Source organism: Nuphar pumila, chromosome 14, assembly GCF_984573655.1.
Source record: "Nuphar pumila chromosome 14, dmNupPumi1.hap1.1, whole genome shotgun sequence".
NCBI lineage: Eukaryota > Viridiplantae > Streptophyta > Magnoliopsida > Nymphaeales > Nymphaeaceae > Nuphar > Nuphar pumila.
Genome location: NC_143262.1, coordinates 19,311,420 through 19,383,508, shown reverse-complemented (window position 1 = coordinate 19,383,508; position 72,089 = coordinate 19,311,420). Strand labels below are relative to the sequence as shown.

Sequence of the window (72,089 nt, the reverse complement as noted above, 5' to 3'; positions counted from 1 at the left end):
CGAAAACAGCTTGCACTAAAGAGATCTCAAAGGGGGTTTGACATTAGGGCATGAAGAGAGGATGAGTAGCCTTCCTGTTGCACCTAATTCGAATATCTCGAATAAAAAAAAGGTCTCTCTCTCTCTCTCTCTCTCTCTCTCTCTCTCTCTCTGCTGCATATCATGTTTACATCATTTAAAAAGAGGTGGGCGAGAGATTGTAAAAGAAACCCATTCGTCAGCTGATTAATATCTCTGCTTTTACAGTTGATGTATGAGATAAACAAGGTTATTGATAAGAAGGAAGCAGAAATGGATGCGGGTATTTTAGATCCAAGGAGAGTGAAGATAGGAAGCAGGAAATACTACAGATACATGGGGTCTCTGACGGTTCCTCCTTGCAGTGAGGGCGTTACTTGGACCATTGTTAAGAAGGTCAGTCATGGATTAATCGTTTATGTTGGGTTTTTGTGTTTTCAAATGAAACTATAAAAAGCCAAGATGGCCTTTCGTGTTGGGATTTCCCTTCTGATATTTTTGAGCTCAAAGGTATTAACCATCAGAAATTTACTCATTGTGACGCATGATATCAGGTGAGAACAGTTTCAAAGGAGCAGGTGAAATTGCTAAGGGATGCTGTCCATGATGTAAGTTTGTCCCCACCTCTCTCTTCTTTACCTGATCACCTTCTTTATACAGCCTGTCAACTGTAGAGCCCAATAGCTGCCAACCTAAACCCGCCCATATAATAAATGATTGGGTTCAAGTTCGAATTCTGTTGGGGTCACAAAAATAGAATCCCCAACCCGTACCTGCATAATTCCAAAAATTTTCTTTTATTAAAAATACATATTAAATACTTGGGTCAGATCCGGTACCCGGCAAAAAAGCTGGGTTGGGTCGAGTATCGGCAAAAGTCATAACCCAAACCCGTTCCTCATATTGCTCAGGTCAACTCGACACTTTTCATGCACATATCTGAGAATCAGGTCAGGTACCCAATACAAACTTGACCCATTGACAGCCCAACCCAGCCCAAATAACAAATATTCGGATTAGGGTTATGTTGGGCCAAGAAAATGAATTTCAAACCTAACCTGTATAATTTAGAGGGTATTTTAACCTATATTTTTTCATATAAAAATATAGGAAAACACCTGGGTCAACCGGGTTGGATCATATCCAACCAAAATTATAGACAAACCTGATGGCCATGTTACTTGGGTCAGGTTCTGGTCTACACAAATAACATTTTGGTCAACATTTTTTTTATTCCTGTAACCAGATATCCAGGTTTGGGTCGGGTCAGTTACCTGAGTCAAACTGATGTTTTGACAGCCTTGCTCTTAATGCGGACTGTGTTGTGGGTAAACAAGTTTAAAGGGTCTTAATCAACACACCAGCCTAGTCTTGGAAAGATACTTTGGATCATAGTCACCAAACCTGGTTCCTAGGAGAACATTCATTGTGTTTTGAAAATTAAATCTAGTTTTCTCAAGAAAATCTCAACAACATATTGGTCAATATAAAAATGTAAGATATACAATACATGAACACATAAATGAAAATATAAATAATATAAACTATGCAAGAAGTGTTCTTATCATGTTAATATCGTGATAAAAACATGATATTCTAAAAAATAGATGATAGTTTGGATATATCAATTCTTTGGTATAATATTTGGCCTTTGAAAAAATCACAATATCATCAATATTATTTGTCACAATAATCTGGAGGAAAGAGAGTCCTGATTCACTCCAATCATTGAACATGTTAATCTAAACGCGAGGGTCCCTATATTTTTTTTTTTTATTTATAACCCAAAGAAACCGCACCTGGCACAAAGACCTGGTCGGGCTGGCTCAGCCTGCCATATCTACGGTCATCGTACCGACAGCGTAAAACTTTGATGCTAGGACCCCTGACCCCATGGCCTATGTTACACATTGGCTTGCAGAGAGGAGCAATGCCCATGAGAATCGAACTTTGACTGCCCGTCTAGCAGCCAAGGCCCACCCCACTACGCCAACCCCACTTGGGGCCGAGGGTCCTATTGTTTTCAAAGATCTGAAAATTCCTATATAGCTCAGTACACTCTTTTTCCGAGAAAGGTCATGAGATCCCACTATCACTTGCAACCTGTAGGTTTTGACAGTGGAAGTGTGGTAATTGAAGTTATTGCTCTACGTTTTGACAGGGTTATGAGGCTAACGCTAGACCGATACAAGCCACCAATGGAAGGACCACAAATTTGTACACCCCAAAAGTCCCTCGAGGAGTTACACGTGCCTAACTTATGTACTTTTTTATGGGGAGTTCTGTTTTTCTTCATATATCATAGTAAATAAGGTTCTTCTCCACTTAAATATGAAAACTAGAATATGAGAGCTAGAAATATGGGCATTTCTAATTTAATTTTTTTTTGCAAATCCAACCATATGGATGTGCTTAACATGATGAATTTGCTAGGAATCAACCATTGGATCGTGTATTTTCGATGAAAGATGCAATTTTTGAATGCTTGAATATTTATTAAGATTATGAGTCATTGATTTTAAAACCTTAAAAAAATCTAGTTTATGCATCAAAATCGATGATTCAAGAGCAGCTTGGTTCTTATAAAACCAACCATGAAGATCACATCAATACGGTTAGATTCACGAGAAAAGAACAAAAAATCCATGAAAAACGTGGTTCAGACATTAATTCTAATATTCTAGTGATTATCCGCCCAATAGTATAGAAAATAATTCACATTGTTCATTATTTCGAAAGCTGTGGACATCCAACCGATGCCGTGTACGCTGTTCGGATGCTACGTTCATTTGTATTATTGTCAATGAGGTTATCTTTTTGTCAGAGTTTTTAATATAGTTTTGGCATCTTGTGAGTAGCACAGCCACAAAAAGTAAAAAAAATGGCAAAATCTCGGCAGCCAAAAAAGTCGTGAAAAATAAATTTTTTTAAAAATCTCACATTTTGGCAAAATCTTATTAATAAAAACAAATTAAAAATATAGAAAATAAATATTTATAAAGAAATTAAAAAAAATCACACAGTTTTTTTACAATAAATAGCTGATAAAAATATAAATATTGCGTCTATAACAAAATCTTTTTATGTTTCTAATGAAAAATCATGAAAATTGAAAATATAGTCAGAAAATACCGTTTTTAACTTTTAGGTAATTTCTTACGATATTTTTGCGAGATTTTCATAAATCTGACAGAGATTTATCATTATGGTGAGTAGAAAGCACTGTTGTTAGTATCAGTGCGTATGTATGGGCCTGAATCAGCCGATAAAAATATCGACATTGACCTGAATTGGCTATTTTTCAATAAGCTGGCCAGAATTAGGATATCCATCGAAAGAGTGAAATCCCCTTCAATGATGTTTAATACGGTGTAGCTCTCCTTCCACATGCAGCTGCACCATAAGCTTCGAACCACAAATCATCAATGGTTTCCAACTTTGTTTAGCTTACACATAATACATAAAAAAAAATCTCCTGCTTGACCCAATTTGCCAAGAAAGCCTTGTTTTTCGTCGCTGCCCAGGCCACGAATGTTCCACATGCAGAGCTTCATGAGTTCATTGGTAAGGTACCTGAAAAAAGACAAGAAGGATTCAATCTCAAGCAAGGTTGTCAAACTAGGAAGCTGAAGCAGAAAATGATATGGGAAGCTGAAGCAACAAGCGAGGTATTTTAAAATTTATAAGTGGAAAGCGAAGTATCAATTTAAAAGCGAAATATGAATAAAAATAAAGCTGAATATAAATCAAACAAGAAACAAATAAAAACTAAATTAAAATTAAACATTTTTACATTTCATTATTTTTTAATAAAATCGTAAAACTTCTGTTAAAATCTAACAGTGATGGTTACCAATTTAAAGAAAGTACATGAAAAGTGAGTAAAAGCACAAGAGAAAATATATGCAAAACATGAAAATAAACGTGAGAAAAGCATATAGGAAGCATAGACCATGTGTATGCGAAGCATAGAAGAAGTGTGGGGAAATCGAGATTCCCATAAAGTTTCGAAATCGAAGAGTATCACGCTTCCGAAGCGAGCTTCTCACCTACCTAAAAAGCTCCCGGTAACTCTGATCTCAAGCTACCCTCCTGCCCTACCGATCAATGTCAGACCTAATTCTGCTTTTGGCTTCATGGTACAATAAAACTCCTGTAGACGACTCTAATGCTTCCAGCGAGTCGTAGAGCTGCGTTTTTCAATCCATCCGTGCAGGTTTGGTTACAGCAATATCAACACTAATTGGCAGTTCAACGCATAGCTAACATGATATATCCTGGGTACCTCCTCCCACGAGCAATCATCACTGAAAACTTGGTTCAACTCACCATAAGGCAAGAACTCATAGTTGATATTTGTTAAGAATTTGAGAGACCAAGAATGGGTGACAAGAAATCTGTTTGGGGGACCAAATTGAGGGGCAAAATGGAACGACGATGGGCACGCTTGGAGACATTCCATGATATGTGGGGGCGATCTGCAAGCAGGGGCAAGGGACCACGGAGATGGGTCATGAAAATAATGGTACATTATTGGAGGGTACCAGGCAAGGTGGGTCAACAGTTGGAGGTTCCAGCATATTTGACGTCAGACCCATTACTGTAGATGACTGGGCATCATAACCGGCTAAGAAGGGTGGGTCCATCCTGGTTGACATCTAACTTGGCAGGGATATTGGCATGGGCCCCACAAAAGAAGTTGATGGGTCAAGGGTGCAACGAATGGGATTTGATTTCCCATGATAGGGAGGTCTAAAAACTAGTATAGACGTCTTTGTGGCCTTGGGAGGGGGTGAGTTTTTTAACGTGTGCTTTGGTCCTTGTGAGTTGGCCACCAAAATTAGACTTTTGTCGTTGCGGGAACAATTCAACACATCTTTAGGGTACGTTTGATGGCTTGCTCAGGATTGGATAAAATGAACAAAAAAGATGGAACATAACATTTGTTCTGTTCGTTCTGTAACAACTATACCAAGTCCAACGGATGTGAACTCGGTGAACACTGATCCACAATCCAAGATCCAAACAAATTTTAACACGTGCAAAAGTTTTCACGAAAATAAGTCTGAACATGACTCAGAAAAATAAAATTTTCAGGATCCGTACACTCAGTTTCGACAGAGGCAATCCAAAGAAAAGTTGTGCACGATTAACATACCTTTCCAACGAATCCGAAATCACTGGATTCGGATCGGAGGTGTCCGTTCCACAGACTCGAAACTGGGACAGACAAACGAGCCTATGACAGACTTTCAGACTCTTCAGGCAGTCTGTTCAAAGGGGTTCTCGACCCCTTACATGGTGGATTTTGCGAAAACCACCAATTGAAAAAACGTAGATTAGATCCAAACCTTTCCAACGAACTAAGATTTGGATTTTTCTAAGTTTTCTATGAGTCTCTACAAATTTTTGAATTCTGGAAATGGTACGAGATATTGCCAAATGAATTAAATTTTCAACTATTCGACAACAACAGAAATATTGATATTTTTGAGATACTTAAAGGAAGTTTCAGCTATGACTCTAAACACGAAAGTTTTAGATCTAAGTTCTAGATTTACACAGAATCAAAAAAATTATTTTTTTATGCAAGAAATCTCAAGATAATTGAAAAATACCGAACACCTTCAAGTGTGTTCTGAACCAAACATGTGAGAGACTTTGTTAGCACTTTTCAGGGATACAGAAAGCTGATTCACGTAATGGCCTCAACTACAAAGTTGTAGATGATCATCTTAGCTTTTCGAGAAGTGAAAGAATGCCAGAAATTGATCAGTATCAAGGCCAATAAGATCATTTCTTTGGAATCGTTCCAAACAACTTGAGATTTCTGTAAAATCTCAAGTTACAACAGAATTTTTTTTGATAACTCAAAAACCTCTTCTTCACCTTGGTCGACCTCCACACTTAAGGAGCTTGGAGCTTGGGGAAGAGCCACCATAAAGATGGAATGGCCTTCCCAAGCCATGCTCCAAAAAATGAGTTTTTGGAATGACTAATTTTGTCCAAGAGTCATTAAGTGACCAACAACCATATTGACTTTGACTAGTCAAGGATGGATTTGAATGAGGACCAAAATGGTCCACTCCAAATGGTGCCAACTAGGGTTTCGTTGAAATGGATCAAGATCCGAATCCAGATTATGCGGCGAATTAGATCCTGCATTAGAAAAATACAATTACGAAAAATAAAAACTACCCGCGTTCCCCATACACCCTCTAGTGCCACAAAAGAATCCTACAGAGCACCAGAACTATCCAGATCCGTAGAATACGACTCCTAAAAAAAAAAAAATTTAAAAATTACATGAAATAAAGTTTGTAGACAAAATATCCAAAAATTATGATTTCACGAAAATGCAATGAAATCAAAGCATCTAGCGAAAGAGCACGGCGAGCATCGACTAAACTGCAGATCCACTAGGACAAGGGACGTCTTGCACGTGTGTGGATCACCTCGGGTAGTGATGTCCGGATCGGGTATGGAGAATTGGATTGGGATCCAATTTCGCTTTTGAACTCTGAATCTCTGGATGCTCTGCAACGTTTATTTGGATTGTATGGATAATGGGTCAGATCAGTGTTGTGAGAGGCGCACGCCTCAGTACCTGAAGCGTACGCCTCAGAGGCGAGGCGCACGCTCAAGGTACTGAGGCGTTGCTGTGATGCGCAAATTGCCCCTCATCACAGTTCCCCAGTTACAAATTCCCCGGTGGCAAACTTCGCTGTTGGCTGCTCAGTCTTCTCCGACCACCGGACGCGACCCCCCCTCGCTTTCGTACCAGCTGGGCGCGTGGTCCTTCTCCTACTGCCTCCCCTCCCACCGCTTCACTTCCAGTCCAGTTGTGAGAGGCGTACGCCTCAGAGGCGAAGCGCAGGCTCAACGCCTCGCTTCGCCTCATCGCATTTAACAACCTTGGGTCAGATTACTTCATTTTGGATCATATGACCCGATCAACTCAATTATATGAGTGTTTTAACATGTTTATTATGGGTTTTAACTTTGGATATAAATAGCGGATTTGATCTAAAAACTAAAAAATATTTAAAATTTGAGTAATTTGAAAAAAAATAAGATCATATCAAAGAAGGAAAACTGATGTTCTTACACGGTGTGCAACTGATGTTCTTCTCCACTTATGTTCCATCTAAATCATTTCTAATGAGATTACTTTGCAAGTGCAGTTTGAATGCACTGTTGAAGAATAAACAACTTATCCATCACCGAGTTCATGACATCTAGCTCATACTTGCCTTTTAGATGGTAAACAATGTTGCTTGGGCAGTGAAGGAGGGTCACTATGTTGAAAGTTGTACTTGTGTTTGCCCGACTTAACCTGTATAGTAAGTATTGGTAGCTTCCTCACTAGAATGCTTCCTAAATAACATGGCAAAACTAAATAGGGAAAAGATTGCAGACCATAAACATGTATCAAATACAAAGAGCCAGTAAGGCATGAAAATTAGATGACGAAAACACACTGCAATAGAGCACAATTTATAGTTTAAACCATAGTCACAAATTAAATATCATTATATTTTCCTTTTACAAAATCTTCTATTTGAATAGAGTATTTAACTACTGAATCAGTGAGAAAGAGTTAAGATGAGACATCTCTAAACAAAAGATTATGATAAAACAAATGAAATTCCTCACAGAAGCATTTGACCTAACAAATGGGGTGCATAGGTAGGTGACAAAGGTGAAAAGAATTGAAACAGTGAAAACAAAAACCAAAATATCATATACAAATTTCACAATTAGAAAAACCAAACCCTAACACACCAAAAAGCTCAAATTTTACAATTAACAACAAAAAATGAAAGATGGGGGACAAGAAGAAAGAATACAAAGTCACACCAACAACACGAATTTCAGAAAGAATTCAATTGCCATTGACAAATCCTCTCTGACGAAGCCGAAACACACTGAAATCGGGCGTCCAAACGCAAAGAGACGTAAACAAATCAATCAGAGGTGGAGAATGAAAACCAGCCAGAGACAATAAAAGGAGAATCAAGGAAGAGCATGGTAGGAGTGTGTACCCACATCGCAGTGGGCGGGGTTGAGCTTGACGCGTTGGCTGATGGCAGGCTCGCCATCTTTGAGAGGAGGGTGAGGGGTTTTCTCCGAGGCATGACAAGTTTTCACCGACTTCGACAGAAAGGATCCACTCGAAAGCACAGAGGCCACCTGACAGCCGGAGGCTGGAATAAGGTGACAGACGCCATGGGTTTCCGGCAAGTGGACGATCAGAGGACGACTAGCAAAAGGGGTTGAGATGAGAGCAGAGGAGGTCCCTCATAGAGAGAGTCGGGCGAGAGAGGGGGCATGCCCATCAAGGCAACTTCGTTCCCCTCGTCCTTGTTATTTTTTGTAACAGGAGAAGGCCGGAACAAAAATAATGCATGTATATGGATGTGTCCGCCACGTCCAATGCTTTTTTAAAAATGTGTTCTTGATGTCTATTTCTTTCGTCTTGCGCGATGCCCAAGACGAGCCATCAAACATGCCCTAATGCATTGGTTGGGGTGCCACCAGAGGACCCACGCCAGCGCCAACCGAACTAACGAGATTCTGGCTATCGTGACATGAAGATCAGCGCGGACTACTTCCTGCAAGTGGCTGTTTGCTAAAGCACTTGATGGTGCAACCATAGGTTCGTGCTGCATTGACGTTCCAGCATTACTGATTAGGATCTACAAGGACCCTACCTTGACTGCTTGAGCAGGGTTGCATAAGTCCTCTTTAATGGAGGAAAGAGGGGTTGAAGTTTGAAGGAGACCCTCTTGTTGGAGCCAAGATTGCGTATTTAAGTTGACGACATGCACATGATTCATGTTACAATGATCTTCCTTCTTCGACCAGCTACAAACCATAAGGTTTGGGTTATTCATCGCAACAGGAATGCCATAATTTTTACACATGTTCCATCTTCGGAAGTTTAGATCCGTGCAGGAACCACACCACCAATCTCCAACCCGAGCTTTTGAGGAAGAAGCTTTCCACAACAAACTCCGCAACAATTTCTCCTATTTGCTCAGAACTCTCGTCCAACCTGATTCGGGTTGATCTTTGATTGGGATAAAGAATGGAGACTTACTGGTGACGGAGATCCCGTGTACAACGAAGACCTCCAGTAGAATGCACTTGATGAACCCAACCACGTCACCAAAACAAAGATTACTAGTTTGTATACATGACTGAAACTGTGATGATAGATCAACAGAAAATTCAGAGTTGAGCGAGAGATGCGATTTTGCGAGCCTCCCCGTCCTGATTAATGAGGTGTTGCAAAGCCCAGTTGGTTATGACTTCATGTATAAGATTGGGTCTCTATTATTTGAGGCAGATATATTCTAGGTTGAATCAGTATTTGTCTTTGTTTGTATCTTTGACAAAGAGATTAAAACAGTTGTTCCCAACAACCTTGTTTGTGGTTGTGATAGGAGCGATCCCATGGGGCTCTTTTGATGAATAGGAAGGGGAAGTCAAGCAACATCCCTAGATCGTACGAATCCAGCACGGTTAGCGGTATATCACTCAAGAACACATTTACTTTTCGTGATTCAAATTAGCCCCGGTCTAGACAATCTTTCAGGTCTCTAACATTGATCAGTAGGGATTGCCGGTTGATTACATGGACCCCGTCAACCCCCTGGTCATTAGGCCTCCAGTTTCGTAGCAAAATGGTGACTTGCCTGAGAGGAGAGTTGTTCAGGCTTCTCGTGTGGTTGCAATGGATGCCCCAGATCAATGGAGACGTTTGAACACCATAGGAGTCCATAGGTCCCTTCTCACATCACCTGCCAGCCATTTGGTTGGTTGGTGAACCGTAGTGTTACCTAGGCGTATGGCTGGCTTAGGTGTTTTTGCTCTAAGACAGAGGAGTATTGCTCTTGTGGCCAGATCAATGGAGATGTTTGAACACCATAGGATGGCCCATCAACCAGGTTCTCCGTGTGCTCGTTTGCTTCATGCAAAATATGGTGCTCCTGATTTATCTTATTTTCGTCATGGAACTCGGGGGTCGGCGATCTCGTACTTGCAAAGCATGTGGCTGAGAGCCTTATTGTCCTTCAGAGATCAAAATGGAGATGCGGGAAATTATGATCAGTGGTTGCAATGGGGGATTGCACAAAATGGTGCATTCCACACTTACAAAGTGTATAGATCGTTGCTCCCCCCAAGAGCAGATTGGTTCCCTCAGTGTGCGTTATGGGGTAAGAGCCCTTCCCCAAGATCTTGGGTCTTGTCTTGGTTAATTTTGCATGATAGGCAATCTTTGTGGCCCTATTTAATAAGACGTGGATATCTCTGAATGTAATTGTCAAAGATGAGTCTTTTTTGCTTGATCTGCTCCTGGGCCCTATTGAAATTAGATGATACAAGCGGTGGAGACTGATCTGGAAGACATTGTTGCTTACTACTTGGTGGTTTGTTTGGATGACACGCAATGATGCTACTTTTCATCAAATTCCAATCATCCTTAATAATCTTATTCATAAAATCCTGGTTGATGTATATACGATTCTACGTATGCAACTTAGAGACCTCTCCTTCCGTCTAAACAACGTTCACTCATCGGTAGTTTCTTCTAATTCAGCGTATCCTGGTTGAGCTTGGCTTTGTTGTTTGTTGCTAGCCGTTTGTAGTTTCTTTTTCTTTAGCTTTTGTTTTTCTATATTTTAGTTTTGTTTTTTATTTTGTTGGGTTCATGGGTTCAACATTTTGTTGATCTTCATGAGTGATAATATTGATCTTCTTTCGGCTCACAGCACCTGCCAGCCTCACTCTCTCTCCCACCCATCACCACTTGAGCGTAGCTGCAATGCCTTCCCTCTTCAGCATCGAAGGGGGGATCCTGGTTCAACTGCACGCAAATATGCCTGCACACCATGTAAACCCTACGAAGCCCAAGAAGGGTGCACCCTGTCGCTCATCTCTCTCTCTCTCTTTCCTTCTCCCTTACAAATATTTATTAAGTACTTGAACATAACAATGCACTTCTATTTAGAACAAGTTTTGCATAAAGGCATCATCCACAGAAAACAATAATTAGACCAAAAAAAAAAGTGCAGACTTCTCCTATTTGAGATTTTCCTTGTAACAGCAAACTCAACATAAAACATGTTCCAAATTATCATGAGTATGTTGGCCTTTATCTAGATCTTTTAGAAAATTCAAGACCCCAACAAAAAAAAAAGTACTGTAAATCAGCTCCCAGATTATTGGACATACAAGCTGCCAATCTGATCATGTGAGACCATCCTCAAGGTGTATTTTCTACCGTATAAAAACCTATATATTTTACCAACGGCGCTTGTCTGGCAGGAGCAGTTAGTGCAGGTCACCTTGTGTTGGGACATTGCAAGTTCAAATCCCAATGATATACTATCTACTTGACCTTGAATGATTTCAGAGCAATCAGCGCATAGAGTTGAGCATCCTGGAAGAATCATTAGTTTAGATTTGATCATCATAAAAGTTTACAGGAAGATCCCAATAATGAGCAACCCTGACATCAGAGAACTTTGCGAGCAACAGCTTTAGTGAGACATTGATGAGCAAGAAACTTGTGCAAAATTGCCTTTGCAACGCTACCCTTCCACACTAGCAGACATTTATTAACGGAGGTGTCAAAATTTTCTCCATTCTCTTCGTTTATCACAACAGTAGCCCAGTTTATGCGCCAGAGGTAAATGGGATAAAATTTTTGAACCATCAGATATTTAGGAACCCACCTGAATCCTTGTGATTGGAGTTGCAAATACCTCCTCTTTTTAAGAGTTCAAATGTGTATTTTGGAGGAGTTGGAATCGGCTGATTCTCAGCCAAAAATCTTGTCTCTCTCCAACTCCCAAATGGCTGCCAAATCCATGAGATGAGTGCCACGTCAGATAAATGTCTTTGGTAACGTGCTCCCAAACAAAGCCTGGATTCTGTTAGTTCTACTCTCACTGGCTCCTTGCAACTCCCTCCAACACCGGGTTAATGTAACTTCTACATGGGGAGCAAACCCCTTTTCCTTGAAGCTCCATTTGTATCTAGATCCGAACCAAGAGATTGCTAAACAAAATTTCTAGTCTTCATTTTTTTAGGATCTGATAATAATTCTTAATTTATGAACTCATGAATCTCTAGTTTCAGCTTGAAGGAAAGATCCGACCACATACTCATGAATCTTAAACCCTAGATTTTTTTGAAAATGGATGCATTCAGGTGCACCTTAAGAAGCCAATTTGTATTTATAGAATTCAAATTGCCCTCTTACCTATGGGGGTAATGTTTGCTACCTCGTGGGCAAAGAACTCCCTAGTGAAAAACTGTAATATTTTAATTTAATTTATTTTTACAAATCTGACATTCTAGATATGATCTACATGTTTGGTTTAGTAGATATCGGCCCTTGAATCATGTTTTTCCAATGTATACATCAGATTTTGCATGGATTGAAAAATCAATGGCCCACAATGTACGAAAACTTCAACTCTCAAAAAATCATGTGTTTATGTCCAAAAAAACATAATTCAAGGGACCATTCCTATTATTTTGACCATATTGAACACATTCCTGAGGACAGATTTGGTAAACACGATCTTCCCTTATGAGTTCCAACTAGGGGCTTCCTTATCCAGGAGGGCTAATATTGTCCCCCTATCTATCCTCTTGTTTTGCAAACTTATGACCTCAAAAATATTGTAGGTATAACTCGCACATTGTTTCTCTCCCTCTCTTTACAAACTGAAAAAACACTTTAGAATAGGAATCTCATTATTTCTTTTATTAAATAAATGTGTGTCCAATTGGATATTCAATAGCCAAAGAGCCATCATTTCTCTATTATAGAAAATAATTTACTCTGAAACCTCCTGAATATCTTAAAACGTGGTTATATATAAAATATAACGAAACTATATTTAGACTACTGCCTCTCTCTCTCTCTCTCTCTCTCTCTCTCTCTCTCTCTCTGCACACACACACATTGCCTTCTAGTCATTACATTTATCATTTTTCATTGACAAAAATGGTTTGGATTTGGGTGGATCTTATCTAGATCCAACAAAATTTTTCATAGTTTGGACCTTACAACAAGATATGAATATGCAATTGCAATTTTCCTGACGATAATGAAACATAATTTCTATGGATTTGCCTGCGCTGGGTCAAAAAAGACATGGGTGGTTAGAGTTGCACTATTCTAACCAAGGGGCCTCTGTTAGGATCGGAAACTGTGGTGCAGCTTCACTATCGATCCTAGTGTCCATGATCATCCTTACCACAATCCTTGATGTTCTCCAACTAGATCAGAAAAGTGGCAATTCATTATTAAGAAGCGTGGTATCAAAAGTGTTTCGGAGGGTAATTTGTTCAAAGCACCTTTGACATGATCCACTCTCACATGGACTGGGCCATTGTTTTCTCAAGGGAATGTTAGTCCAAGATTACTAGGATAAGTTTAGGGTTTTGACCCGTGGTCATCCCATGTTGAGCAACAAACGGGTGGAGCCCTCATGGCCCAACTCCATGTTTACCCTAGGATAGTGAAGTTTGAACTCCTTTATTTATGCATTGGTGGAAGCACTTCGTGTAATGGACCTCAAAAAGCTGCCAGTCGGAAGAGAACATAAAAATAGGGGAATATATGATACTCCTTTTGCCTAACATCCACTAGTTGGTGCAACATATTGGCACCTCAAATAATCCCCACGGTGTAGTCCAATAATTGTGGTTTCCTTCCATGGCTTAACCATATTTGAAATCGTGTAGCACTAGATAACATAATCAGTGGCAGTTATTCTCATGTAATTTCTACAACTAGGGCTAGTGACTCGGTGCATATTTCCATGCTTGGGATTAATTAGGCGACTGCTACCCAAAAACGAAAAGGGAAAACAGACGCGGATTTAATCAGTTTTAGCTTTCTGTTTGAGCTGAAACTACTGTATCAATTGATTTAATCAGCCAATCCACTAATATCTAAGTCTATACAAGTTGAAACAGAATGTAATATTTGTCAACAAATGGAACCAAGATTATCCTCTTTTTGCTTCTGAAACTCTTCATATAACCACAATAAAAGGCCATCAATTTTTCAAATATGCACAACAGGAACACCTTGCAGGCATCAATTTATGCCAATCAAATATCAACAAATATTTCATTGATAGAGGAAAACTCATCTCATGCAGGAAACATCATTAACAAGCTCGCAGTATTTTTACAGTAACAATAAACAACAATTTGAATAGCAATCAACAGAAAAAACATGCAAAACTGTATCTTAGACTACACTCTCTATCTAATTACAGGGTCTCGCAGCATGCCACTGAAGTTACTCAATACTCGATAGAAAGGATTCCAAGAGACTGCAACTTCTGGCTGATACATAAACCTTCTGCAAATCTGCCATAGTCAAAAAAACGCAAACCGGCTACCATTGCCTGCTGCAAATAGGCTGTATTCTTCTATCATGCCTTCTTTCTTTGTTTGTGCAACATCAGCTTGGACAGGAGGAGAAATATGTGAATGTGAATGAAAAACACCAATAACTTCCTCTTTTAAAGAGTCTGGGTTCATAGGGAATCCAGCAGACCCTTCAGCTGGGCTGCCAAAATGGAACAGTGAAAAGGCTGACCCATCATGGGCTGTGATGTTCCCAATACCATCTTGTAGATGTGGCAAATCTTCTGATGAGATACGGCGACGACTCTTTGTAAAGGGTCTTTCAAAATGCTCCTTTACTTTGTTAAGTGCATTGGCTCCATAGGATAACCTTACATCATTTGTTTCATGGATCTTTGGAGTTATGCTATGTTCTTTCGAGCTCATAATATTGCCTTTAAATGGATAAAATGGAACCTGCCCAACATTGACAACAGGGGTCAAAGGTTGAAAAGCTCCATACATCATGCAAAAGTGAGATGAAGCGTCAGTTGATAAACCAAAGCCATGGGATCCAGGCATTGGGAAAGGATCAGGCTGAGGAAATGGCATTAGACCATTGGTAGCAACAGCTGGCCATGAAGCAGCTGTCTGAAAGTAGGCCATACCATGTGCAGGAAATACAGGGAAAGGGATGCTCTGATTAGGCATTGTGTGCATATTTTGCTGAGAGTCCATGTCCACAATGCTTTGTCCAGACCATACTGGCATTCCATTGTCTTCAGGATAATAAGTTCTTGATGGCTGTTTAGCTGAGAACCTAGTATCACAATCATCCAAGATAGACGTTGCAGCAGCAGTGCTTTCAAATGAATCATTGTTTGTTTTGCTCACAATATTAGTCACATCAAGGCAACAATTGGATGAATTCCTGTTGTACACACTTGAGTTTCCAGTTGATTGTGATGGGCTAGCATCTTCAGAATCAGATGCAGACAAGGATTCAGAGTTCTGAATGCATGAGGTAGCAGTACTGAAGTCTCCTTCACTAAGACATGATGAACTACTATCAGAGCAAGAGGTGCTCATTGAATGATCAGAAGCGCAATTCATGCTGTGAATTGAATTTGTTGGGCAAGATACAGCTTCTCCATGAACAGAAATTTTCAGGTCCTGATGAGATGGATCAAATCTAAATTTGTCCTGCCCACAGTTGTACATCTCTAAGCTAGATTTTGTCAAGACATTCATGTTCTCACACCCTTCAGAATTATTCACAGAATGACATTCAACTGAAATTCCTAAGATGTTAGATGAATGCTCATCAGACAAGGACTTCCGCAAGTTATTTGACTGGCATTCATTCCCATACATACCACAAAGACTCTGCTCCTCGTTTTTATCATCCTTCTGAGTGTTGGCATACTTGGAAGCAACAATGGAGTTTGAGTTGCTTCTGGCAAATTTTCTCCTCGATTCCAAAGGTTCCCATACTTTTTTGGTGTGGACAATTTCTCTATGACTGGTATGAATATTTCCTGATGCTCCTTTGCCTCTTGAAACTCCACGATCATCAGCTGAGAAAACATCATTGCTGAAATTTCCAGCCTTATATAGTGGCCTAGCCAAGCCCACTGGTAAGTCAGTCTGGTTTGCATTTTTAGCTCCACCATTTGATCTCATGACAGACGCTTGGTTGGGTTTCACCCTGTACCCATTATGAAGGATACGGCGGATGGAACAGGAATCATATCGATCATGCATCCTAAAACTAGAACTTTGAAACTGACCATTAAATTTTGGAGCATAACTTCTGAAGCTGGGCTTTGAAAGTTGGCATCTTGATTGTCTTTGAATTCCATTAACACTTCTGGAAGAGGTTCCTCTATAGCCATGCATTTTCTCATCTGATTCCTCGATGTAGTCATGACTGTCATTCCCCATGACAGGGTCATGTCCGCCATACCATTTTGATGCTGGACTTGCAAGAGGCTCTTTCCTAAACTTTATCTTCCTAAGTGGCAATTTTAATTTATCAATTGTGAAAGTACTGCTATTAACTCTCACACTGAGCACTTCATCATTCGTATATGTGTCCTGCAAACTGTTCTTTTCCATAGAATTAACTTGACCATGTTTGATGTCAGGAGACTGAGGGGTGGCTGATGTAATATTCCCTTTTTCAAATATTGACTCAACTGAACCAGACATATGATACGACTCATCTTCAGTACCCAAGGGGGAGTTATTTTTAGATGTTGAAGAGGGAGAATCTTCAGTCGGATTAACGATATTATCTGCATCCTTTTCTTTTCCCCTCATTTTTTCCTTTCTTCGCAACTTTTTCTCTCTTTCCTTTGTTCTCCTCCTCTCCTTGCGTTGTTCTTCATCGCGCTTTTCTTTCTCTTCTTCTTCAAGTAACTTGATCTATGGAAAGAAAATAAACAATGCATGAGATGCCTAATGGATGGAACAATTTTTTGCAAACTCAAACAATTTGGCAGACCCGTACTTGCTTTTGCAAAGAAACAATCTCTTTACAAGCCACATGAACACGATCTTCCAACAACTTCAATGCAAGGCAAACAAAAGTGCTATGTGCATTTTGCCGAGCAGTACCTTCACGAAATGCCTTCTCAACCTGAAACAAATTCTAGAACCTCAGTTTCAAATAGTATGAGATGGAACATGCATGAAATCAGCACAGCAAAGAGATTTCTCCTTATGGTTTTGTTTTTCTTTCACATGCAACCTGAGATTTGTTTTTCCTTCACATGCAACATTATTCAAATTGAACAATATAAACCTGAATTAAGATCATCTCCATTGACCTCCTTAACATTTACACCACCTCAAAAATTTTCTGCTAAAAAAACTGCCGGAAACAAATTTCCAATAAACAGCACATTCAAACTAAAGTGCTAGTGAATTTCCTATACCAGATGAGAAGGCAAGATGTCAAGAAAAGGTTGCATGGAAAATATCAGACAATAGAAACAACTAATAGGTAATAACTTAAAGTGTAGCTTAACAACCCAGAGATTCATGTTAAAATTGCATGTATAGTTGTATACTTTTTCAAGAACATAGTTCGGTCCACCAGAAAGCCTAGCTCACATGATATGGTATCAGAGCAGCAAGATTCAATCATTTGTGGTTGTCGTTCTATGCACCAAGGTTGCCAGGCTAAGAATCGGAAGCGAGAAATGATACAGGAAGCAAAAGCGATAAGCAAGGCATTTTAAATTTTACAAGAAGCGAGAGGCGAGGTATCAATTTGAAAGTGAAACAAAAATAAAAAAGGAAGCAATATGAGAATTGAATAAGAATTGAGCAAGAAGCAAATAAAAATAAAAATAAAATGACTTCCTATATTTCATGATTTTTTAGTGTAAGACTAGATAATTGGCCAGCCCATATGGCCGGGCTCTATAAGATAATTCAATTGGTAAAAGAAAGTTTACATCATATAAATTTTCAAGATTGAAAGTAAAAATAATGAGAAACAAACATATTTTGATAATTTTAAAAAATTATAAAATAGTTTTATTTTAGGGCTATGAGAGAGAGAGAGTTTTATCATTATGGACATGAGAGAGAGGGGTTATAAAAAGTAACTCATTAATGTTTGAAGAAATTACAATGTGCCATGTAAGTAACACTTATGAAAATTCTCCCATACAAAATTTTAATTACATTCTTAACTCACAATACAGGAATGTCAATTAAGAAAAAGTTATAAAGCATCCAATTTTTTACACTTGATACAGTTAAAAATAATGTATAGTAACTAGATTTTTAGTTTCTTTTTTATTTTTTTAGTTTGGTTTGTATTGAACTAGTAAAAGCATTGACTAGTCAATACAAATTTAGAGCCATTGGGAGCCCAACGACTCTCCCTTCCCACCTTTTTTTGTGTTTAAATATGGAGCATTGCCACCACTCTTTGTATTAGTTTTGTGTGGATTACAATCCATAAGATTATTATTATTTTTTATCTTGTTCTTGAAATCCATTTAATGGGTATTTGTGTATGAACCCTTCTTGTGGTTCTTTTGAGTGTTTATTTCGGTATTTTTAGTGGAACTCTTTGAATGTCCATTGTTGGTGATTTAGTAAACATCCTTGAAGGAACTCGTGTTCTTACGTGGTATCAGAGCTCGGTGATTAAGTTGAAAATTGTATTCGGAACATTGAGAAGCGTGCCACTCTAAATTTGAAAGTGTTTGAGTTCTCTTATATTTTCTATTCGAAGTGTCATGGTGGTAAAGTGCTCGTGACTTTCACCGTTATTCTTATTTTTTTCTCTTTTACTTCTCTTATTCTTCTCTTTTTTTAAAGCCTTGTAAAAATGGATGATAATGATAATGTCACCATAAAACCCATTAATCTCAATGACTCCAACTATGTAACATGGGCTTCAATTATGAAACATCTTATATAAAAAAAAGAGTTGTGGAGATCAGTAGGTGGGACCGATCAAAAACCTAAACTAATCCTTACCTGTGAGAAAGAGATAACTCTTACGAAGGTTGAGAAAAATAAAGCAATAACCACTTATGAGAAAAAGTGAAAGGAATGAAGAATGGGACATGCCAAGATTAAGTCTTGGCTCATTAGTAGAGTCCACATCAAGAAGTGTTAAAGTCTTGTAAAATTTAAACATGTAAACGATGCATGAGATTATCTTAAGAGAATGCACTTTCTTAAAGATATTGCACATGTGTGCGATTTACAAGATAAAATACAATATGATTCAAGGGAACAAAAGCATTAGAGAATACTATAATAGTTTATCCAAATTATGGGAAGAGTTGGCTCTTCTTGAACCAAAGTGGCATTGTCCAAAAGACATAAAACTCCATCAAAATCAAATAGATGCAGAGCATTTTTTCAATTTATTAATGGATTGATATCGGAGTTTGAATCCACCAAATCCTCTCTTCCTCATCGAGGGAAAGTCCCTTCGATAGAAGATAAGATAGAAGAATTAAGTATGAAGGAAAATAGGCTTAAAAAGATAATATCAAAATGTGATGATGACTCTATTCTAGCTATATCTAGACCGAAAAACTATATTCGTACCTACAAACCCCCACACTATGGAAGGACAAATGATGAGAAGCAAGGCAATGAGTATGAAAGAAAAAACGTTATTTGCTACTATTGTCATAAACCGGGACATGCTAAATTGAAGAAACCCTATGAGAAGAAAGTTGCCTTTTTTGCACCTCCACATAAATAAAGCGAACCATCTATTGGAAACATGTCCTTAACACAATTAGTGGAGACACTTCAACCTCTACTCAAAAGAGCATCTTCATCCACTGGAGCCGCGGTTTCTTCCTTCGGCGTCTCCGATCCCAGTAAATCTCTTTGGCTTCTTGACTCAGGTTCCTCTTTTCATATGACATCAAATAGTGATATGTTATCCGAATGTCATAATTCAAGTGGGTCAAATGTTTTCACCATTGATGAAACATCTCTTGAGATAAAAAGAATAGAAAATTTTGAAATTATCTCTCAAAACTCAAAAAGATTTTATATTCCACAAATCAGATATATTCCTAAACTTAACTTAAATCTTTTATCTGTTTCTCAATTATCTGGCCATGAATGTAATGTTTGTTTCTCCTCTCGCAGTTGTCGAGTGTAAGATCACCAGTCAGAGAAGCTGATTGGGGAAGGCTATAGAGAAAAAAACTTATACTACATGAATTTTTTGGAAATACTCAATAATACATTTTATTGTAATGTTCAGAAAGTGGATTTGGATCTATGGTATAAGAGACTTGGCCATCCTAGTATATCCAAGATCCAGTTTTTTCCAAAGATGAAATTTTTTTGCAATTTTGAAAATTTTACATGTGAAAATTGTATTCTTAGTAAAATAAATAGATTACATTTTCAAGAAAGAACCTTTGTTTCTTCTTGACCACTTGAGTTAATACATTCGAATGTGTGGAGACCTGCACCAATTATATCAAAGGGTGGCTTTATATATTATGTAATTTTTGTGGATGATTTTACGACACACTTGGATTTATTTTCTTAAACATAAGTCAAAAGTTTTCTCACACTTCAAGATATTTCATAATCTAGTCAAAAATCAATTTAAGAATGATATTTTCATCTTTCGCACTGATTCAGGGGGAGAGTTTTTATCAAAAGCATTTAAAGATTACATAAATCTATACGGTATCACACATAAAAAATCATGTCCTTATACTTCTCAACAAAATGGTTTAGCTGAAAGTAAGCATAGGCATATTATAGAAACAATAAGGACTTTATTTATTATAAATCAAATACCTAAAGTTTTTTGGGTTGAAGCCACACTAACTGTCGTTTATCTTATTAACAGAATGTCATCATCTTCCTTAAAAATGTATCTTCTATTGAAAAACTTTTCAAACAAATCTTAGATTAATCTAGGTTAAGGGTTTTTGGATGCAAGTGTTTTGTTTTTACTGACAAAAATGACAAACTCTCTCTTCGTGCTATTCCTTGTGTTTTTCAAGGATATGCAAATTATCAAAAAGGTTACAAATGTTTTGACTTTAAAACTAAAAGGTTATATGTGTCAAGGAATGTATCTTTTTTAGAAAAGAATTTTCTTTTTAAACTGAGAAAACTAAGAAAATAAATGAGTTTTTTTTTTAGGATTTAGTTGCAAAGATTGATGAGTGTGATATTGATGAAAACCAAGAAGTTAAAAATGATATGATAAGAGAAGAATCATCCCATAATGATCAAGATTGTATTTGTTGATACTACCAGACTTTGATCTATTTTAGAGAGAGAGAGAGAGAGAGCTCAACGTTCATTAACCCTAATCACCTATTTAAATAGGGATTAATAAAGAGGAAATTTACAAGTAGACATACGTAATTATGCTAAATTACATATGACCACCCCAAATTTATGAATATTGCTTTCAACACTCTCCCTCAAGCTGAAGCATATATATCTATCATGCTCAGCTTGCTGCAACATCTTGAAAAACCTGCACTTGCAATAGGCTTGGTGAAGACATCCGCAACTTGGTCCTCTGAAGTCACATGACTAGTAGAAATACGCCCTGACTGCACTAAGTCACGTATATAGTGACAATCAACTTCAATGTGTTTCGTTCTCTCGTGAAAAACTGGATTGTTAGCTATATGGGTAGTTGCTCTATTATCACACATCATCAACATTGGGGATGGAACCATCACTTGTAGATCTCTCAGAATGGACCTAACCCACATCATTTCAATAGTTGTTTGAGCAATAGCTCTATATTATGATTCAACACAAATGTGACCGTTGGAGGCTCCAACGTCCCTTAAGGGGGGCTTTTCCAAGGTAAAAGGAAAAAGAGAAAAGAGAAAAAGGAAAATGTAAAAATATACATGTGGCATAAAAAGTAAAAATACTATTTTACCCCTAGTGGGTATTAAAAAGGGAATACATATATTTATATACGTAGATAGACGCATAGACGTATATACGTAAAGTATATATGTGTATGTGTCATAATTTATATATATAGCATATTTTAACATCCCCCTCAAACACACGGGGAGATCACCGAGAGTTTGCTAAGAAGAAAGTAAAAATGAAGCGATGGCAATGCTTTGGTGAAGAAGTCCGTCAATTGAAATTCGTTAGGAACATATGGAAGTTGAATGGTGCCCCGTAGAAACTCATCACGAATATAATGACAGTCCATCTCTATGTGCTTTGTTCGTTCATGGAAGATGGGGTTGCTGACAATGTAAATAGAACTCTTGTTGTCACAACACAGCTTCAAAGGAGTTGAGAATTGTTAAAATTCGATGATCTCCACGTTCACCTGTGCAAGAAAGGAAAAACACAATATTGGGAAAGAGGCTGCAGAAAAAAATAACACGTTAAAGTGTTCAGCGTGTTCTCATTGTATTAGGGTATGAGTATTTAACTAATACATAATTTTAGGGTACAAAAATACCCTTTAATAACAAACAGAATTACAATACTCTATGTTTGGATCTTGATCCGATCTGGTACAAAAGTTGGGTTCAGTCCTACACAGACCCGACTTGGGTCCAAGACCCAATAACGACTTCTTTTCAGCCTCCCTCAAGTTGTGCATGGTCTTGGACCATGAACAACTTGCCTTTCAGAAACCAGAATTTGTCCTTTGTCAGCCCTTTGGTGAAAATATCCGCAACTTGCTCATCAATTCGCACAAACATAGACTCAATCTCCTTTTCTTCAACCTTTTTCCTGACAAAATGCTGATTTATCTCAATATGCTTGGCTCGACTATGATAGATGGGGTTAAAAGACATATTGATGGCACTTTGATTATCACACAACGGAAGTGATCGAGCAATCGATTCTCCCATCTCTGTTAGGAGATGTCTTATCCATGTAGCATCAGCAGTGGCAGCAGCCATCGATCTGTATTCAGCCTCTGTACTCGACCTAGCAACCGCCTTCTGCTTTCTACTACTCCAAGAGACCATGTTCGACCCCAATGGAACTACAATAACCAGATACTGACTGTCGTTCATCTGGGTCACCCGCCCAACCAGCATCAGCATAAATAATGATTTCATGGCCACCTTGATTTGATTCACTTTTCCTGTACACCAGCCCATCACCAACTGTACCTTTTAGATACCGTAATATTCGCTTAACTGCCTCCATGTGCGGTGTATGAGGTTCATGCATAAACTGAAATACCTGATTAACCGAATACACTATGTTGGGTCTAGTAAAAGTTAGGTATTGCAGCATGCCAACTATGTTGCAATACCTAGTGGGATCCTCATATAAATCCCCTTCCTTAGAACTCAGTTTCTGATGGATGATACTTAGAGTTGCTAATGGCTTACAATCTTTCATGCCTACCCTACTAAGAATATCCATTGTGTATTTGTGTTGAGTAAGAGTAAGGGTATCACACGTCTTATCAACTTTCACCCCATGAAAATACCGCAGATCTTCTGGATCTTTTATTTTGAATCTCTGAATTAATAACTTCTTTACTTCCTCAACATGACCTCTGCAGTTCCCTGTGATAATAATATCTACATATATCAATAGAAGAGTAGTGACATCTCGTTCATTGTGAATGAATAATGAGTGATCTAGAAGAGACCGAGAGAAACTGTGCTTCTGTATTTCCAGTGAAAAACTCTTGAACCATGACCGAGACGCTTGTTCCAATCCATAGAGTGCTCTTTTCAACTTGCATACATACTGATTGGCATCTTGTTCTGCGTACCCAGTGGGTTGTTCCATATAAACTTCCTCTTTTAGGTCTCCATGTAAAAAGGCATTTTTTATATCTAATTGGCTCAATGTCCATCCATGTTCAATGGCTAGACTCAACACAATACGAATGGTCCCCATCTTAACAACAAGTTGAAAGTTTCATCAAAGTCATGTTCTTGTTATTGTGTGAACCCTTTGGCTACAAGTCTAGCTTTATACCTTTCAATGCTCCCATCTAGTTTATATTTTATCTTGTACACCCACTTCGACCCAACCACATTTCTATTTAGTGTTCTAGGCACAACTTCCCGTGTACCACATTCATGTAAGGCTTTCATTTCTTCATTCATCGCTTCGATCCATCTTCTGGAACTCGCACCTTGATAGAATATGAGAGGCTCATCCTCTTTATTTATGGACGTTAGGAACAGTTGAAAATCCAAAGAAATTTTTTTATAGTTTACCCACATGTCAAGCGGATGTCGGGTCTGAGTGGATCTTCTGATGTCCAACATCTGTGGAGCGGAAGTAGAAGGACCAATATCTGTGCAAGGGATGGATGAGGGATCTTTCTCATGCCGGGTGTAGACAACACACTTATACCTTACTGGCTCCAAGTTTTGTATGGCAACCTCTTCTGGTTGAGAGGCATCTGCTGATTCCTCACATACCTCTTTCTGACTGCAACTTGTAGGGCAATCATCCCTAGTATTGGAGAAGAGTTCTAAATTTAACCATGGATAGTACACCTCAACACTGGGGCTTGGAGTAGCAACAGGAAGGCTTGGATTAGCAGGTTGATTATCAAAATTCATCTCGTCAAAAATGACATTTCTCGATATTTTGACACGTTTGCTCAATGGATCATAGCACCTATACCCCTTGCAGTCTTCAGCATATCCCAAGAACCTGCACTTTAAGGCGTTGTCCTTAAACTTATGTCTTAATGAACTGTCAACATGAACATAGCAAACAGATCCAAACACACGTAATTCATGATAGTCGGGATGAACACCAAATAGGGAGAAAAATGGTGACCTGTTTTCTAAAATGGTCATGGGAAACCGATTTATCAAATGGACTGTGGAGTGAAAAGCTTCTGTCCATAGGGTGATTACTTCTGTACATCATGCTCATTGCACTCCCAACAATATGTCGATGCTTCCTCTCACCAATCCCATTTTGTTGAGGTGTATGTGGGCAAGACACTCTTCTCTTTATCCCATTATGTTGAAGGAAACTAACAAAATCACTAGAAGAGAATTCACCTCCTCCATCACATTGGAAATTGAGAATGTTGGTAGAGAAATGATTTTTGACAAAGGAATGAAATTTTTGAAACAATCCAAAAACTTCTGATTTGTGTTTCATAAAAAATATTCAAGTATAGCGTGAATAACTATCAATGAAAATAAGGTAATATTTACTGCCGAAAACAGAAGCAATTGGGGCAGGACCCCAGACATCAGAACATATGACCTCAAAAGGCCTTGAAGCTCTCTTATTGATTGAATTGAAAAGTAAAACACGACTCTTACATAAGTGACAACTAGGACACTTTATATCACTGACTTCTGGACTGAGAGTGGATTTAAGAATGAAATTATTCAAGACAAGTTTTTCAATAAAATGACGACCACAATGACCCAAACGACTATGCCAAAGAGTTGGCTTATTATATTCAGAAATGGCAAACACATAATCGGAAGAAACAAATGATGGATGTTGATGAGGCTTCAAGGATAAACAGGCAGAATGAACAGAGGAGGGATCTTCTTGGAAGATATACATGTTGCCTCGTCTCTTTCCCTCAGCGAATGTCTCCCTCGTGCGAAGATCCTTGACATAAACAGAAGAAGGAGTAAATTCAACTGAGACGTTAACATCATCAACAAGTTTTGAGACAGAAACAATATTCTTCTGAATATTAGGAGCATGAATAACATTTGAAAGATTAAGAGAAGATTTGGACATGGGTATAATGGCATTTCCAATATGTGAGATGGAGTGATGAGAACCATCTCCTGTGACTATACTATTCTTACTAGGGATGGCAGTAGACCGGGGGAAAGCGGGGCCCCACCTCGCCCCGTTTGGACCGGGGATGAAGGGCATGAAACGGGGATGAAGGCGGGGGTGGAGGTTAAAATCCATCCCCGGCGGGGATGGAGGTTCTAATCTTGAGGCAGGGCGGGGGTAGAGACCTTGTCCCCCACCCCTCCCTGCCCCACCCCACTGCCATCCCTAATTCTTACCAACATAAGGAGTAAGATTCAAGAGCTTACCCACATCACCCGAGACATGGGACGCGGCTCCGGAGTCGACGTACCAAATACCTTTATCATTTTTTTCATATTCAAGCCAACCAAGGCTACCAATAGCAACTCCTTTACTTCTCCATCCCTCTTAGCCTCTGTTTGTGGGGTTTTTCCCTTATTTTGAGGGTTGAACCAACAATTTGCTTTAATATGCCCTTTCTTATTGCATATGAAGCAAGTAGGAATGGGCCTTTGTCCCTGTATATTGGGCGTTGGAAGTAGACCACGACCCCCAAAAGCATTTCTCCCTTGTCCTCCCCTTCCTCGAAAAGAATTTCCTCCTCTACCTCTACCATAAGTCAGCCCCGTGGCCAGCACATCCTGAGTTCCTGAATGCGCATGGGTGTCCTAAAAAAACCCTTTCAGGGTTATTTCATACTACAGTAGCTTTGCATGAAGATCTTCAAATTTTGGAAGCTCAGGGAGACACAACAAGGACGTCACCAGAATATGATAGTCCGACCCCAATCCACTCAAGGTCTGTTGCACCTTGTCTTTATCACTGACGAGACATCCTACAATAGCCAGCTGATCTGTGATGCATTTCATTTTATTCAAGTACTCCATAATAGACATCGAATCTTTCTTCAACATTTGAAATTCTCGCTTGAGAAACACGATTCTCGCTTCAAAGATCTGCGAATATGTCTGAACTAGCTTGTCCCATAGCTCTTTGGCTGAACAATCATCGAGAATGGCTACAACAACTTCTTATGAGAGTGTTGAGGTAATGTATGCCACTAATCTCTTTTCACCCAAGCAACATAATCTGGATTTTTAAGAAGAACAACAGATTGCGCCCCTTTATCGTCTTTTTCCAGCGAAGTGAACTCTGAAGGGGGTGAGACTGATCCATCCAGATGACCAGAGAGATCCTGGCTCCTTATAAAAAGAACAATCTGCCTTTTCCAGGTCAAGAAATTGGAATTATTCAGCTTTTCAGAAACTAATTGGCTAAGAAAGCTAGAGGAAATGCCTGACTGTGGGAAAGTTGAGTCCATTTGAAAAGATTGTGAAAAGAAAAGAAGAAGAAAAAATTTCTGGACCAAATTTTAACTCACAAAGAACTCAGTTACTCGAATATTCTGTCCTTTTTTTTTTTTGAAGTATGACAAATATATCATATTCGGATATGATCAGAAAGAAAAACTGATCAAATAACTGAATATCAACATTAAATCAGTTCCAGATTAAGTGGAAACGCGAAACAAGAATATGAATACTTCAAGATAAAAGATATTGCAGACTGAGACAGTAGAAATATTAATTTCAAAGAGTATAATATTCAGATCGACAGTAAAAAAAACTGAATATCAACATAAAATGGTTCCAGATTAAGTAAAAACATGAAAAACAGGAATACAAGTATTTCGAGATAAAGATTATGCAAACTGAAAAGCCACAAACATTAATTTCAGCAAGTAGAGGATTTTGGTCGACTGCCAGAAACCGATTGATGTCTCTTCACGTCGAGAGACCCAAAACGAGAACCCCTTTGGTTTAAGAAAAAAGAGTGTAGGTAGGCGTCAGTCTCCCCCTTTTTTTTTAATAGATTAACTGATTCTGAATCTCTAGAGATTCAGATTTGAAGAAGAAAATAAATCTCACCAGAACTGAAACAGAGGAGGAGGAGGAATAACGTTGAGGGAGAAGACGCAGAAATAAATTTGAAGAAGAGGAAAGAAGAAGAAGGTGTTGACGTTCTTACCAGATCTGAAACAGAAGAAAAAAGGAAGAAGACGCAGAAATCGTGATTGGAAAAATCAGATCATCTCCTTGGTCATTCCTTCTGGAAAAACAATCCCAGGCCCAATTTTAACATTGCTTTGATACCATGTTAAAATACGATGATCTCCATGTTCACCTATGCAAGAAAGGAGAAACATGATATTGGGAAAGAGGCTGCAGAAAAAAATAACACGTTAAAGTGTTCAACGTGTTCTCAATGTATTAGGGTATGAGTATTTAACTAATACATAATTTTAGGGTACAAAAATACCCTTTAATAACAAACAGAATTACAACACTCTATGTTTGGATCTTGATCCGATCTGGTACAGAAGTTGGGTCTGGTCCTACACAGACCCGACTTGGTTCCAAGACCCAATAACGACTTCTTTTCAAGAATGAGACGCCCATATCTTTAAGCAAGCTTCTTAACCATACAATCTCAGTGGTGGTGGTGGTGGTGGTCATCGCACGATACTCCGCTTCTATAGAAGAGAGAGATACTTTATGTTGCTTCTTACACCTCCATGAAAAAAATTATTCTCCAAAAAACACACAATAACCTGTGGTAGAAATACGATCATCTAGGTTGCCCCCCCAATCAGAGTCAGTATAAGCAAGTAAGAGGTGAAGAGGAGGGTAAGAACAATCCTTTAGTTATGGTGTTTTTCAAATATCTGATAATCCTCATTACTGCAGCCATGTGAATGGTAGAAGGTGCAGTCTGAAATTGGCTTGCACTATGAACCACATGAGAAATATCGGGCCTGGTGATAAATAAATATGTTAGTGACCCAATTAACTGACGATAAGGAGTGGAGTCTGCTAAAGGAGTGTCATCAGTGGCTCTCATCTTGGCGTTGATTACTTTTGGAGTTTACACCTTTTTGTCATTTGTTAACCCAGACCGAGTAATGATGTCAGAGGCAAGCTTCATTTGAGAGAGGACATACCCCTTGGAGGAGTATGCAACTTCAATTCCTAAAAAGTACCTTAAAAAACTAAGGCCAGACATATCAAAATTTTCTTTTAAAACATTTTTAATAAATTCAATACCCTTTTTATCATTATCTGTGATGATCATATCATCCACATATAGTAACAAAATTGTTATGTATTTGTCAGATTTTTTAACAAAGCAGTATCAGTATAACAAGAAGAAAAATCATTATCGAGAACTACTTTGCTAAAGAGATCATATCAAGCTTTTGATGTTTGTTTAAGACCATAGAAAACTTTGTTTAACTTTAGGATATTCTCTTGTCCAATTTCAAGACTTACCAGAGGATCCATAAGGACTTCTTCACATAGAGTTTCATTTAAAAATGCATTTTTAACATCAAGTTGGTATATCGGCCTTTGTTTAATAGAAGCTAAGGCAATTAAAGTTCGCACACTAGTCATTCTAGCTATTGAAGCAAATGTTTCTTTATAATCAATCTCATATTCTTGAGCGTAGCCTTTTACAACCAACCGAGCTTTGTATCTTTCTAGAGATCCATCACATTTGGTTTTAACTTTATAAACCCATCTACACTCAGTAACCTTTTTTTAAAAGGGTTAGTGAATAATGCTCCAAGTTTGGGCTTTGTTAATGGCCTCTAATTCAATTTTCATAGCTTCTATCCAATAAGAATGATCCTTAGCTTCTTTAAATGAGGCAGGGTCATGATGAGAGTGTATCAACATGAGACAAGTCCTATAGTTACGTGAAAAAGATTCATAAGACACAAATTTTTGTGGTGGCCTACTATTACGAGAAGATCTCCTAAGTTGATTGTCTTCAACTGATTTTTCTAAAGAGAAATCTTGGGAATATCTTTTAAGGACAAATTGATGTTCATTTTCTAGCCGCCAGGTATATCCATTAATATCATTAAGGTTCTCATTTTGAGAATCATCATTATGTTGTGACATATCATTATGATGTAAAATGCCATCACAAGAATTATCGCAAATAATTGCATCTTGGGACTTAGTTCTAGGAGCTAAGTCAAATAAGAAGGAATAATCAATGTTTTCTTTAGATGTGTGAATATCAAAACCATTTTGTTCTTCAAGAAAGTTTACATTTCTTAACATATAGAGTTTATTGTTTTGTATATTATAGCACGTATAGCCTTTTTTATTTTCATCATAGCCAATGAACACACATTCAAGAGCTTTTGGTGATAATTTGTCTTGTCCTTGAACAAGCACAAAGCATTTAAATCCAAAGATCCTTAGTCTATTAAAAACTGGAGTAATTTTGAATCATTTTTCAAATGGTGATACATTTTTTAAAGAAAAGGAGGGCATACAATTTGTAAGATATGTTGCGGTAAGAAGAGCTTCGGCCCAAAAATTCTTAGGAACATTTTTAGAGATAAGAAGTGTTCTTGTGGTTTCAATTAAATGTCTATGTTTTCTTTTTGCAAGACCATTTTGTTGTGGAGTCTTAGGACAAGATCGTTGATGTAGAATTCCATTTAATTTAAGGTAATTTTGAAATTCTTTAGACAGGTACTCACATCCCGAATCGGAACTAAGTATGACTATAGTGCTTTGAAATTGATTTTGAATGAGAACATGGAATTCTTTAAAATTTGTGAAGACATCGGATTTGTTTTTAATAATATATACCCATGTATATCTAGTGAAGTCATCAATAAAAACAACGTAGTAAGAGTATCCTCCTTTGGACATAACGGGTGTCGCCCCCCATACATCGAAATGCATAAGTTCGAAAGGTCGTTTTGATACAAAATTACTATGCGAATACAAAAGTGAATGAATTTTTCCAAGAATACAATAATTGCATGAAAATATATTTGTATTACAAAATTTTTCCAAGAAAGAAAAGAGATACAACTTGGAGATACTAGGATGTCCAAGCCTCTTGTGTCAAGTCTCAATATCTTTAGATTGAACATGATTACAAAAAGATTTGGATGGCAAAGACAAAAAATCCATATAATAAAAATCCCCTTTTCTATGGCCTTGCTCAATCCGCTTCCCGGATCGGAGATCCTGCACATAGCAATGGGTAGGTGAAAAAGAGACATTACACTCAAAATCGATAATTTGAGAAACGGAAAAGAGATTTAGGTTAAGTTTTGGAATAATTTGTATTTTGGGAACAAATTTTTTTTTGTTTTGATCATAAGTTTTCTCAAGGTTTCCAATACCTTCAACATCTAAGGATGTTCCATCGGTGGTGGAAACGTATGATTTGAATTTATTGAGACTTGGTTTTGACAAAAGTGATGCATTCGGAGTCATATGAAAAGAGGCACCCAAGTCAAGAATCCAAGAAGTCATACCTAGAAAGGATGAGATGGCAGCACCGGAAGTGGATGGTGTAGAGGGTGATGGAGTGGAGTTCATCTTCATGAATTGTTGTAGAGTTTCGGTAAGATGAGCAATGGACTCCTTTATGTCTCCATCCTTTTTTGAATCTTCATTCAGAGGAATTTCCCCAACGGAAGCTACCTTCTTTTTAAACTTGGGTCAATCCGGACGAATATGGCCCGGTTCATTACAATTATGGCAAATAATTTTTCTTCCTCCACCACCACCATTATTTTTCCAAAAATGGGGTGGTTTGTATAGCCTTACATTGTTGTCGAGTCTAGACATGGCATGAACTTCATCAACATCCTTTTTTAAGGCCAAACGAGTCTCTTTTTGACATAAATCGACCAAAATGTCACTTAGAGGAATAGAAGCCCTATGAAGGAGGGATCTTCTTAATTGCCCAAATTCAGGACAAAGCCCATGAATAAATTGGAAAAATTTTTCCTTCTCCATATGATCTTGCCTCATAGCAATAGCACTACCTTCCCATTGTGGTTCGAGAAGGATAAGTTCATCCTATAAAGAAGATAGGGTACTATAATAGTCCCTAATACTCATATCACCTTGCTTGGTTTCTCTTACTTTTTCTTGTAAGAAGAAATGTCTAGCAAGATCTCTTTGAGTGTACATGCCTTTCATAAAGAACTAAGCTTCATTGGCCCTCTTGAACTTTGCAAGATTTGCACAAATTTTTAATTCAACATTATTCATGAACTATGTTAAAATCTTAGCATGCTCAATTTCCCAATCTTCCATTTTTTTAAGAGAAGTCAAGAATGGCTTTCTCTTTTTCTTTTTCTTCTTCATTCAATGTGTTTTCCTCATTGCCTTCAAACTTGGTCAATTTTAATTGTGGTTCCAGAACGGTTCCACACACATAACCCCAAAGTTTTTTACCTTTGAGGTTATTTTCCATAGCGGACACCCACGTACGATAATTGGTCCCATTTAATTTAAATGAGAGATCGATTTTGGCATCCGTGTTGGCCATTTATAGAGAAAGAGTTTGAAAGCAAGAGAGAGGAGAGATATTACTTGACAAGAGAGGATCAAATGAAGCTTTCACAACCAAAGCTCTGATACCATGTAATGAAGTGTTGAATAAGAGGAGCGATATCTTCAAGAGCAAACAAGAGAGCACGTACATACGCAAATAGCCACTAATGGGCAAGATTACAACAAAACCACAAAAGTGGCAAAACACCCAAAAGAAGAGGAAAAAATATATTTCACTCAAGAAGGCTTCAAAGAAGCATACAATACAATGGAAGAAACCCCTTTATGTATAAACACAAGGAGAGGACACTTGGAAGGGCTCCTAAGGGACGTTGGAGCCTTTCCAACGGTCACAAATGTGACCGTTGGAGGCTCCAACATCCCTTAAGGGGGGCTTTTCCAAGGTAAAAGAAAAAAGAAAAAAGGAAAAAGAAAAGAGAAAAAAAGAAAAAAAGAAAAAAGGGAAAAAGGAAAATATAAAAATATACATGTGGCGTGAAATAGTAAAAAGACTATTTTACCCCTAGTGGGTATTACAAAGGGAATACATATATTTATATATGTAGATAGACACATAGACATATATACGTAAAGTATATATGTGTATGTGTCATAATCTATATATATAAATATATATATAGCATATTTTAACACTACCAGTCTGTTTTTTACTTCACGTAATTAAGTTTCCTCCTACAAACACCCAGAACCCTGTTGTGGACTTTCTATCATCGATGGCCTCTGCATAGTCTGCATCTGAGTACGTAATTATATCAAGGTTGGAGCTTTGTTTATATAGCAATCCCTTTCCAGGAGAGGATTTCAAATACCTGAGAATCATCATAGCTGCCTGCCAATGCACTCGAGTTGGCTTGTCCATGAATTGACTTATTTTGCTCACGACCAAGGAGATATCTGGCCTTGTTACAGTAACATATAAAAGTTTACCAACCAAGGATCTAAAACTACTATTGTCAATTGGTTCTGCTTGTTCATCATGCATATGAAGTTTAGGATCCATTGGTATATTGGCTGGTTTGGCACCTAACATCTCTGTTTCCTGCAGTATGTCAAGTACATACTTTCTTTGTGATAGAACTAACCCCTCACTGCTTCTGGTCACCTCTATGCCCAAGAAATATCTGAGAGAACCGAGATCTTTTGTGACAAAGTGCTTCTGAAGATGAATTTTTGTGTCTGAGATGTCCTTTGCACTGCTCCCTATAAGAATAATATCATCCACGTACACAACCATAACCACAATACCAACAGAGGTTTTCTTGATAAACAAGGAGTGATCTTATGCTGACCTGTTGAAGCCAAATGCAGACATAATCTCAAATAACTTCTGAAACCATGCACGGGGACTTTGTTTTAGGCCATATATGGCCTTCTTTAGTTTGCACACCTTGATACACTCCCCTGAACCTCAAACCCGGAAGGTTGCTGCATGTACACAGTCTCAGACAGATCCCCATACAAGAAGGCATTTTTCACATCTAACTGGCATAAACTCCACCTACAATTAACAACTATAGATATGACCATACGAATAGTCCCAAGACGGGCGACTGGAGAAAAAGTCTCAAAGAAGTCAACTCCATATGTTTGAGCTATGTTATAGGGATTCGGCTAGCAGGGTGCCGCACCCGCATCGACACGACTCAATGTGGGTGTAGGTGCGGGTGCGGCATCGGGTGCGGTCAACCCGATCCTGGGTGCGTTGACCGCACCCAGGGTCATTTCGGTCCATTTTTTGGATTTTTTTTTTTTTTAAAAATTGCCCTATGAAATTGTCTGCGAATTTTTTTTAAAAAAAATTTAATGACAGCTGCTTGTTTTATAAAGGGGCACTTGTGTCCACAACATCTGACGAGCTTTGTTGGCATCCCATGCTATTCCTGCCTCCAAATAATTAATTCGCAGCATTGGAAAACATACTGTTAACTTGGAAATGATGATCCTTCTTCGTCAAGGATTTTCTCTCTCCATAATAAATGATAATGGTGGTAGTAGCCTTGGTGGCTATTAGTATTTCTTTTCTTCTGACGAGATGGGTGCTCTAGCCGTAGCCTTGTGTAGACCTCTCTTTTCCACATGTCAAATCCAATAAATTTCTTTTAGCTGTGATCTGTGTGCAACTGTATATAAAATGAAATTTGAAGAACCCTAGGCAGTGGCGTGGCAGTGGAGCCGTAGGCCTCATGAAGACTCTCTCTCCAACAAACCACATCAAGCCTTTCACTTATATTTTTTTTCGTGAAGACCAGGGAGTTTCAGACATGATTGAATCATGACAGTCAGCAGAACGCAGCAGGCTGGGTCGATCAGATTGCCAATCCTTTTGGTTCATCAATTTTGTCCCGTTGTGCCAAAGTACACAACAAGCAGAACGTGGGTAACAAGTCTTCAAACAAACACACCAGCAAAAAAAAAGTTGGACCCCCAACCCACGTCGGGGGCACCCCCAGACCCCTTTTATATATATAGATATACATTTTTGCCCCTGCCGCACCCCCGCGCCCGGGTTTTTTGAAAGTGCCGAATCCCCACACCCGCACCCGCACTCATGGATCCAACTGGTTGATGTAGATAATAGACACCACCCTCCTCATGGCCTCCACCAATCATCTTCCCCGTCAGCAAGTCCTAAAAAATACAACACACAGGATCAAATATCACCCTACAGTTATGCTCCTTAGCAATACGACTAACAAACAATAAATTTTGAGGAAATGAAGGAGCATGAAGGACATTAGTCAATTGAAGTGTGGGGGATATAGAGATGTTTCCTTGGCCTACAACAGGAGAAGATCTCCCATCAACAAGTATAACATTGCGAGGTTCAGCAACAAGATTTATCTTTGAAAAATTATGGGGAGTCCCACACAAGTGTCTAGAGGCACCTGAATCAATAATCCATTTACTACCTTGATAACTCAGGCTATCACCTGTAGAACATGCAACATCAGCAACAGGCATAGAAGCACTCAAACTAGGAAGCCGATGAGACAATAATTCATCGTACTATGCACGACTGAGAATAACCAAATCACTGAAAGAGGTAGTGGGAATCTCTGCCTCGAGTTTAGCAACTTGAGCCTTGGACACATTCGGTTTAGGTGATGGGATAGGAGGTCGACCAGTCTTATCCCAGCACCTATCTTCAAGATGTCCAAGTTTACCACAATATGTACATTGAAGCCTTCCTCTTCCTCTTATACTGCAACCACGACCTCTTCCTCGAAAATTCAAGAAAGTACCTCTTCCTCGAAAATTCAAGAAAGTACCTCTTCCACGACCTGAGGTGATTGCTAGGGCTGATGCCTGTGATTCAGATTGGGTTTGAGGAAGAGTGATGGCAAGCCTACTCAGACGATTGTAGGCTTCTGCAAGAGTAGGAACATCAGAACTAGTTAGCATTTGAACTTTGGCAACTGAAAAATCAGTTGATAACCCTGTAAGGAACCGGGAAACCATAGTCTGCTCCTGATGGGTCTTCTGTTTGGTGCAGCATAAGGGTTGTTTGGTGCAACATAAGGGTCTATGTGCATTTAGCCTCTCAAATACAGATTTAACAGAGGCATAGTATTGGGCCAAAGTCTGTTCTTGTTGTAACTGGTAAATTTCTTGCTCAACTTGTAGAATACGACTCACATTGGTTTTATGAGAATATGTATCACGGAAATTGTCCCATATTTGTTTAGCTGAGGTATAATAAATCAGTCCATCTGCTATATGAGGTTGTACACTGTTCATTACAGGGTTACCGGAAGCGCCTAGCTAAAAGGGGAAGCGCGCTTCCCCGAAGCGCGCTTCAGAAGCGCGAAACCTTGCGCTTCCGAAGCGTGGGGGGAAGCGTCCCCCTTTTTTGGGAAGCGTGTTTCCCTTTAATGGGGGACGCGTTTCCCTTTAATGGGGGGGCGTGCTTCCCTTTAATGGGAAGCGTGCTTCCCATCACGCTTCCCCCTCGCTTCCCCCACGCTTCCCCTGTTTTTTTCAATTTTTTGTATTTTTTATTTTTTATTTTTATTTTTTTCGCTTCCCCCTCGCTTCCGAGACGCTTCCTAGGTCGCTTCCGAGACGCTTCCTAGGTCGCTTCCGAGACACTTCCCGAATCGCTCCTAAGTGGTCCCACGCTTCCTAAAATTTTGAAAGTGCCTCGCTTCCCGCTCTCGCTTCCCGTATCGCTTCCCGCTCCCGCTTCCTCAACTGGCAACCATGGTTCATTATCCATGACATCACAATGTCATTGTCTTCATCCCGGGTTGCATATTTTCTGGTTCTTTCAGTGGGCTCCAATTCCAACAGGACATGCTTTTTTCGATGACCAGAAACCGATATCATGAAGGTACAAGACCACCTTGCATAATTAGTATCATCTAGCTTAACTGAAGATCCATACGAAAATGGATTCGCAAAGGCCTTGTATTCACCAATGACCTCTGCTTTTTGGTCGTTATCTTGAGCATGTGACTCAGCCATAAAAAATTTATTTGCTCACGAAGGACAACAACTAGACACGACTAAAAAAAAATTCAACAACCCAGCTATTTTTGCGCAACAAAGAGTCTCCTGCGCAATTTGCTTCCACATCTGAATAGCTATCAGATCATCACCACAACCACATAATATATAATTTTTAAGAAAAGACTATTGACTTCAAGACTGTAATTTTTCAGTAAGACTACCAACTTCAAGACAGAAACCCTTACCATTTAATCTCCACAGTAATGATCTGATCGCAGACCTTTAACAACGATCTGTTTTTTTTTTCAGATCACTATTTTCCAGTCAGATCGCTAACTGCAACATAGTTTAACATCCTCCATTAAAAAAATTTAACCTAAGACGACACCACTCAGATTTGAACTGTGATCTCTTGATTTCAGATCCAATCATAGTCTTCAGACCAACATGCTTCTCCTTATGCGTCTCAATGATCAGGCACAATCTGATTTTTTTTAATCCACGAGCAGATCACGATCCACGACACCCAATTCTTCTTCACCCTTCACGATCAACAGCAGCCTCATCACCACGATCAACAACAACGTCATCCACGAGCAGATCACGATTCACGACACCCAATTCTTCTTCACCCTTCACGATCAGCAACAGCCTCATCACCACGATCAGCAACAGCGTCATCCCAGAAGGGAGACCCGCTCTGATATGATCTATTTTAGAGAGATGAGAGAGAGAGAGATCGACGTTCATTAACCTTAATCACCTATTTAAATAGGGATTAGAAAAGAGGAAATTTATAAGTAGGCATACGTAATTGTGCTAAATTATGTATGACCACCCCAGATCTATGAATATTGCTTTTAACAGTATTCAATATTTTAGGCATGATAATTTAGAACATCTATGTGCTCTTGAAAAATATACCAGCAATGAAAAACAGGAAGAGATACAAACAAGAAGGTTATCTAGAGTATAAAAAAATCTTAGAAAATTTGTTTCCTATGAGTCTTTTTTACCTAAGTATCAAGCCTACATTGCATTAATACATTCTTATATAGAACCTTCCAACTATACTGAAGCAAAAGAACATCCTGAGTGAGTAGAAAATATGAGAGTGAAATTAAATGCCTTAGAAAAGGCGAATACTTAGACTATTCAAGACATTCCACCAGAAAAAAAAACCTATAGGTTGTCGATGAGTGTATAAAGTTAAAACTAAGAGTGACAAAACTCTTGAAAGGTATAAAGTCAGATTAATTGCCAAGGGATATTGCAAGAGTATGAAAGACTACGAGGAAACTTTTGCTCTAGTTGCTAAAATGACTATAGTTAGGACCTTAGTAGCACTTGCCTCTATAAAGAAATGACCTATATATCAAATAGATGTTAAAAATGTGTTTCTCAATAGAAGCTTGGTTAAAAAAGTTTATATGAAACCGCCACATATCATAGTTATTCTTAAAAGAAAAGCTCTTCATTTAGATAAGGCCATGTATAGTCTTAAACAAGCACCAAAGGCTTGGTAATGACAAGTTCAGTCAAGTTATGCTTAAATTTGATTTTCAATCTTGTTTGACTGACATAACTTTGTTTGTTAAGATTTTTGATGTAGGTATTATTATCCTTCTACTCTGCATAGACGATATGATTATCACTGGAAGTGATAAATAGGGAGTTAAAAACATTAAAAAGTTTCTCAAAACACATTTTGAAATGACTGATTTGGATTTTTTTTTTTAAATTCTTGGTATAGAAGTTGCTTATTCTTCTAGAGGTTATTTGCTGACTCAATCTAAGTTTGCTCTAGATATTGTTGTCAGATTTGGTATCTCAGATGAGAAAAGGGTTGACACTCCCGAATTTGTCAATCTCAAAATGAAGATTGATAATGGAGAACCACTTGAAAATCCACTGTCATATCTCTCAATTATGAGACCTGACATTGCTCATACAGTTCACATAGCAAGCCAATTTCAGCATGCTCCTACCACTGTTCATATGAAAACTATTTTACGCATTATTAAATATATTAAAACTTCTGTTTTTCAAGGACTTTTCTTGTTTGCTTCTTCCTCCTTAGATTTAATTGCTTATACTGATGTTAACTAGGAAGGAGATTCAAATAACCGACATTCAACTGCTGGTTTCTGTGTATTTTTGGGTGAATCGTTGATTTCTTTGAGGTGCAAGAAGCATCAAGAAGTCTCTCTCTCATCAATTGAAGTTCAGTACAGAGCCATGGCTACAACCACTATGAAAGTGGTTTGGCTAAAGAAATTGCTGGATGACATGGGTGTTTAGAGTAAATGAGCATCACGACTATACTGTGACAACAAAAGTTTCATTTACATTGTCAGCAACCAGACCTTCCACGAACAAACCAAACACATTGAGATGGATTGTCACTATGTACGAGAGAAATTCCAATACGGCACTATTGATCTTCCCTATGTTACTTCAGAATATCAATTGGCAAATTTCTTCACCAAACCTCTCTCAGCTCCTAGATTTCACTTTCTCTTAGACAAACTTTCGGTTATCCAACCGTAAGTTTAAGAGTGTTAAAAATAATATATAGTAACTGTAATGAAGTGCCAAATGAAAAGAGCAACGTCTCCAAGCGAAAGCACGGAAGCACGCACATACACAAGAGGCCACTAAAGGGCAAAATAAACCACAAAAGTGGTCAAGCACAAAAAAGAGATAAAAAATATATTTCACTTCATAGAATGCTTCACAAGAAGCTTAGGGAATACATGGGGCTGTGCCCCTTATTTATACACAGCAAAGGACCCAAGGAGGGGCTCCCATAGAGTCGTTGGAGCCCCTCCAACGGTCATATTTATGACCGTTGGAGGGGTCCAACGACTCTATGTGGACCCCTCTCAATTGAATAAAAACAAAAAAGACAAAAAAGGAAAAAGAATAAAGAAAAAGAAAGAAAGAAAAAGCATATCAAAGATATGCGTGTACAGGTGAAATGACGGAAATACCCTTATCGGGTTTTACAATATAAATATATATATATATATATATATTTATATATATATATATATTTATATATATAGATAGACACATAGACATATATATATCATATATATGTGTATGTGTCGTAATCTATATATATATATATAAGTACAACATATTTTAACACCCCCCCTCAAACGCATGGTGAAATCACCGAGAGTTTGCTAAGGAGGAAGAAGAAGCGAGGCGAAGGCAAAGCTTTGGTGAAGAAGTCTGCCAACTGATATTCGGTAGGAACATATGGAAGTTGAATGGTGCCTCGTAAAAACTCATCCCGAACATAATGACAGTCCATCTCAATATGCTTTGTTCGTTCATGAAAAGTGTGATTGCTAGCAATATAAATGGCGCTTTTGTTGTCACAGCACAACTTTGAGGGAGTTGAGAATGAGACACCCATATCTTTAAGTAAGCTTCTTAACCATATAATCTCAGTTGTGGTAGTGGCCATCGCACGATATTCTGCTTCAGTAGATGAGAGAGAAACTTTACGTTGCTTCTTACACCTCCAGGAGATAAGCGACTCCCCAAGAAACACACAATAACCTGTGGTAGAAATACGATCATCGGGGTTACCCCCCCAATCAGAGTCAGTATACGCAAGTAAAGTAAGAGGTGAAGAAGAGGATAAGAATACTCCCTTAGTGATGGAATCTTTTAAGTATCTGATAATCCTCATTACTGCTGCCATGTGAGTGGTGGTAGGAGCAGTCTGAAATTGGCTTGCACTATGAACTGCATGAGAAATGTCAGGCCTGGTGATAGATAAATATGTTAAGGATCCAATCAATTGACGATAAGGTGTGGGATCTGCTAAAGGAGTGCCATCATTGGCTCTCATCTTGGCATTGATCACTTCTGGAGTCTCCACCCTTTTGTCATCTGTCAGCCCAGACCTAGCAATAATATCAGAGGCAAGCTTCATCTGAGATAAGACATACCCCTTGGGGGAGTATGCAACTTCAATTCCTAAGAAATACCTCAAAAAACCCAGATCAGACATATCAAAATTTTTCTTAAGAATATTTTTAATAAAATCAATACATTTCTTATCATTACCTGTGATAATCATATCATCAACATATAATAACAAAATTGTTATGTATTCATTAGAGGATTTAACAAACAAAGCAGTATCTGTGTAACATGAGGAGAAACCATTATCCAGAACTACTTTGCTAAAAAGATCATACCAAGCTTTTGGTGCTTGTTTTAACCCATAAAGAGCTTTGTTTAATTTTAGAATATTACCTTTCCCAATTTCAAGACCCGGCGGAGGGTCCATAAGAACTTCTTCACATAAAGTTCCATTTAAGAATGCATTTTTAACATCAAGTTGGTATATAGGCCATTGTTTGATGGATGCTAAAGCAATTAAGGTTCGTACACTAGTCATTCTGGCCACAGAAGCAAAGGTTTCTTCATAATCAATCCCATATTCTTGGGCATAGCCTTTAGCAACCAAACGAGCTTTGTATCTCTCAAGAGACCCATCACATTTGGTTTTGACTTTATATACCCATCTACACCCAATTGCCTTTTTTCCTAAAGGTTGAGGAATAATGCTCCAGGTTTGGGCCTTGTTAAGAGCCTCTAATTCGATTTCCATAGCTTCAATCCAATGTGAGTGATCTTTAGCTTCCTTGAATGAGGTAGGTTCGTGATACGAATGTATTAACATAAGACAGGCCCTATAATTCGGAGAAAAGGATTCATAGGACACAAACTTTTGTGGTGGCCTACTAGTACGAGAAGATCTCCTAGGTAGATTGTTGTCAGTAGATTCTTCTAAAGAGAAGTCTTGAGAGTATCTGTCAATAGCAGGTTGATGTTCATTTCCTATCCGTCGGGTATAGACATTTATATCATTAAGGTTTTCATTTTGGGAGGTATTATCATGTTGTGGTATATCATTATAATGTAAAATTCCATCACAACTAGTATCTCAAGTAATAGCCTCAGGAGACTCAATTCTAGGAGCTAAGTCAAATAGAAAAGAATTATCGATGTCTTCCTTAGATGTGTGAATATCGAAACCATTTTGTTCTTCAATAAAGTTTACATTTCTCGACACATATAATTTATTGTTTCGAATATCATAGCATCTATAGCCTTTTTTATTCTCACCATAGCCAATGAACATACATTCAATAGCTTTAGGTGACAACTTATCTTGTCCTAGACTAAGTACAAAACATTTGCATCCGAAGATTCTTAGTCTATTAAAATCGGGAGTAATTTTAAATAATTTTTCAAATGGTGAAATATTTTTCAAAGAAGAAGAGGGCATACGATTCACAAGATATGTTGCGGTAAGAAGGGCTTCGGCCCAAAAGTTTTTAGGAACACATTTAGACACAAGAAGAGTTCTTGTGGTTTCGATTAAGTGCCTATGTTTCCTTTCCGCAAGACCATTTTGTTGCGGAGTTTTAGGACAAGATCGTTGGTGCAAAATTCCATTTGTTTTAAAATAATTTTGAAAATCTTTAGACATATATTCTCCTCCTGAGTCGGATCTAAAAGTGGCTATATTGTGTTGGAATTGGTTTTGAACAAGAGCGTGGAACTCTTTAAAATTAGTGAAGACATCGGATTTATTCTTGATAATATAAACCCATGTGTATCTAGAAAAATCATCAATAAAAGAAACATAGTAAGAGAAGCCTCCTTTGGACATAACGGGTACCGGTCCCCATACATCGGAATGCACAAGTTCAAAAGGCCTTTTTGACACAAAATTGCTATGAGAATATGGAAGAGAGTGAATTTTTCCAAGAATACAATCATTGCATGTAAATGTATTTGTATTACGAAATTTTTCCAAAAATGGAAAAAGGTACAATTTGGAAATACTAGGGTGTCCAAGTCTCTTATGCCAAGTCTCAATATCTTTGGATTGAACATGATTACAAAATGATTTGGATGGCAAAGACAAAAAATCCATATAGTAAAGGTCCCCTCTTCTATGGCCTTGCCCAATCCGCTTCCCGGACCGGAGATCCTGCACATAGCAATGGGTTGATGAAAATGAGACATTACATTCAAAATCGGTAATTTGAGAGACGGAAAAAAGATTTAGATTAAGTTTTGGGATGATCCGGATTTTGGGAACAAAAAATTCTTTGTTTTGGTCATAAATTTTCTCAAGGTTTCCAATACCCTCAACATTTAAAGATGTTCCATCGGCGGTGGATACATATGATTTAAATTTATTGAGACTTGGTTTTGACAAAAGTGATGCATTTGGAGTCATATGGAAAGAGGCACCCGAATCAAGAATCCAAGAAGTCATACCTGGAAAAGAAGAGATGGCGGCACCGGAAGTGGAAGGTGAGGATGATGATGTAGAGGCGTTCATCTTCATAAATTGTTGAAGAGTTTCGGTTAGATGAGCGATGGAATCCTTTATGTCACCATCCTTCTTTGAATCTTCATTGATGATTGGAGGGATCTCTCCCACGGAAGCTACCTTCTTCTTGAATTTAGGGCAATCGGGACGAATATGGCCCGGTTCATTACAATTATGACAAATGATTTTTCTTCCTCCACCACCATTATTCTTCCAAAAATGTGGTGGTTTATATGATCTTACATTGTTGCCGGGTCTAGACACGGCATGCACTTCATCAACATCTCTCTTCAAGGCCAAACGGGTTTCTTCTTGACATAAATCAGCCAAAATATCGCTTAGAGGAGTAGAGGCCCTATGAAGTAGAGATCCTCTAAGTTATTCAAATTCGGGACGAAGCCCATAAATAAATTGAAAGAACCTCTCTTTTTCCATTTGCTCTTGTCTCATAGCAATAGCACTTCCTTCCCATTGCGGTTCGAGAAGGACAAGTTCATCCCATAAAGAGGATAGGGCACTATAGTAGTCCCTAATGCTCATATCACCTTGCTTGGTAGCTCTTACCTTTTCTTGTAGAAAAAAATGCCTAGCAAGGTCTCTTTGAGTGTACATACCTTTCATAAAAAACCATGCTTCATTAGCCTTTTTGAATTTTGCAAGGTTTGCACAAATCTTCAATTCGACATTATTCATGAACCATGCTAAGATTTTAGCATGTTCACTTTCCCAATCTTCCATTTTAGAAGAATAATCAAGAATAGCCTTTTCCTTTTCTTCTTCATTCAAAGCTTTTTCTTCACCTCCTTCAAATTTAGTTAACTTTAGTTGTGGTTCCGGAATGGTTCCACATACATAACCCCAAAGCCTTTTACCTTTGAGATTATTCTCCATAGCGGCCGCCCACATGCGATAATTGGTCCTATCCAATTTGAATGAGAGATCGATTTTTGCATCTTTGTTGGCCATTAGAAGAAAAATTTATAAGACAAGAGAGGGGGAGAGGTATTACTTGTCAAGAGAGGATCCAATGAAGCCTTCTTAACCAAGGCTCTGATACCATGTAATGAAGTGCCAAATGAAAAGAGCAACGTCTCCAAGCGAAAGCACGGAAGCACGCACATACACAAGAGGCCACTAAAGGGCAAAATAAACCACAAAAGTGGTCAAGCACAAAAAAGAGATAAAAAATATATTTCACTTCATAGAATGCTTCACAAGAAGCTTAGGGAATACATGGGGCTGTGCCCCTTATTTATACACAGTAAGGGACCCAAGGAGGGGCTCCCATAGAGTCGTTGGAGCCCCTCCAACGGTCATATTTATGACCGTTGGAGGGGTCCAACGACTCTATGTGGACCCCTCTCAATTGAATAAAAACAAAAAACAAAAAAGACAAAAAAGGAAAAAGAATAAAGAAAAAGAAAGAAAGAAAAAGCATATCAAAGATATGCGTGTACAGGTGAAATGACGGAAATACCCTTATCGGGTTTTACAATATAAATATATATATTTATATATATAGATAGACACATAGACATATATATATCATATATATGTGTATGTGTCGTAATCTATATATATATATATATAAGTACAACATATTTTAACAGTAACTAGGTTTTTAGTTTAACTTTTTTAATTTTTTAGTTTGGTTTGTATTGAACTAGTTAATACGAAAGAGTCGTTGGACTCCCAACGACTCTATCTTCCCACCTCTCTTTTTGTGTATAAATATGGGGCATTGCCCCCACTCTTTGTATTAGTTTTGTGTGGATTACAATCAATAAGATTATTATTTTTTCACTTGTTCTTGAAAGCCATTTAGTGGGTATTTGTGTAAGAACCCTTCTTGTGGTTCTTTTAAGTGTTCATTTTGGTATTTTTAGTGGAACTTTTTGAGTGTCCATTGTTGGTGATTTAGTGAACATCCTTGAAGGAGCTCATGTTCTTACATATACCCATATTTTTGCTTTTATAATATTTAGGAATTAAAATTTTTATTAAAATCTAATAATGATGGTTATCAATTTGGAGAAAACACATGGGAAGTGAGTGAAAGCATGAAAGGAAACACATGAAGAACATGAAAAGAAACATGAGAAAAATATATACAAAGCATGGGAGAATCGAGATTCCCATGAAGCTTCAGAAGCAAGGAGTATCGAGCTTTGAAAGTGGTTTCTGGGAAGTGCGCTTCTCACCTATCTAAGAAGCTTCCAATAACTCTTGTATGCACTGAAAGTCACTCATCGCTGAATATATGAGTTCTGGTTAGGAAACTTTAAGAGTCTTGGATCAATGGTTCCCATCAGCTACCACCAAGTGATGTCTGGGAACATTATCGTGCCTGAATGTTTGAAGCGAATTCTCTCTCGGAGGTCATTTGCATTTGTTAGAGTAAAATTTTTTATGATTCAGAAGGTGATAATCTCATCTTTTCGAAGCTCGCCTGTGAGTATAAATAGCATTCATTTCTTTACTAACTGCCAGTAAGAGGGTAAATACTGTTGCTTTTTTCCTACACAAAGAGGAATTGGTACATTAATCTGCCTGGTTTGGTTTGGTTTGGTATCTGACATCTGTCAGCTATGATTTCATGATGACTTGAGAATATTTGGTGAAATATCTGTTCTGGTTGCACGTAGTTCACTAGGACAGAGTTTGGCCTGTGTATTTGTGTATGAGATGCACTTCGGTATCTAATTCCGTTGTACATGTCTGAGATAGTCTATGATTGTATGCTGATTATTAGAACCATGATTTACCTATCTATTTCTCCATGACATGAACATCTGATTCAGGTTATGCACTGCATATAATATATTAAGTATTCTGTGTAATGTATGTTCTTTTTAACGACTTATCTGCTGTTCAGTTGTGCTATCTCCTGTTATGGTACACAGAAGAACTGGTTTCAGCAAATCTATCTTAACTAAATCTGCTGCACGGTCGTCATATTTCCTGTTACTGTACACTCAATAGCACTGTTTTCAGTGGATCCAGCTTCCATGTGTAAGGGATCAGTGTTGATAATGATATGGAAAGAAAAGGAGTTAAATCACTGTTTTTCCAATTAAGCTGAACTTGAAAACTATGATAAGACTTCAGCCATGTAAGATTTTATTGTTGGAAAGGTGTTATTCAGTATGTTCATGCACAAATTTAGATCTACAAATAAAATTCACACCTCAAGCTGAAGATGACAAGGAGAAAATATTCAACGAGTGAGAAAGCCATGAAAGAATATGAGAAGAGCTTTACTGATTTTATTCTACCTATTATAGGCATAGCACACCATTTAGATTTATTCCTCAACCTCCACCATTTGAAGGAAACTCAAATTCGGAATGCAAACATTGTGCCTCATTATTGCAAAAGCAATAAGGCATATAAATACAAATGTGCAAGTAAGAAGAAACTCAGTCATAGCTGCACCAGCATCCTTGGGACATCAAATGCTAACATTGGCTTGTCCTTCATGCTTTTTCAGCTTTAGTTGATTCCATGTCACCTAGTAGTACTCTGGATTCCTCTTAAAGCAGACAGAGTTGATACACTTTTGCAATTGTAGCTGCTGCTTTGTATTTTATCTGTTGTGTCTATCCCACTCTCTCCTTTTTCCCTGAACTTTCCCTCCCCCAAGTACAATCCCCCTAGTTACTTGACTCGAGCATCCTTTAACCTTTATTCGTGTAGAACAGCTTCCTGCTTTTTCTTGCATGTATGGTTGCACTTCTTTTTTAAATTGATTTTTGAATGAAACATTTTGCTTATTACTGTAAAAGAACAAAAAAAAATCTCCCAGTAGTACAACACAAAAGTTCCATAACTTTTTCCTGAGAATATCTATACATCTAGATTAATGTCCAAATATTTTTAGGAAAAGCAATACATCTGAGTTTCTTATCCAAATAAAGCACAACTGTAACATAAAATATATAAGGGCGAACCAATTCTATAATGGTTCTGCTTCAGCAATCTTCAAAAGCTACTAGAGCTTCCATGGTTCACAATCGTTAGAAATTTTTCCCAAAATAGATACACTATAATGCCAGAGGCATATCCAAACAATCTACACAAACTTATTGCCCTTAAACTATATCAAGCTTGTCATTTTCTAAATATATCTAATATTAGATTGCAGTTACTCCATTGTTGGGCCAAACACTATTATAAAGCACGTGAAATTATAACAGAATCTCAGAAGTCCTCGAAGAGCCTTTTTTTTCATTTTCAAAGTTACAAAATTATTCCACCTGGACACTCTAAAATTTCGCCAACAATGGAAATTAAGGAAAAAAGAACAAGGGAACAATGGAAGTCCCATGGAAACAGAAAATTTGTTGGTTTTTGCGACACTAGGTTCCATGACAGATCAATAATCATCACAGTGAGTAGTTAATTGGCTTTTCTTTTCAGACACAAGATCTTTGTATCCTAGTCCTTGAACAGTTAAAAGATATATCACCACAAACAGAGAAAAGTTAATATTGGCAGCATAGGAGAATAACAAATCAATTAGCAAGATTAAAACACACCTGTTCTTTGAAAATTACAGTTGCAGCATCCAATAAGAATTCTCTAGCAAGTTCAGGGCTCTTTGCATGCCTTTGAGATCGAGGACCATCGCCATCAATTTCATTGTCATCCCTGTCGACAGAATCATCATCCTGCAAACAGAATTGGAGAAATGTTAACAAAGAATATGACGAACAGAAACCATCAAGTGCCTTTATCCGCAACTTGGTATGTAATGAGTCTTGGTGCAACTTTTAGAAGATGTAAGAATATCATGAATGAGAAACTGTTAGAGAATAGACTACCTCTTCTTCCTCAGCATCTTCGGCATGTTCAAAGAACTTTCTAATGTTATCTCCTTTGTTGATAGTGACAAAACCATCTCCCACCATTAGTCTGCGATGAACACATGGTTGGCCATTCAATGCATGTGCTTTTACAATAAGGTCAACACAACGACCATCTAGCTTCCAAGCTCGTAATGTAATGAAGCATCCATTTAAACTAGCCAAATCAAGACCATCCACTTGGACACTCCTATTCATGCCAACATCTTCAAACTCACAAATGTCTGACTTTCCCTCTCCTGTTCCAACAGCCCATTCAAAGTGATGATAGGTGTCAGAAGCTTCACTGAAAGACTGGTGCCAATCAGCTTGGATAGAGGTATTTGATACCTGGAATTAAAAGCACAGGTCATTTATTGCCTCCATCCTTGTGATATCTCAAAGTTGTGCATGTTTACCAAGAATATAAAGTTATCAAACAGCATGAACATAAAAGGCCATTACAATTTCAAGAAAAGGCATGAACTTATTGCTAAATATAAAAAAAAAAAACTGATAAGATAACTATTAGAACTAACAAGAAACCACAAAAAAACAAGAAAGAAGATATTGGAGATCTACTGAAAAACTGTAGTTCCTCTAAGAATATAATGCTAGTGAACCAAGATGGACAAACACACCTCATACTGAAAGGATGTATCTGCAACACAAAACCAATTGGTGCAGCGAGGCTCTCTTCTCATCCGCTTCAGTTCCTTCAACTCTTTGAACTCACGAATGACATTTCTTCTACAATCCCTGCAAAATCTCTTGCTGTCAAACCTGCAACATCAAAACTATTTCTTAGTCATTGTTTGTATGTGTTTTTATTTATTGCTTAGAAATATAAACAAAAACACATTTTATAAACAAGAATTTTGCATTTAATTATAATTAAGTCAATGGTTGGATCACAAACTATTCAAACTAGGATGAAGAAGAAAGAGGGATAGGTGATGGATGGGAGAAGATGAAAAAAGAGGCATAGGAAGGATGAACATTGGGCATGGTGCTGGTGGTTTTGGTGTTGAAGGTGGGTGGTGGTGATTTTGATATTGAAGAAGGGGTTGAGTTGGTGTGGTTGTGAGGGTGGTTTGGCATTGAAGGAGGGGTGGAGGTGGATTTGGTGTTGAAGATGGTAGGCAGTGGTAGTGGTGGTGGTGATGGTAGTCATGGTGTCGAAGAAGAGGAAGTGGTGTAAGAAAATGTAACCCACAACCAAAATATCTCTCAAGAAATGCTCACAAAGAGATTACAAGAACCATAAGGGTTCATAAAGAGAGCTCAAGCACAAGAACCTCTAGGGTTCATACACAATACCCGAAAAAGGGTATACAAAATGAATAGGAAAAATAAACTTCATTAATTTGGGAGAAAATCCCACACACTTGAATGCATTACAAGGGGACAATACCCCATATTTATAGAGGAAGAGGAAGGAGTCATCAAGGGAGTCATTGGACTCCCAACGGCTCTATTTAGAGCCGTTGGGAGTCCAACGACTCTCTCAAAAAGTGCCTTTTGACTAGTCAAAAAGGAGATGGCTAAAAAAAGTCCAAAATCTAAACTAAAACCTAATTTCTAATTAAATCCTAACTAAGGCTAACTAAAGCTAGTTAAGGGAAAAGAAAAGAAAAAAGATTACATATGAGATATGAGATAGAATTACATATAAGATTACATATTTTAACACTCCTCCTCAAACTTACGGTTGGATAACCAAAAGTTTGTCTAAGAAAAAGTGAAATTGAGGAGCAGCGAGAGGTTTGGTAAAGAAGTCTGCTAATTGATATTCTGATGAGATGTAGGGAAGATTGATGGTGCCGCGTAGAAATTTCTCTCGTACGTAGTGACAATCCATCTCTATATGCTTGGTGCGTTCGTGGAACGTTCGATTGCTGGAAATATAGATAGAGCTTTTGTTGTCACAACAGAGATTTGATGCTTTTGTACTTTCGACTCCCATATCGGAGAGTAGCCATCAAAGCCAGACTACTTTCATAGTGGTTGTAGTCATTGCCCTGTAGTCAGCCTCTGTTAACAAGAGAGAGACTTTGTGTTGCTTCTTGCATCGTCATGAAACCAAATGTAATAACCACAATTTTTTAGGCATTTATTTAGATATATTATAATACAAATTTCATAACAAGTCTCAGATCCGGGACCCATAAAGGGATCTTTATGAATAAATTTACCTCGTATAATCTTATATGTATATATAAGTGCAATAATTTTAATTAATTAAATAATTCGAGGGATAACTATTTAAGATGGTGCGTAGATGGGTCTAGGATCCACCTTCCGGATCCATATACCCATATATATATTTTAAAGTATATATAAAATCATAATAAAATAAATAAAGCAGTAAATAGTTTTAGACGGATCCACCCTTATAACCAACCTGGATCCAAATTGGGATTTGGATCCCGAGTCGCAGAGTTCGGACCCGTTACCTGGATCCATAAGAAACCTACAAAATGGGTATTAAAGTATACGTATAATAACAATTATAAAATAAATAAATAACTAATATTAATTTTAAAATAAAAAAAAACCGGTATAAAGGGGTCAGATCCACAGTTGGATGAGGCTCCGCTATTCAGGGGCGATCCAGATCCATTTTTAAAATGGACTCAGTATCGCGAGTCGCGGGTCTCGGACCCGTGTAAGTGTTTTTAAAAGAATCAGAAACCAGAATCGTGCACTAGGCACGATTCTGGCAGAAAATCAAGAAAAGGAAGGGGGGGGGGGTTACACATGGCGTAATCGACCCCTCTGATTCTTCTGGAGGGAGAAGAAGGGGTCGAACCTCGAATAAAAGGGGAAAACCACCCCTCATTCGACAGTCTGGTCTTCCTCTCTCTCTCTCTCTCTCTCTCTCTCTCTCTCTCTCTCTCTCTCTCTCTCTCTCTCTCTCTCTCTCTTTGTGTGTGCGCACGCCAGCTCCGTCGCCGGCAAGCCTCCCGACTGCCTACTGCCATCGACGGCCACCACCTTTTCCTTTTTCGTTCTCCCTACCGATCGCCCCTTCTCGGCAGCACTGATGAGGCTCAACAGCAGAGAAAGCGTCATCAACGACCCTTCTCCCGTAACGACAATCTCTGATCGCCGAAAAGGTCGCTGAGAACAGGTACGGTGCTTCTAACGATTTTGGGGGAGGGATCGAAGATGGGTCTCGATCTCATGTGATTCTTTGAGAGGAGGGGTTCATGGTGCCGGAAATCCCTAACCCTTAGAGTTTGGGGATTTTGGAACTCCGAAAGAAGGATAGGGATGGGATTTCGGTGGTTGGGAAAGGAAGAGCAAATCGAACATAAAGTTGGGGTTTTCTGATTTTGAGTATCGGGTATCGCCAAGAATTGGGGGTTTCCGACTCTTAGTGTCGGTTAACCCCAGATTTGGGGATTTTCGACTCTATCCCTCGAAATCAGGAGGTCTCTGACTGTAGTATCGGGTAAACCTAGTTTGAGTTTCGATTATTGTGATTAAATAACCAGATTGGGTTTTTTCGATTTCTGTTGTTGAATAACCCAGATTGGGTTTCAGATTCTTGATGTTGAGTAATCCCAGATTGAGAGTTTCCGGTTCTTGGATTTGATAAACTCAGGTTTGGGGGTTTTCTTTACAGAATTGATGGGCCGACAATGATTGTTTCATTCGGAAAAATCAAAGCATACACGTGTTAATATATGTTGGGCGATTGCATCTGTTTTGAAAAAAAAAATGGTGGATTTCGGATTTTCCTAACAGAAGGGTTTTGTTTATGTTATGAACCTATTTATATATATATATATAGGAAGGGGGTATCTCAATAAGGTCGAACTTCTAGTTCTTGTGAAATCAGTCACGATTTATTTACTTGTGTATTTACGGCATATTTTCTTACTGTCTTTGTACATTCGATATGTTCCTTTCCTTGTGGATATGCCTCTCAGTGTAAACTTTAAGTAGTTATGTTATGATCTGACATGCCTTGCATTGGCTGATGTTCGGAAAACCAAGATTTTTCTTTTTATTAATCGAATTTCAGAATGTAAGAATAAATGACAAGTAAATACAGTACATAATATAGTTAGACAATGAAATTAAACCGGAATGCTTTACCTGTCATACCTAGTTGTGAACCTGTTCATCTGAAAACAACATCTGTGGTTGTTGAACCAAGTTTTAAATGGATATTTCGTTGTATTCTGTATAATTCTAGTGAAAATTCTCGTTATTCAATATTAGATGCATGATTTAACTAAGGTATATTCATTTGGTTATCATATGAATAGCTGATGGGGTTATATGCTTTTTAATATGTTGTTCAATATGTGGTGGCATCGAGAGTATTACTGGCTGGGTTGGATTTGTTTATTAGAACAAAAAGAAACAAATATATAATATATAATTCCTTTTTACCTCCTGCAGTGATATGCTATTCAGTTTGATAGGAAGAGTGTGAGTTTTAATGGATGCAGATTTGGTTGGAAATGAGCAATGTTATGATTATACATGTAAAATGGGTAGTCATGCTTCTACTAGATTAATGATGTCTCATTTAACATAAGTATGCGAAATTGAGGGGTTTATTCGCATGCACACACGTTCGCAGGAGAAATGCATTGGTGGATACATGTATGTGATGGAGGTAGTACACGTAATAAGAATGCATATGATTGAAAAATGCCATGCATATGGTTGGGTAATGTTCGCATGAGTGCACATGCTTTTGGCACTATTGGCCTAGTGTTATGAATAAACATTACTTGGTTTTATTATGTGATGCACCGATGGCTTAATTGGACCATCATCAGCCTGAAGAGTCGTGGGTTTGTTTTCCTTTCACACATGTTTTTTACTGCATCACTTAAACCATATAAGTTGGTATGGCACACTACTACACTGTTCTAGTTGTTCTCACGGGCTGGAGTTCCGTAAGGATTCCCGCAAGAGAGGGTGCGGGTTTTCACTTTACTTTTGCATATGGTGTTGCAAACTTAAGGAATTGAGGTAAATTAAAAACATAATAAAGAACCGTGTAATATATGTTCTAGGATCTTCCATCTGTAGAATGGAGATCTTAGAGATACGGTCTTGGAGAGACTGAGGATACAAAAACTTTGTGTGCTGTAATTTTGTCCCCTGAACCCGATATTGAGGTTCTTTCTCTTAGCTACAGTTTTAAGGAGACTTCGTCACTTTACCTGGGAGTGGTGTGTTGGTTACAACTGTGATTGTTTTGGTACCAAACAAGTGACACTTGTGGGAATGGGGTGTCCCTTGTGTCTCCGACATTAGATGTAGAGGTTTAATGTTCCGAAGGTGATTTGGTCGATGGCTAAGTTGAAACCCAGTAATAAAATATAAATCGTGTGCTAAGCTACCCTGGGAACCTACTTAACCTCGATGATCGTACCTGTTTGGTGTATCCGCGGGCAACGGTAATTAAAAAGAGAAACTTAAAGTTGTGTGCATTTAATAGGGCATGCATATGCAATGAAAAAAGAAAACTTAAAGGTAATATAATAAAGGAATTCATGCATTGAAAAGGTATCATGCATTTTCTTGTTACGCATTAGATCATGCATATTTGGATTGTTCTCTATATCATGACATGATATGGTGGTGGTATTAATTTACTTCCTGAAAGCATGTTGCAAGGTTTGGTTATTTAGTTCTTGATATATGGTACTGCTTTACTGTTCTCGATTGGTGAGTATATGCAATCTGTCGCATGTATGAATTGTTAGACACTGCAAATTGTTATATCTGCACTCACTCAAATCATTATATGAAATCTTATCCATGTTCTTTGTCTCACCTGGTTTCTTTAGAAGTAGTTATACTCAGAATTTCAGTTCTGACACCCTACTTTGTTGGTTTTTCACATAAAATTATGAACAGTGAGGTTGGACTGACTACTGGGAATGGATGAGAGTCATACTTAGGCTTGACAACTTCAGCAGAGGACAGAGTGGCTCTTTCTTTTACTTCAATCCTTCTTGCTTTTTCAGTTGTTGCTTTATTTTCAGTCGAATAAAACATTGTCTCTGAAATTCACTCTTATTCATAAATAAAGAAATTGTTTTGGTTCTTATGGATGATGGTTGTAAGTTCGTTTGTAGTGTTTGACTATCCAATTGGAATTAGAACTGTGAGGACCGCGGGTCTCTGAAAAGTTTTCCGCAACTCTTAAAAAAAGAAATATATTCCGCATTTTCAAAGGGTATGAGTTGGAGTCGTTAAACCAAAGATTCACCTAAGAAGACACAAAAACCAATAGTTGAGTGACAGTCATTAGGATCACCCCCCAATCTGCATCAGTATAAGCAATTAGTTATAGGTTAGAAGAAGCAGACAAAAATAGTCCTCGAAAAATAAAATTTTTAATATATCTAATAATATGCAAAATTGCTCCCATATGAACAGAAGTTGGAGCATGCTGAAATTGACTTGTTGTATGGACAACATGTGCAATGTCAGGTCTTGTAATAGAAAGATACGATAGTGCCCCGACGAGTTGTCTATAAGGAGTTGGATTCTCAAGCAGTTCTCAATTATCAATCTTCATTTTAACATTTATAACTTCGAGAGTGTCAACGTGTCTTTCACCTGAAATACCTGACCTAGCAACAATATCTAAGGCAAACTTAGATTGAGTTAGTAAATATCCTCTAGAAGAGTGCAACTTTTATACCAAAAAAGTATTTCAAAAAACCTAAATCACTCATTTCAAAATGTGTTTTAAGAAACTTTTTAATATTGTAAACTCCATGTTTATCACTTTCGGTGATAATCATGTCGTCAACATAGAGAAGAAGAAGAATAATACCTGCATCAAAATTCTTAACAAAAAAATTATGTCAGTAAGACAAGATTGAAAACCAAAATCAAGCATAACCTTACTAAACTTATCATACCAAGCTTTCGGAGCTTGTTTGAGACCATACAAAGCCTTATTTAAGCGAAGAGTTTTTCCTTTAGGGACATTAATTCCTGGTGGTGGATCCATATATACTTCTTCAACTAAACTTCCATTTAGAAACGCATTTTTAACATCCATTTGAAAAATATGTCATTTCTTTATAGAAGCAAGAGCTATCAAGATTCTAACAGTGGTCATTCTAGCTACTGGGGCAAAGGATTCTTCATAGTCTATTCCATATTCTTGGAAATAGCCTTTAGCAACTAATCGAGCTTTGAATCTCTCAAGAGTGTCATCACTCTTGGACTTAACTTTGTACACCCACCGACAACCAATAAGTTTTTTGTTGGGTGGGATATCTTGAATGGTCCATGTGTTTGCTTTTTCTAAGACTTTTAATTCAATTTTCATAGCTTTGACTCATTCAGGTTGATCCTTGGTTGTAGCATAACTAGAAGGTTCTTCATAAGAATGAATTAAGGCGATGTAGGCTTGATACTTTGGTGAAAAAGACTTATATGACACAATTTTTCCAGGGACTTTTGAGATTTTAGTGGACTTTCTAGTTGAAGACACAAAGTCTTGTTCCTCTGTGTATTTTTCAATGGCACATGGTCTTTCTAAGTTTCCTCGTCTAGAATATTGAATACAATCTTGGTTGCTATTAACTGGTTCTGTGTTAGTGATATCATTTTGATCATCTTGATCGATATCACTTTCATTACTCCTTCAAAGTAGGTCCAATAAAAAATAGAACTCATCTATTTTCGTAGAATCTTTATTTTCAAAGGGACTTTCGTTTTCCAAAAAAGATACATTTCTTAAGACATATAGTTTGTTATTTTTAAAATCGAAACACTTGTAACCTTTTTGATGATTTGCATAACCTAAAAAGGCACAGGAAATAGCACGTGGAGGAAATTTATCATTCTTATCTGTGAACACAAAACATTTACACCCGAATACCCTCAACCTAGAGTAATCTGGAGTTTGCTTATAAAGTTTTTCAGTTTAAGAAATATTGTTTATCGAGGAAGAAGGCATCCTATTGATAAGATAAACAACAGTTAAAGTTGCTTCAGACCAGAAATTTTTTTGTACTTGATGTGTAATGAGAAGTGTCTTTACTGTTTCTATAATGTGCCTATGGTTTCTCTCAACTAACCCATTTTGTTGAGGGGGGTAAGGAAAAAATTTTGATGTGAAATCCCATATACGTTCAAATGATCTTTAAATTCTTTTGATAAAAATTCTCCTCGTGAATCAATGCGAAATATTGAAGTATCCTCTTTAAACTGATTTTTTACCATATTGTGAAATATTTGAAAATAAGAGAAAACTTTGGATTTATCCAAGTGTGTCGTGTAAAGTCGTCTACAAAAATCACATAATATATAAAACCACCCGTTAATATAACAGGTGCGGGACCCCAAACATCGAAATGTATCAACTCAAGTGGTCGTGTAAAAACAAGGGTTCTTTCTTGAAAAGGTAGTGTTTTCATTTTTCCAAGAATACATTTTTCACATGTAAAAGCTTCAAAATTACAAAATTTTTCCATGTTTGGAAAAAAATGAATCTTGGATATACAAGGATGCCCAAATCTTTTGTGCCAAACATCCAAATCTAACTTTTGAACTTTACAACATAGTGTATTCTTGGGTATTTTCAAAAAATCCATGTAGTACAAGCCTCCTTCTTTATGGCCTTCCCCAATCAGATTCCTTGACTAGTGATTCTGTACTCGACAATCACGAGAAGAGAAGGAAACGTTACACCCATGGTTAGTTAATTGAGAAACTGATAAAAGATTTAGATTAAGTTTGGGAATATATCTAATTTTTGGAATACAAAATCTTTTTGAGTTTTGAGAGTATTTTCAAAACATCTTATTCCCTTAATCTCAAGAAATGTTCCGTCTGCAGCTAAAACATTTGATCCACTTGAGTTATGACATTGTGATAGCAATTTTATGTTGGGTGTCATATGAAAAAAAGCTCTAGAATCAAGAAGCCAAAGAGATTTACCGAAATCGGAGATGTCGACGGAAGAGACAGCGGCTCCGGGAGATGAAGAAGCTCTTTTTAGAAGAGATTGAAGCGCCTCCACCAATTGAGTTAGAGACATATTTCCAATAGATGTCTCACTTGATTCTTGCGGAGATTCAATTGTAGCAACTTTCTTTTCATAAGGTCTTTTTAATTTTGGACAATACGTCTTGACGTGTCTCGGTTCACGACAATAATAACAAATGACTTTTCTTTTTTCAAACTCACTTCCGTATTTTTCATCATTAATCCTCCCAACAAGTGGAGATTTATATGGGCGAACATGATTTCCCGGTCCAGATACTGCTAAGACTGAATCATCATCACCTTTGGAAATTCTTTTCTTGAGTATATTCTCTTTCATGCTGAACTCTTCTATTGTATCTTCGATGGAAGGGACTTTACCCCGATGGAGAATAGCGGATTTGGTTGACTCAAATTCCGATCTCAAACCATTGATAAATTGGAAGAAATGCTCTGAATTCACTTGATTTTGGCGAAGCTCTATATCATGTGGACAATGCCACTTTGGTTCAGGGAGGGCTTTTTCTTCCCATAACTCGGACAAGCTATTGTAATATTTTCTAATGCTCTTGTCCCCTTGAATCATATTACGGACTTTTTCTTGAAGATTGCATGTGGACAATATCCTTGAGAGAGTACATGATGCAGCATGGAGGATCCTGTTACACATGACGCAACGAAGATCGCTGGTAACGAGGCACTTCGGTGCTGAAGAAATGAGAATCACAATTGCTCCAGTTGTGCGATATGCTAAGAATACTAATGAAGATCACCGTAGAATGAATGGTGGATGATTTATTTTCAATAACCATTCAATCGAACAGTGAAATGAAATAACAAGTAGGAAACAAAAAACAGTAAACAAAGGGCTAAAGAGAGGTTGCTGCTGACTGTGCGTCAAAGGAAAACTCAGAATAAGAAAAAAAATCAATCTTCTCTCCCCCACGCAACCCTAAAATAGGGTATTAATAGGGTGTGACTGGATCTGGGTCTCGGGTCCAGTCCTTGGACCCAAGGCAATTCGTCGCTGCTGATGGATCAGGGTGCTGTCAATGTGCGGTGCTGCTTCCAGCCTTTGCTTGCCTTGAGTAAGTGCGTAGGGGCACCACGTCCCTTGCATCGGCTGCTCTGCATCATTCTCCCCTGGTTGGGAAGAAATCGGCTCTGACGACTTGTTGTCACCACAGTAAGCATATAGATCAGACACATTGAAGATAGGCGAAATGTTTCAATCTTCAAGCAGTTCAAGGAGGTAGCATTTGGACCCAATCGCCGGAGGATCTTGAATGGGTCATATTTCTTAGGACTCAATTTACCATAAGTACCCACTGGAAAACGCACAGGACGCAGGTAAACCCATACTAACTGACCAACTTGAAACTGGACATCTCGACGACCTTGGTCTACGAAATCTTTGTAAGCTTCGTAACTCTCAACAAGTTTGGCTCGGACTTGTCTATGTATATCACGCATGTATTCAACGACATCAAACGCGTCTATGACTGAGGCTGGGAGACTGGACACAGGTGCTAGATCTATAATATGGGGTGGGTGACCGACCATAAACCACTTGAAAAGGAGACTTGCCCGTAGACCGGTTGATGGAACTATTATATGCGAACTCGGCTTGCAGCAAGACTAGGTTTCATGTTTTGACATTCTCCCCAACTAGACTCCTTAGCAAGTTTCCTAGGGTGCGGTTCACGACTTCGATTTGGCCATCGGTTTGTGGGTGGTATGCACTGCTAAACTGGAGCTTGGTTTTCAATAAGGCCCATAACGATTTCCAAAAATGACTCATAAAGTGCGTGTCACGATCTGAGGTGATCGTATGGGGCAACCCATGAAAGCGGGTCACGTCCTTGAAGTAGTACGAGGCTACTAACGAGGCGTCGGTGGTTCGCTTACACGGGACAAAGATAGCCATCTTGGAAAATCGGTCAACCACAACTAGGATGGAATCAAAACGATGCGAAGTTCTGAGAAGACCCACAATAAAATCCATGGAAACATGTTCCCAAGGCCGCTCAAGGATGGGCAATGGAGTATACAAACCACTATTCTGACGTCGACCCTTGGACACTTGACACACTTGACAACTTTGAACAAACTTGACAACATCTTTGCGTATTTTGGGCTAAAAGTATCGTTCATCTAACAATGCGAACATCTTATCATGTCCAAAATGCCCAGCTAATCCCCCTTCATGTAACTCGGAAATCAATTGTAGCCTAAGAGAGAATGCTGGCACACATAACTTATTACCTTGAAAGAGGTAACCGTTGTTTATACTAAACCGTGAGTCGGCCGTGCTATCAGAGGAGAGGCACCCTTCCCAGACTTGCTGAAAATCGGGGTTCGTCGGGTACAACTCCTTGCACTGCTCAAACCCAATGACTTGCACGGACATAGTCATCAAAAGGTTATTCTTTCTGCTAAGTGCGTCAGCTACCTTGTTCAGAGTACCTGATTGATGGCGAATAGTGAATGTGTACTCTTGCAAGAAGCTGACCCACTTGGCATGTCTAGCACTCAACTTCTTTTGACTATTCAAATACTTTAATGCCTCATGATCCGTGTCCAAGACGAACTCCTTATAAATGAGATAATGCCTCCTATAACGAAGGGCTTGTACAACAACATAGAACTCGACATCATAAGTGAAGTACTGGCACCTTGCCTGAGTCAGCTTTTCACTAAAGAATGCAATGGGTCTGCGGTTCTGACTCAAGACAACATCAATCCCTACTTTAGAGGCGTCGCACTCAACCTCAAAGACTGCGTTAAAATCAGGAAGGGCTAGGATGGGGGCACTAGTCATTTTCTTTTTGATGAGCGTGAAGGCTTTTCCCGCAACAGACGTCCAATGAAAACTAGTACCCTTTAGGCATTCCGTGATAGGGGCCATGAGGGTGCTAAAGTTTCTCACAAAACGACGGTAGAAAGTGGCTAACCCATGGAAACTACGGATTTCTCCTATAGTCCTTGGGGTAGGCCATTCTACAATCGCACGGACTTTGACGGGATCTGCCTTCACCCCATCAGACGACACAATAAAACCCAAAAAGACCACACTTGACTTCATAAACTCATACTTTTTGGCATTGACATACAACTTCTCCCTCCTTAAAATCTCTAAGACCTGACGCAAATGACTCAAATGATCAGACAAAGATGTGTTATAAATCAAAATGTCATCAAAATATACAACGACAAACTTCCTTATACAAGGGCACAATACTTGGGTCATCATGTTCATGAAAGTACTCGGGGCATTTGATAACCCAAATGGCATGACTAACCACCCATACAATCCATCACGTGTCTTGAATACCGTCTTCCACTCATCTCCCTCCCGGATACGGATTTGGTGGTACCCACTTTTTAAATCAATTTTGGAGAAAATAGAGGCACCGACCAATATATCAAACATATCATCTAACTGAGGAATGGGAAAACGGTATTTGACAATGATGTGATTGATTACTCTATTGTCGACACACATACGCATGAACCCATCTTTCTCAAGAGTGAGCAAGGCGGGTACTGCGCAAGGGCTCACACTTTCACGAATAAAACCCTTTTGCAGTAACTCATGAACCTACCTCAACAACTCGGCATGCTCGAAGGGGTTCATGCGATACGCGGGGAGGTTAGGTAGACTCGACCCCAGGACAAAATTAATGGCATGTTGCACCACCCTCATCGAAGGTAGACCATCAGAAAGGTCGTCTGGCATAATGTCGCGAAACTCCTCAACAAGGGCACGATGTCCATGGGAATGGGCAACGACGTACTCATCGACGACTTAGCCACCAGGGCATAACAATAACCATCCTCCCGACAATGGCTCAAGAAAGACCGATAAGATAGGCCCGCGAGCCGGGAAACTCGCTCAGGCTTATCCACAGTGGAAAAACTGGTCTCCTTGATAGGGAGAAGGACTATTTTATGACCATTAAAAATAAAGGAGTACGTGTTTCTACGACCATCGTGAATGGTCTTGCGATCAAACTGCCAGGGAAGTCTCAAAAGAATGTGACACACACTCATAGGGGCTACATCATACCACACCTCATCGTGGTAATGCTCCCCTGTGGAGAACCGAACTAAACAATGTTGTGTGATAGGAACCTCGTTTCCTCTTTTGAACCATGTCATCTTGTATGGTTGGGACAATTTCTCCGTTTTTAGGTTCAAGGTGGACACGACACTCTCGAACACCATATTCTCACACGCCCCAGTATCAATTATAACATCACATGCATGCCCCTCACAGTTGCACCGGGTTCTAAAAATGTTATTCCGCAACCATTTTGCAGGGGTCGACTCTCAGGGTGCGGTCAAAACATAATGGATAGATAATAAATTTTCGACATTGTCGTCGAACTCTACGACTTCCCTCTCGTCATCTCCTTCAACCAACAACTCACCCTCACTCTCACTATCAGACACTGACTCAACAATACCCTCAACGAAATGGGTGTTCTTGCTCACGGTGAGGTACTTGGATGCGACATGACCTAACTCCCGACACCTAAAACAACGAATGGTACACTCACTAGGCTTGGCCTTGGATCTGGTATGGTACGCGGGTCCAAACTGGTCGGGTTTGCTAGGATCTACTCTAGGGGTGGACTTTGAGTCTTCCTTCCTAGGGAAGCTCGCTCCCCTGGTTGGGAAACTCGACTTGGGTCGACTGGACCGATCACTACGGGAGGTCTTATATTCTTGTCTCCTTTTCAATTTTTCCTCCACATTCATGGCATAACTGCTTGCCTGATCCAATGACTCGACTGTGACATAACTGAAATCATCAGAAATAGCAGGACAGAGACCAAAAATATACCTCGTGACCTGCTGGCGGGCGATCTCCTCGATCTGCACTCGCAGGGATAGATGATGAAACTCAACAGTGTACTCCGCCACAATACGAATGCCTTGATACAGGGTCAGGTACTCCTTGTAGGCTCGCTCGGCGTGGTTTGAAGGCACGAACTTTGACTGTATCAATCTTTGCATCTCCTCCCATGTCTGTATGCGCTCTAGTCCATGTCGCTCCCTCGACCTCTGCAATTTGACCCACCATGTCTGTGCTAGGCCTCTCAACCGAGTGGACGCTAGAGAGACACGGCGGTGCTCAACTACAGTGTGGTAGTCGAAGAAAAGTTGTATGGTATAAGCCCAGTCAAAGAACTGGGCCACATCGAATCAGCATGCGAACTCCAAAAGGTCTAGCTTCACCCCGTAGATGAAGGGGTGTTCTGGTGCTCTCTGCTGACGAGTTTTCACCATTCCTGCAGGATACTCATTCCAGAAAGCGTTGTCATCCAATACTGCTTCATCACCCTCTTCGCGGTACTGCTCGCCTGGATGCTGGTGCTGACAAACTCCAACGACGTGTGGTCGGCGCTCAGGTCGCGCCGGTCCCTGCTGAATCTGTATGGCGGCTGCTGAAAACTGCCCCGGTCTGGCTCGCCCGGGGGTGGGAACCATCTGTGGCCGGCGTTGTGGCACCGGTATGACTGGATGCCCTACTAAAGGTGGAAGGGTTGCTCGGGTTATGGGTTCTGGGTTGGTGGGAAATGGATAATGTGGGTTCAGGTTATGGGTCGGGTTAGGATAGGGGTAATGTGTTGGGTATGGTACCAGGTTCTGGATCGGGGACGGGTTAATGGATTGGGTTTGGTACGAGTATTGGGTTTAGTTGGTGTAGTATTGGGATGATTCACCCGATTGGATCTAGATCGGGTCAAGTCCTAAACTATTCGTCGGACCCAGAACGGGATAGGTGGGATCATGGATCGAGTTGTGGTGTGAGAAGGCCTAGTTTGAACTCGATCCTTGATCCGTAACAAGATGGGTCTGGTTTTGACTCGGCTCAAATTCAAACTGGAGCTCCGTCTAGGTCTTATATGAGTTTAGGTCGGTATTGGTTCTATTTTGGGGCTCAAAAGTAGTGGGTTGGATCTGATTCGGGGCGAACCGCGAACCGAACCCATCTGAATAGGTCGAGTAGGGGGGTTCGAGACTCGGACCCGCTCCCTGGGACCCAAAGGATGGTCCCCGAGACTCGGATCGGGGTCCCGTTGTCACAAAGTTTGGTCCGGACCCTATCGGGTTCGGACCCATCCACACAGACCCATTACCCCCTGCACGCTGGTGGGATGTTGCAGCACTCCCACGTGTAGGCTCGGGAAAGTGGGTCTGATCAGCCCCTGCTCAGGCTGACGCTGCTGTGCCAGCAGCCTGACCAAGGGCCACGCTCGGGCCCGACAGACCGCGCCTGGCCTACGAACTCGTGATCGCGGTTCGCGGTTGGGCCTGCGCATGCAGGTAGGGGTGACAATCGGGTCGGGTCGGCGGGTTAGCATACCTCAACACAAACCCGACCTGTTTATTAAACGGGTCGGTTGTGGCAAACATGAACCTGACCCATTTATTAAACGGGTAACCCGACACGACACGGTTAACCCGTTTAATAAACGGGTCGGGTCAGGTAAACGGGTTGGCAGGTTAGCGGGCGGGTTGGTGGGTCAGGTTCGGGTAAATGGGTTGGCAGGTTGGGTTCGAGTAAACGGGTTGGCGGGTGGGTCGGGGTCAGGTAAACAGGTTGGCAGGTTGGGTTCGAGTAAACGGGTTGGCAGGCGGGTCGGGGTCAGGTAAACAGGTTGGCAGGTGGGTTGGCGGGTCGGGTTCGGGTAAACGGGTTGACCCGCCCGCCTAACCCGTTTATTAAACGGGTTGGCGGGTTGACATACCCCTAACACGAACCCGATCCGTTTAATAAACGGGTTAGGCGGGTCGACCCGTTTACGACACAAACCCGTTTAAGCCAAACCCAAACCTAGCTAAGGAGCGGGTTGGCGGGTCGTGTCAGATTTTGCCACCCCTACATGCAGGCCAGCGTTGGAGGGGCCGTCAGCGACCATTTGGGTCGGCTGAATGATGCCACTAGCTGGATCTACAGCGACACCCATGACGGTGTTCGAAAAAGGTACCGGTTGTGAAGAATGGATGCGACTCGCATCCTTGTGCAAGGTCACCCCGATGCCCTCACATCGCGCAGCACGTTTAAGGTTTAGTTGGGCTGGATCGATGGATGTGGCATCTGCAGGATTGACTGCACCCTCGCCTAATTGGTTCACTTGCATTGTGTGTGCTTCTACCGGTGATTCAAGAACGCCAATCCGTTCCTCGATCCCATCCATGCGTTTCGACATGCCGGCTACATCTTTGCCTACGCATAGCAGATTTTCTTGGATATCGGTCATCATATCTATCATTCGCATCATCGAATCTTCGTTGCCGGTTTTTGCCTGCTCGTTTCTACTTGTAGGATCATTCCTCGCTTCTTGTGACATGCCGTTGACGATAGAGGAAGGTTGGTGCTTTGATACCACTTTGATGCAGCGTGGAGGATCGTGTTACACGTGACGCAACGAAGATCACCATAGAATGAACGGTGGCTGCTTTATTTTCAATAACAATTCAATCGAACTGTGAAATGAAATAACAAGTAGGAAACGAAAAACAGTAAACAAAGGACTAAAGAGAGGCTGATGCCGACTGTGCGTCAAAGGAAAACTCAGAATAAGAAAAAAAATCAATCTTCTCTCCCCCACGTAACCCTAAAACAGGGCATTAATAGGGCGTGACTGGATCTGGGTCTTAGGTCCAGTCCTTGGACCCGAGGCAACTCGTCGCTGCTAATGGATCGATGCGTTGTCAATGTGCAGTGTTGCTTTCAACCTTTGCTTGCCTTGAGTAAGGGCGCAGGGGCACCACGTCCTTGCATCGAGGCACCGAACTCGCGATCGGATCCATTATCTGGGTTTGATCGTCCATCCCATTGGTGCTGAGATCCTTGGACACGTCCGGGTCACTTTGTGTAGACCGGACCCCGTCCTGCTCTGCATCAATATATTATCTTAAGGTAATCCCACGCATCATTGTCGTCGTGTTCAAATTTGGTTAGGCTTGAACACTTCTTTATGTCAATACTTGATATGAGCCAAGACATGATTTTGGCATATCTCATTCTCCATTCTTTCCACTTTTTTTCATACGTGGAAATAACTTTAACTTTTTCTACCTCCGAGAGAGGTATTTATTTTTCTCCTTCTTCTTTGGTGAGAATTAGTTTAGGTTCCCCATCGGTTCCATCCACTAATCACCATAATCACTTTCCTCATAAAAGGTGTTTCATGATTGAAGCCCATGTTACATAATTTGAATCATTGAGTTTTATGGGCTTAATGGTGACATTATCATTGTCATCCATTTTACAAACTTGTGAACGGGAAGAAAAGGGAGAGAAAAAGAGACAAAACTTAAAATAAGTAAAGAAGATGATTACCACAAATTAGTGAAAAATGAGTAGTCCTCCAAGCTTCCAAGTCTTCACACGACCACTCCTTCAAAGAGACTTCACTCTTTTGAAAGAAACTTGAATGGCACACTTCCCAATGCACAAAAAAACAAAACTTTTGATTGGCTCTGATACCATGTAAGAAAATGTAACCCACAACCAAAATATCTCTCAAGAAATGCTCACAAAGAGATTACAAGAACCATAAGGGTTCATAAAGAGAGCTCAAGCACAAGAACCTCTGGGGTTCATACACAATACCCGAAAAAGGATATACAAAATGAATAGGAAAAATAAACTTCATTGATTTGAGATAAAATCCCACACACTTGAATGCATTATTACAAGGGGACAATACCCCATATGTATAGAGGAAGAGGAAGGAGCCATCAAGGGAGTCGTTGGACTCCCAACGGCTCTAAAATAGAGCCGTTGGGAGTCCAACGACTCTCTCAAAAAATGCTTTTTGACTTTAGTCAAAAAGTCCTTTTTGACTAGTCAAAAAGGAGATGGCTAAAAAAGGTCCAAAATCTAAACTAAAACCTAAATTCTAATTAAATCCTAACTAAGGCTAAATAAAGCTAGTTAAGGGAAAAGAAAAGAAAAAAGATTACATATGAGATTACATATTTTAACAAGTGGCAGTGGTAGTGGCAGTGGCAATGGTGGTGATGGTGGTCTTTGGTGTTGAAAAATGGGAAGTGGTGGGGGCAATGGTGGTGAAGAAGGAATAGTCGTAGTAGTGGTGGTGATGAAGGGGTGTGGTGCAATGGAGAAGGTAAATAAAAATAGGTCTCTCTTGTCTTTTAAAAAGGGAGCAATTTATATTTTTATTTAACAAAACTTGTTTCAGAAAAGTAGAACTTTCAAACACGACAAGTTAATATTTAAAATAAATATAAAAGCAAGAAACCATTTATAGATACAAATGGAGAGTTAGAGATAACAACTATTATACTGTCTGAGACATCATTTGTTTACCTATGGATGTCAGAACACCAAATATGACTATTTTCAGCAACCCAGGGATGGCAAATGCTAGCTATATACATAGGGAAATCTTTGCTGCTTCTCTAGCAAAGAGATGTAGTAAATGGTGAATGAACTAAAAAGAGACCTTCCTCCTAGGAAGTCCAATTATTCAATTTCTGATTCAAATCTGATTAGAACACAGTGGTTCCACAACCAGAGATTCATGCCATCTTAAATGTGCATGTTAAACTATTGCCACCAAGAGCATCGATCAACATTCAAGAGTATCTAGGTTAGCAAATGCCGATAAGAAGCAACTGAAAAATATAGGATTTTAGGTTTGAGAGTATGGTTTACAAAGTATGGGAAGTTGACTATGAACAGAACATAATAGTGAGACATGCTTTGAACTACGAATCAAATTCTTCAAAGGCTCAGAAACAAGAACTATGTTCAACTATAAGGAACCAATTTCTAAAGCCATATTTGTTAAATAGCATGACCTATCTATGGCAGTTCAGCTTTGTTCAAGCCAATCACTTCTGCCACACCAAAGGAGAGAGGTAGCAATCTTGGTATACCAAGTCACACAGCATCGGCCACAACACTACAATTTATCATCCACTAGAAAGGAACAGTTCAGACAATCCTTCGGTTTCAAAATAAAGATATTGTCTGCTCCAAATTTGATGATAATGTCAAACCTAAACTGTTACTAGCTTCTAGTATGGCATGACCAGCAATGCATCTATGGAAGAAAATACTCATTATGGTAATATAGGTTCATCAATGTCAAGCACCTTTGCAACTTATGATACATAAGTGCAAAAGAAATTTATCAAAATGCTTACAGCCCTGAAACCAGAGCGGACAAATCATTAAAGGTCATCAATTTAGAATTGGTCACTGTTGGTCACTAAACCCATGAAAAGGACGATCTGAGCTTGAAAAGCTATGGTACCCAGACACTATATTTTGCCCTACGTACCCATGTCGACACCCAGACACGTCATTTTACCCTCCGTACATACAAGTTTGTATTCAATTTATAATTGATAATTAGATTTTCAGTTTATAACTTCAAATTTTCAGTATATAATATATATTTTAAATATTGAAAGGAAACAAGACCCTCCAAAATGTATTCACCAAAACAACAAGGTGGACACACAAAGAGTTCCACCAAAACACCAAAAGAACACTTGCAGGCCACAAATGGGCTCACACACAAACACCCACTAAAGGGGCAAACACAAGGAATAAAAATAATATTTTATTTATCAAGGCCATGCAAGAAGAATACATTTGACAGGGGGTTTCACCCCTATTTATACACACACAAAAGAGCTCCTGAGCCCCTAAGAGAGACGTTGGGAGAGGTCCCAACGGCTCTAATAGCGCCATTGGGCTCTCTCCAATGCCTCTCTAGCTAAAGGTAGCTGAAAAGTAAAAAAAAAAAAGGACAAACCTAGTTACTATTTACTAGTTAGGTACTAACCTAACATATATATATTTTACATGTATATACATTTACATTTTTAACAGATATATCATATATATTTAGATTATGTTTAGTTTATTTTGAATTTATGTGATATATATATATATAGCAGTGTCCCCGTACCGTACCCACATTTTTTTGAATTGTCATGTTGTACCCTCTGTACCCGTACCCGCACCCGCATCCAGATGACATAGTTGAAAAGGAACAAACAAATTTGTCAAGCTGATAACGAGCAAGAAGCCAGCCATAAGAGTGGAGGAATAATGGAAAATGTGACAGAAATTGCATGGGTATCTTTGACCAAAGGGACGCAGGCCATTGGGTTATCTAATATAAGTTCATGAGAAATAAAAGGCATCAGGTTCGGATCTGTCTGCAATGTTGAATGAAACTTTGTGCTTTTCGGTTTAATATTTAAGATACTCAGATGTGTAAACTCTATAAGATGAACAGGGTCAATTTATTTTGCTTCTCCAGCCTGCATCAGGGAAAATTACAAGCAAACTGAACAAAAGCAATCCATGGTACAAGCTGATACAGACAAAGTTGAGCATATCCAAGCAAGAAAGTTTTTATTTAAACTCATCTATGCTCAGTCCTTAAATTGCAAAAAAATAATATATTAGGTAGGCAAGATGACCACAGAGAAACAAACATAGACATAGATGTCATCACACAGAGTTCAGAACTATTTCCAGTTACCAGTGTTCCATCTAATAACATTAGCATATGATAGCTAATCTTTTAGCTCTCCACTCTACAACTTATAAAGCAAACTAATATTAAGCCTGACTTAGATTGGATGAAATTGGCTCTATCAATTCTCCTGCTAGTAGTCTAATGCTTCTATAAGATGCCTTTTGAGGGTTAAAAATAGCGAGATCATATATTCATAGTCAGATACAAACATGGAAATATGTGCTTCACAACTCAAGCATCTTTTGCACTATGATGATGGCTTAGTCTCTTGGAAGTTATCTATCACACAAACTCAATCTAATTTTTGTTATTGATATTGAAAATGTACTGAAATGTCTACAAATACACAACAGTTTCTCAAATAACATGATCTAGATCAGAAGAAAATTAAGAAATACATGATTGTATGCATCAAAATGTGTTTATTTTGAACTTTAAAATAAGAACCAATTTGGCCAAAATCCATAGATAATTCAAGATGGGTATATGAAAAGGAAAAAGATAATGAAATTGGTTTTAGAGTAAGCTTAAGAACAGACATCTTTCCTGATTGTAAACAACAACAAGGTGAATTTTTTCAGTGCCTGGAACCTCACAGAGATTTACAACTTCTTGTCTTCACGTGAACATTCTGTAGAATGGTAGGTGGTGCTCAATTTTTATTACATAACTCTTAGTCAATCACACATCCACTTGGAATTCGATCACCATGAACACAGGATAAAAATCTGTAGCTCTCCTTTTTTTTCTAGGCAATAAGAATCTAAATCATCCAACTAGCCAGAAGATATGAGTCAGTTGCACAACTCTTAAATTTGGAGAATCAATGAACCAGGAAAATAACTGAAAGTTTTGAAACTGCATGCAACATTTTTCAGTGTTTTAAGTTCAATTATGACACAAAGATCAACCCACAATGTTTAGTGCACACGCTGAACCAGAAAAACAGTTCTCAATTTCCTCTATACTTCAATTTCCATGTCTTAAGAAATGGAAACTGAAATAACGGAGTTGAAAGCTCTGCAATATAAATATTATGATCAGATCCATGGCTCATCTTTTTTATTTTTTTCTTCTTTTAAATTACTATGACACATATTCCTAGGATATGCTAACATTAAGTATGGAAGCAATCACATAAAAATATATAAAACATATAATACAATTACACACAGCCACACCATACCCACCTATACATAAGTCTTTCAATAAAGTCCTCCTCCTTCATCCGCAAGAGAGAATGCCGTGTTTCATCGCCCAACGCAGACCAGAAATCCGTGAGAGTGTCACAGGAAAGCCTGGCTGTATGCAAAGCACAAGTTTCCCTCGTCCCATGTCCTCTCCCATAGTTTATCATCCCTTGGCTTATCCAACCTCGGCCTCCACCCCCACAAGCATCAGGATAAAGCAATTCCCTCTCATGCTCTCTTGCTTGTGCACTATCAAATACCTGAGAACCAGAAGATTGATTCATAATAACTTAATCCAAGGGAATAAAAGGGGAAGCAAAACCAATCTGATCAATCTTCATTGTATGAGTATTTCACATACATTTTTAAGTGTATCAAGCGATGTTCCATCTAGAAAGCAATCCAACAGAGTCAACATCCCATCTCTGGTAGCAGCCAAGCCTCCCCATGGATGAACTAATGGGTCATGGGCATCATCGTGGCAGTGCACATATGCTGTTTTCAATCCATTGCTATTCTGGTGTCTACAGCTTGCAGACTTGCTCGTGAAATTCCCTCCTCCATTCTCCTGTTGTAACGACTTTCCGTACACGACAATCTGTGAAAATCCTTCAAGCAGCAGCCCATTGCAACGAGAACAGTAGAGATTCTTCCGAGCCTGCTCAAAGAGTGTCTGTTTGTCGATTCTCAACAGTTCATGCCGTGCCCCAGGTGAGAGCTCACTCCAGAACTAATTCAAAGAAACCATGTATGTAAGCAATTACTGTTAACTATCAAATTGAATGAGTCTAATGGTGTGCTGAGCTAAATGATACACCGCGACTCCAATTTAGAAAGTGAAGAAAGGAATGAATGCGATAAAAAATGTGGCAATAAAACAACAATCTTGTAGTGTTTAACGATTGATTAAGCTAATTTCACTCCACAAAACACTGCATGCCAAACTCGAAAGAAATTAATCGGGAAATCTGTTCCCAGACTAACAATTCTAATGAGACTGGTTATTGGATAAGCTACTTTGCTCTAAAGCTCTAACATAAAATTTGATAAACAAAAACAGTCTTAAGCAGATTGTCGCAGATCAATGACCCCAAGGAGATCACTGAAATCATCAATAAATACCTAAATTCACTAAAAAAATCAAAGCTTTTCATCAAATCGGACGTAAATATCCCTAAAAGTGATTTCTTTTACTGTTTTTAGGATTATAAATCACAGAAAACCGAAAATGATTAATCAAAAATTCCATCGCCTAATCAGAAATCTCTGTACGCATGTAAGCACTAATCCATACCTAACACGCGATTCAACAGATTGATTCCAATCGAAATTCAAATCGATTCCGCATCCGAGAACACAATCAAACCAATAACAGCCATTCGATTTCATTAACATGTACAAAAGAGGAGCTAAAAATAATAATAAAGAACGAAAGAGGCGAAATAAGAGAGAGAGAGAGAGAGCTATGTTGCTCTTGCTTTTTGTTCACCTTCTGGAGTTGATCGTAGGAGACGTCGTCTCCAAGCTTCGACCAGAGGCCATTGGACGGCCTCGATCCGGATACACTCGAAGAATTACCGAGCTGAGCATTCTTCTGCGAAATTCCAGGCATCTTTCAATCGATCGGGAGCGCTTCCATCCCCTCCAGATGAACCCCGCCACGATCCAGATAGATCGCTTTCGTACGATCTCGCCGAAAAAGGATTTGATCGGACGGCCAGGATTTGCAGGTTACAGATCGGAAAGTTGACGATAGAGATCTATGAAGAAGAAGAAGGAAGCGAAGGAGGAATTTAGGAGAGGGGGTCTTCGTCTTATATTTGGGTAGATGATGGTGATGATGATGATGATGTATGCGTGTCATGTTTATGTTTATGGGAAGACGGGAACGGGTCGGGTTTGGTTCGGACCCAGGTGAAACCAAAATTAGACTTGATTTGAGATATACCGAGTCCGAGCTCAGGTTTAATTGGACTCGTCATAAGAGAAACCATACCCGGATTCTATAAGGATTTCATGAACCAGACCTGGACTATATCAGGTAAAATAACATGTTTTTATCCTTTTTACATTGAAAATTGTGGATCTTAATCAGAACTTGGGTCGGGCCTGGCCTGGTATGAAATTTCACGAACAATACTCAGCTTCACATATTATTCGGACCCTTCAGGTCTGACCCACATTTTAATTGGACCTTTTTGTTTATCACCAAACCCTGGCCCTATAAGGTATGGTATGGGTCAAACCCGACCCATTGACCCCTTAGTGACAATGCTGATTTTTTTTTATTTGGATTTGGATCTCTCCCTTTGGCGAAGCTTTCTTTTTTTCCTCTGTTTTTTCAATCCTTCCTCAGGATGGGTTTGGGCTTGGTCCGGCTGAGTCCCATTAGAACCAAACAGGCAAACCTAGACCCAGGCTTGACTCTTGTCAGGTTCGGGCTGTGCTCCTGTCTCTTATTGGACTGAGGCCTTAGTGGTATAGGTGGGGCCCTTTAAATTCCAAAAAAGTTCTAGTCCTTTGACATATGATGGGTTTCATGCTATGTCGATCTTAGCAATCCAGACAAAGCATCTAGACAACTAGGATTAGTTCACATCCAGGTGAAAATGTAAACCAATCCTAACCGTTGATTGGACGACTAGGATTGA

At 39.0% G+C, this 72,089-nt stretch overlaps 2 protein-coding genes across 2 annotated transcripts in view; one reads left to right on the top strand and one right to left on the bottom strand.

Annotated features, from left to right (window-relative positions):
• The window catches only part of LOC149816565 (alpha carbonic anhydrase 7-like), a 3,838-nt gene extending 1,318 nt beyond the window's left edge, over positions 1-2,520 (top strand). The window contains exons 4-6 of the mRNA XM_089986796.1: positions 247-414; positions 573-626; positions 2,180-2,520. Of these exons, the coding sequence (XP_089842922.1) occupies positions 247-414; positions 573-626; positions 2,180-2,275 (318 nt within the window). The 3' untranslated portion in view covers positions 2,276-2,520. The remainder of the gene's footprint in view (positions 1-246; positions 415-572; positions 627-2,179) is intronic.
• Positions 2,521-14,168: 11,648 nt separating this feature from the next.
• On the bottom strand, positions 14,169-71,230 carry LOC149816564 (uncharacterized). Its single transcript, XM_089987570.1, has 8 exons — positions 70,928-71,230; positions 69,800-70,168; positions 69,439-69,698; positions 48,359-48,500; positions 47,697-48,068; positions 47,412-47,543; positions 16,916-17,044; positions 14,169-16,830 (listed from the first exon to the last, which is right to left on the bottom strand). Exons 1-8 carry the CDS (start codon positions 71,048-71,050, stop codon positions 14,434-14,436), a joined length of 3,924 nt encoding a protein of 1,307 aa, XP_089843696.1. The 5' UTR covers positions 71,051-71,230; the 3' UTR covers positions 14,169-14,433.
• Positions 71,231-72,089: the final 859 nt, after the last annotated feature.

Excerpts from the sequence above, each read along its gene's own strand:
- LOC149816564 (XM_089987570.1), bottom strand. The coding sequence starts at position 71,050 with ATGCCTGGAATTTCGCAGAAGAATGCTCAGCTCGGTAATTCTTCGAGT. Across the intron at positions 69,699-69,799 it reads CGCTTGATACACTTAAAAAT|GTATTTGATAGTGCACAAGC; the intron begins GTATGTGAAATA and ends TCTGGTTCTCAG. Across the intron at positions 17,045-47,411 it reads CTGTAATTTTCAAAGAACAG|GTTGAGAAGGCATTTCGTGA; the intron begins GTGTGTTTTAAT and ends AATTTGTTTCAG.